The sequence below is a fragment of the Manis pentadactyla genome, chromosome 2, assembly GCF_030020395.1.
Source record: "Manis pentadactyla isolate mManPen7 chromosome 2, mManPen7.hap1, whole genome shotgun sequence".
Classification (NCBI taxonomy): domain Eukaryota; kingdom Metazoa; phylum Chordata; class Mammalia; order Pholidota; family Manidae; genus Manis; species Manis pentadactyla.
The window spans coordinates 164,976,162-165,048,250 of record NC_080020.1 but is presented as its reverse complement, the minus strand read 5'-3'; positions in this window follow the sequence as shown (position 1 = coordinate 165,048,250).

The following is a 72,089-nucleotide window of genomic DNA, read 5'->3' as shown; positions in this document are numbered from 1 at the left end:
CAATCTAGATTCACTAGTAAGGGAGTGTGTATGTTTCTATTTTAAAAGACAAAAGATAGACTCATTCATTGTAAAAATAGCTATTGCTTGGGCCTCTTTAATTAAAGAAGCATTTCCTCTCTTTAAAGAGAAAGCAGGAAAAATTTTATGAAAGAGATACTTCCCTTCTAATGCAGAATTAATAATCATAATAAAAAGGATTCCAGTTTGGCATCCTGAAATATTTGAGGTGAGGAATCAAGTTATTAGCTTCTGCATTTATGAAGTGAAGGGACACATTGGCCCCCAGTAGTTTGACTGGGTAGCATTGTCATCCATTGAGGCAATTGGACATGAAGATAATTACCTGGTTGCATGACTTTTACCAGTGGGACCATGACTAAGGTGGTCTAATGACCCCTTTAGTTTAACTAGATTTTACACAGGTTTCTTCCTAAGAGGTTCCTCCCTTTTCTTAAAGTATTTAGTTAGTATAAATCTAATTACAAATTTGGTTCTCTTCCCCTGAGAGGTGTAAATCTTAAAAGCCTTTTGCCAGGTTTAAGACCCAAGAACACCTTTCGCAAAGATCTGGAGCAACCCAGGTTGCTTTCGGCTTTCTGCTTTCAAGCCCACGTCTGAGAAAGACACCTCCCTTCTGAGGCTCCGTTTGGAGTGTAATCATTAAAGAAATAGTGGTCCTGCTTCCCAAATCTCTGTGGGTGGATAGGTGTGTAACCCAGATAAGCAACCATCAGCAACCACAAATGGCCTGATCACAGTGACCCACCTCCCCTCTAAAGCCCTACAGCGCTTTTTCACTAGATCACCCAGCCTTTAAAAATCTCCTGGTTTTTGTTTCAGGGAAATTGAATTCTCTCCCTCTCCCCTACTGCAATAGTCTTAAAGTTTCCTTGCCTCTGAACTCTGCCTGTCCAGTGCAGTTTTTCTTTGACAATGGCTAAGTGACATGTGAACATGTTTTGTGAGTAAAAGAAGAGGGTTGATTCTGGCACCTATGATTTCAAAATGGAGTTTCTTCTGCTTGTCAATCTCCGAGCATCTAGGTATAAATATTTTTCATTCTTTGTACTCACATACAGACAAAATAAAGGCTGACAACTCAACTGCTGATAATTGGAAGTCAAATTCTGTAGTTGACTTGGCTCTCATAACAGGGATAATCTTAGCGATGTAGTCCAGCATAATGTAGCCTTGGTATTTACAGGAGCAGATTCGGTCCATACATATATCTTTCCTTTCAAAATTGAGGAAAAAAGCAATCATGACTGAACTACTGCTATAATTGACATAGTGACTCTTCTCCCAATTTTGACATTTAAAAATATTTCAGTTTGTATTTCAGATAAATTTTCCCTATCTCAGTGGCCCCAATGAAATAAAGTGGCAGAAAAAAAAGAGTTGTGTAAGTGACAGTCTGGGCCCAACATACACATAAACAATCCATTATCCGGAGTGATTGCTGAGAAGTGTAAAGGGCCACGAGCCCAACATGCAGTCTACACGGGCCTGACCTTTTCACTGCCGAGTTTACTAATAGAGGTGACAGCAGAAATCTGTGAACTCAGAAAACCTCCATGAAAATTGGAGCTGGTGGCTGAGGAAAGTTTTCCTAGACACTTTCCAGCAGTAGGAGAGCATAGGAAAGAGAGCTGAGTGGCATATTAGGGAGTGAAAAGAATAAGACTCTAATGTGCCGTGAGGGTAAATTAGCTGGCCTTATGCAGTGGAGTTTCAGAGGACATCTTTGCCTATTACTGCCTTTTTACAAACTACCATAATTTCAAATACAGCAAATGAAAATATAAATATAGAGATGGATAAATTATTGAAGTAATAGTACTTCAAAATTTCAGTCTGAATTCACTAGTAAGGGAGTGTGTATGTTTCTATTTTAAAAGACAAAGATAGACTCATTCATTGTAAAAATAGCTATTGCTTGGGCCTCTTAATTAAAGAATCATTTCCTCTCTTTAAAGAGAAAACAGAATAGGTCCTTCCCTTTGACCCAAAGGGGCCTCACACATAGAGTTCACCGTAAGTGAGCAAATCCAAAGCAAGCCTCACTGCCACCTCCTCACTCAAGAGGGAGGAAAGGAATGTCCCTAGCTGGAAAGAGTTGTGAATTCTACCATGTAAAGAGGGCAAGTCCACACCAGGGAGGGGTGTGAGCATCCTTCTATAGGTTCCCCAGACCCTGGGGAGTACGGGTCAGCTGAGACTGGTCAGGAGAGGATGGCAATCCCTCAAGTGGGTTCTGGCATGTGCTTGAAAACAGAAATGAACGTGCAACCCTTTACTTTCGATCACATTGGGAAGAGACCAGAGAACTTCATTTATGTGGCATCAGCTGAGTGTTTGAACTCTTATCTGCAGCAGCTAATTCACAGACCTCAAACCACACAACCATCCAGACCCCTCAAAGGTGGTCACTAAGAACCAGTCATGCTCCAAGTTTAACATTCCATTTGCATCTAAATTCAAAGAATAAAAACATCCTTGTGACATCCTGTGTATGTATTAGGACCAATAGGCTGCATCAAATTTAGGAAAAACGATGGCAATCAAAAGGCAAAAACTCACTACTAGCCTTTGCTTGGCAGGCCCAGACACCAGGTGAATCTCTGGAGAGCATGAGAGGGATGGAGAGCTTTCTGGCAGTCATCATCAGGGGTCACATCCAGACCCCGGGTCCTAGGGATTGTTGCAGATAAAGTCTATACCTCTTTTCTTTTGTCCTCAACATGTGACTTCCTAGCTGCCGAATCCAACCCTTGATTTTTGTCATCATGCCTAATTACTGTAAACCTTGAAATAAAAAAAGTCAGTACCCTGGGCTTTCTGATTTTCTCCTGGGAGTTAGCTTCAGAACTCGATATGATTTAATAAACTGCTCACCCTTGGTTGCCAAGAACCGTCAGTTTGCTGCCAAATCTAGACATGTGCTGTTGATGCTGACTGAAGTTTAGAACTTCGGTCTGAAGTCATGCTAAGGGCAACAGTATGTCCAGCCTTGTTTCCATACCTCAGTCCAGGTGGCCGGAGAAGACCTGCCAGCTCCAGTCTGGCCGCAGAACTGGACCTTTGGTCCTTGTAAGTAGCACTAGATCTAGTTACGCCTCAAAATGAGCTTCTATTTTCCTGTTGGATGGTCAGCAAACAGCTGTTAGACAGGTTTGTCTTAGGCAAAAGACAATAAATCATGTTTCTCTGTTTAAAAACCACTTAAATTCTTAAGTCCTTTGTTTGGGAGAAGAGGCTGAACCTTTAGGAAAACCTCCCGGCTTAAGCTAATATGTTTGTGAATCAAAGATCCATGAAAATAAAACATGTTGAAGTTTTCTTTTACAATTGCATTTACTTTTTAGTTGTTTTAAAATATAAGTGAATGGAAATGATGCCAGGGTTCTTTTTCATGGAGTTGAAGAATGAACTTAGCAAACACTCAAGGTAGGAGAGCCAGGGAGAGGCTTTTATTTAGAGATAAAGTGACAGGACTAAAGCTCCTGGCTCATGCCAGGAGGGGACAAGAGAGCCCGTAGTTATGCATTTTCTAGGGGTTTTATAGGCAGTTGAGGATTTTTGGGAATATGATAAAGGGCTCAGGAGTGTGTACTTGTTAAGTGGTCTTAGAATGTTCATCCTTGATGAGACATTAAGTCCCGTTTTTCATTAGTCCTCCAGGTAATTCTGCAAAATTAACATTTTAAAAGGCAATTTAAGATAGATTCTTTCTTGCTTTTACTATGTTGTTTATGGTTGGGCTTGCTTGCCATTATTAATTGCCCAGATTGCAAATCACCTGATCAGGTATGAAGGAGAAAAAATAGCATATAGACCTGGGCTTTTTAGCATGCTAAAGTGAATCTTACACATGATTATAAATGATTAGCATAATAAAAACATGGGCTATGCTGAGATACTTTCATTTATCTGGGGAATATTAACTGATCTCACTGAAGAATGACTCTAGAGCTTAATGGTTAGCACAGAGTTTTGGTAGGGGGTTTCTTTGCATGTAGTTACATTGCTCTGACTGTAATTTTCCTGCCTAGCTTTTTCCAGAGGCCTTCACCCCACTCTTTCTAAGCCCACAGTCCCTGTTTCAGAAATATGTACTGATCTCTTAGTTAAAATTTGGAATTTGGATTTTGGAATTTATGATTTAACACAGGAATTGCATAAGAGTGAGCAGTGCCTCCTTTCTATAGCTTCCAGTGCTTGATGTGGAATAAAGATATCTTTGGATGGAAACATATAATAACAATAATAACTCTTTATTATTACTACTCTGAAGCAATAGGCCATGTCCTTTAGGTCCAGTTTCAGGTAAAAAAAATCTCATAATTACTCTGAATAGATTGAGGCACATGAAATCATAATATTTGAATATTCTGATGTTGAAAAGCAGCAATTTCATACTGTTCAGCATAATCAATATCCCTGACTCCATTTGCTAAAGGGAAAACCAAAGATGAGAGAGGTTAAGTAATGCTCAAAAAAACACCAAAGTCTGCAACTGAAGCAACTTGTGTTTAACAGGATCTTTTGAGTTCAAACTCCAATAATTTGAAGATCTACCAACTTCTTTCTAACAGCTGTGTGGTGATATCTCACTGTGATTTTGATTTGCATTTCCCTAATGATTAGTGATGTTGAACATCTTTTTCATGTACCTGTTGGCCATCTGTGTGTTTTCTTTGGTTCAAAGCTGAGTGTCTATTTATATAACAGTTTCAAGACCCTCAAGCTGTCATTGTTTCTCCAGTCAATTCGGTATGGTAAATGGCCTGGATGGAGTAAGAGTCCTGAGTGAAGATTAGGTTCTTTTCTTTTCCTGTGATATTTTTTTAATTGAGGTACAATTGATATAGAATATTGTATAGTTTCAGATGAACAGCATAATAATTCAATTTTTTGTATATATCATGAAAAGATCACCACCAGAAGTCCACTCAACATCTGTCATTATACATAGTTCCAATCATTTTTTTCTTCTGATGAAACTATTCAAGCTCTACTTTCTTGATAGCTTTTAAACACACATACTATAGTATTATTAATCACAGTCAACATGTACATTAATCACACCTTTATGACTTACTTTGTTATCACTGGAAGTCTGTACCTTTTGGCCCTTTTCACCCACATCATTTTTTCCCCAAATCCTACCTCTGGCAACTGCCAGTCAGTTCTGTGTGTCTGTGAGCTTGTTTTGTTGGTTTGTTGGTTTTGTTGGTTTGTTTGTTTTGTTTTTGTTTTTCAGATTCTGCCCATAAGTGAGATCAAGTGGTATTTGTCTTTCTCTGGCTTATTTCACTGAGCATAATGACCTAAGGGTACACCCATGTTGTCACAAATGCCAAGATTTCATTATTTCTAAGGCTGAATAATATTCCATTGGATATACATGTTGAGCATCTTTCCATGTACCTTTTGGCCATCTTTATGTCTTTTTTTGGAAAAATGTCTATCCATATATTCTGCCTATTTTTAAATCAGATTCATTTCTTGATACTGAGTTGTATGAGTTGTTTACATATTTTGGATATCAACCCCTTATGTTTTCTTATTCTCTAAACTACATGGGCTCAGAACTTTTGATCCTGACTTAAGAAAAGAACAAGACCTTCAGGAGCAGAAAAGGGAAAAAATCTATGCCTCTAAGAGAAATCAAGCAGGTTTCTTATGCTATGTGTCATTTTGATCTGGGTTTTGAAAACCGCAGAAGAGTTTGGAAAGCTGGGGAAGGGAGTTTGTTCCCAGTACACCTGCCTATGCAGTGTGTACCTGACTTAAATTCCATTTATATTAGCTTCCTCAGTGCAGACCCTTGGCTTTTCATGTTTCCCCTCTTTCTCTCCTGTTCCAGATAGTCCCAATTTTGGGCCCCCTGTGCACACACTCTTCTCGCATATTCTGACACCTTCACAGTTAAGTGTGACCAAATCTGAAAACTATCAGCTAGATAAATCATACAACCACCTAACCATTGAGTATTTCAAAAGGAGGAGGTATGAATAATCTAATATGTAATAATAACTACATACATTTTTAGTTTTATCAACAGAATTTAAAAATAAGATCAGCTAAGTCTGAATCTTTTGATAAAAACTTCATACTCCCTTTAGATGACTTTGATATTTATAGCTGCAAAGTACCTAATTTTTTTGATTCCCAAAAAATTTGGAATATCATAAAAACAAAACATATATTTATTAAAACGCATTAGGTATGTGATTTAATATATAAACTGGAAATTGATCTGTTTCTTTAGCTATGATCTCTGAGCCAGTTCCTAATAAACTGAGAACAAATTTCCCAAATAGTGTTCACAGCATGATATTGTTCATCAAGAGATCAACAAATATTCCGAGTGGGGAAAATTAAAATCGTTCATATGTTTGGAAAATAAAACATAACTTATCCCTCTTATCCACACTATATGGCATGTTAAAGTCTTTGAAATTTCCCAGAGGGGAAATAACCTATATAGCAATTTTGACCGCTTGTATTACAATCTTATTGCCAAATCATCTCTGAATTTAGGATTATTTTTCCCTCTGTAGAATACTAAAATCTGCCATAGCACTAATGTTTACTGGACCTTATTTGGGGTTAACACTGGATCAGAAAAGAAAGATTTGAATCATGATCAATCAGAATACTTATTAAGTAATTATTATGTTCCAAGCATACAGAATACTTATTAAGTAATTATTATGTTCCAAGTCCACATGCTCTCTCAGAAGCTGAGATTGAAGCCTGGACCAGACCCTTCTCTAGCACCTCCAAAGAGATCATGCTTCTGTCAACACCTTGATCTCAGACTTCTAGCTTCCAGAACTGTGTGTCCCTGTAAAGGACATGGGAAGGGAATGCTTCATTTCTTCTTCATTCTGTGTGGGTATATTTAAGTGAACCTGAAACATCACACTTGATGTGCCCCCCTAAGGGAAGAAACTGCTGAAAGATGAAGGATAATAGATATGGAAAGTACTGGAGTTCCTGGAAGTGTCAATATACTGGGGCCCTAACTCTCAGCCCACCTTGCATCCAGACACCTTATATATAAGCTAATATAGCTCCTTAAATTTTAGTTAAATATTGTATTACTTACAAAGATGAAGATGCTCTGAATTATAGGAAAGGAAAGGAGAAACACTGAAGGGCAAGAGAATGTTGTGATCGTAAGTGTGGAGACAGAGGGGTCAAAAGATCTCCAGAGTCCACCTGCACACTCTTAAAAACCTTTCCTATTCAAGGATGTAACTTGAATGCCATGTCCTCCTTGAGGCCATCGCTGATTGGCACCCTTCCCTTTTTTGAGTTCATTCTATCCTCCCCAACCTGATTTGCCAAATCACTTAATCTCTGTCTTCTTGAAATTTCATTTTCCCTTATCTACATGTTGTAGTTGCTAATGTACAACTTCTAGGTCCAGCTGTCTGTCATATCACTTAGTACATGCCTGTGCCATGTAGGAACTCAGTGGATCTTGCTGTGTGGATGCAGGGATGAATAAGAGTGAATGATACCTCTTTGTGGCTTTAATTTTATAGATCTGGGCAAAGTTATATTCCAAATGATTTCATAGTTCTGTTGACTTCTGTGCCAGGCACACTTTTACATGTTGGGGATACAGCAGTGACCTGTGGTCCTATATGCAGGGAAAAGCCATTGAGTACCTCCAACATGACTAATTTGATCAGATTTTGTCAGAAGTGTTGAACATGGATTGCATGAGAACTGGTTGGCAGAAAAGAATGAACAAGTGATTTCATAACAGCACTGGCCAAAGATGATGGAGTCCTGTTGAGAACCCATAAAAGGGGTACCAATAATAGCATAAAAGAGATGAAAGAGGTGACATTGAGTTGGTGAATAACTGGAGAGAGAAAAGAGAGTTTGGGATTGTGTATATTTTTGGCTGAGGTTAGTAAATACTAACTAGGTGAGATAAGAGAGAGCAGAGTGTACATATATACATACATAAAACAGGCTTTGTTATCAGATATATGACAGATTTAGGGCTCTATTCTAGTAAAATTGAAAATAAGTTCTTCCCTAGTGGCATCAATAGAAGAAAATAAGCATGCATGGCTTTACAGTATTACATTTCTGGTATTTTAAGTAAAGGTCAGTTGTCATATTTGCCACCATCTCTGATATTTCAGGAGTTTATAGCTTATCAAATAATATCTGGCAGAAATTTCCACATAGTTTTAAAGCTTGATTTAAAATGCTTTTATTTTGTGGAATATATGTTATAGTAGGTTTGATAGAGAGAATCATTTCCACAAAAATTTGGAGGAATTTGGGGGATAATCTCTTTTTTTAAACACAAATCTAGAAGGGGCACTCTGTAGATAATTAATTCATTGTACCATTTGTCACTGAACAGTTGGAATTACATATTTACAAAAGATTCCTGGGAGATCATTTGCTAATGGCATTACTGTATAAAGTATTTGTGAAAATGTAAGACAATTTGTTGGAGTATCATCACTGACATTACCTCAAAAGAAACGGTGTTTTGGATAACAAAGACAGTCATTAAAGTGCTACTGGGGTGAAATTAATTGTGATACCGTTTTTCAAGATAGCATCTCATTATGCAGGTCCTTCATTTTTACAGGTGATACAGAGTATGAGGGAGGTAACATGCTAAACTCAAAAGGCCAGCATAGAAGACCTGGATTAGTCATCTGGTACAAACTAATGTATAAATTAGATGTAATATAACCTAGATAACAGGTTTGAAAACATGCATGAATTGTTAAGTGCTTGAAACTGAAATTTGGTATGTGGAGTCAAATACATGCAGCATATATTCTAGGTGGATGGAAGTGCCACTACAGCACATAAATATGACAGGTTACAGGGCAAATCTACAAGCAGGGAATCAGCAAAATGCTCATATTATCCTGAGCCTGCAGCCTGCCTCTATGCAGAATGACCTGAGTGCCCTATGTTCCCAGGCTATTTCACAAATAAAGCAAGAATTGCAAGTCAGCAAACTCACCTAAATATCATGTAGAAATTTAAATAAAGACCTGGGTTCACATGATCGAGCATATTGCCTCATTGGAAAGATGAACACACTGCTTGAAGACATCAGTTGTATTTGGGATTTTGCATTTCAGGGATGATATTTTTTTATTTCTGGGCTGGAGAGTGGCCAGTTCATTTCCAGGCTCTCCAAGAAGTGGGAGTCTATTGGCAAACAGTAACTTGGGCTCTCCTAACACATGAACTCTAGGAATAATTTCCTTTAAAAAAAATCTCATATCTCCCTCATCTTTATATCACTGTGCCTACCATTGTGTCTGAGAGAAAATAATTAATCATTAAATATTTATAGAAAAAATAAACATAACAAACTTTGATATGTACACATTTAGAGAATCAGTGATCTGATTATGGGGTTAGCTCCAGACTAGTTCATTTGGAGAGTAAAAGAAAGCGGTGTCTTCCTGATATGTTTCTGTCTCTTCAAAGACAATAAATACATTGATAACTAAATTATTATAGATTGATTACATGGTAAAGTAAGAGCTAGGTGTTCAACTGATAAAAATGGGAGAATAAATAAAGGAACTTCTAGGTAGTAAGGCTAGCATAAGGAGTCATGAGCATTCTGTGCAGGCAGAACAGGAGGCAGCCAATGCCAGCATCAATGGGAAGTTATATTGGAAAGGTTGAAAAGGGGCAACTGAGAGCTCTAAAAGCCTTAGGAAGAGTTATATTTTAATATGCATTTGAAAAAAGTCATAAATAAAAGCATATTGATGATGCTTCAAGCAGAAACATGATAAAACAAAAATGAACATGCGAACAACTGAAAAAGGTGGACACAATCTTAAAATATGATATAATACATACTTATAAATATGCCATATACATGTCAATGTAATACATACAATATACACTATACTATATAAGAGTATAATGTGCATAGTGTTCTCAGTATAGCTTATATATGATATATATAGCATCCAGTATATAAAACTTATAAACAATTGAAAGTGTACACTATAATTTATAGTCTGGTATAACACACTGAATATGTGTATACATACATGATATACTTTTATAGTATCCAAGAAAAACTATGTAGTATATAAATTGCAATTATCTATACCCAGGCTTCAGACACTAGAGTGGGCAAAATCATGACGAAAAGCCAAGTGCAAAAAATGAGACCAGCTTGTCTCCCTGGATTTCCCCTTATGATATTTATTAATTAAGAAATAGTGGCTGAGAGTCAAACTCAACAGTAATAAGAAACCGAGGGAACAAAATTGGAGTTAAAGATTCAACTGAAGACTAAAAGATCTGGTGAACACCTAGGCTTCAGTTGGTACTATCCAATAACTGCCGGTTGCAAAAAGATAAACCAGAAATATATAAACACTAACAATGAGATAACCCCAGACATAAGTCAGCTGCTTGCCAGGAGAAAAGTAAATTATTTCCACTTGTGTGTTTGGTGTCACAGTGAAGAAATTATGACGAAATTGCCCCCCAAATCTCAGTTGAACTGGGTTGGACTAGGCCACTTGACTGTTGCTGGGTCCATGGTGTCCACAGTCGGTGGGCCTATGTCCAGGGACTCAGACTAGTGTGGGGCCTGTTTTTCCCTGGGGGAGAAGGTGTTGACTGCTGGACCTTGTTCAGTAGGTTTGGCACTAGGACAGATGTCCACTTCTGGGTCCAAAGACAGCAGTCCTGTTACCAGGTGTGTCTTCTGTCAGATCACTGGTAGTTTTCCAACTGGGTAACTAGGCAGGTCCCTGGATAGGAAGGACTGACTCCAGACCATGGCTGTAAGGGACGGAAACCAAGTCCCAGGTCTGCTTCATGATCCACAGGCAGGACCAGGATCTGCAGGCACCATCCAGTGGCACAGATGGCAATGTGTCCGGCCTGCCTCCAGGAGCACTGACAGGTCTGACTGCTGGTATATCCCTGGGCAGAGAGGACTTATTGAAACTTGATCCTGGAGGACCTGGAGCTAAGTTAGAGAGCTGCTTTAGGATCTCTGGGGGTGCAGACAGCCATAGCTCTTACTGGGTCCCTGGGCTGGCAGGACTGTTTATAGACTGAGGGCTGGGAGGGGCTAGAGATGAGTTCCAAAGCCATTTCAGAATCTGCAACCAAACTTCTTCATGCCTGTCTCCAGGTCCTTGGACCATGAGTAAGAGGGTCTGGGGCCAGATCATAGGCCCTTCACAGTCCATAGCCAGGACTGAGGTCTGTGGGCACATTACCTAAGGTATAGGTAAGTGTTACTCCCCACAATTCCTTGGCTAATGATGCGATGGCAGGACCAAGGACAGATGGGACTGTATTCAACTACACAGGGGGCAAAATTAATTTCGGGGTATGTAGCTATCTGGGCATGGGCCTGCCTACTTAAAATGGCCCTTCTTAGACTTAGAGTTTGTTGAGTTTTACAGATTCATACTTGGGTTCCAAAGCATTTTTGACTGTGGATGGCTGCCAAATTCTTATCGGTAAGAGGGGATAAAAGCAGGAGACCTCCTATTCTGCCATGTTGCTGATGTCTCCCCTCTTTGGCAGTATTTTTACTTAAAATCTATTTTGTCTGATATTAGTATAGCCACTTCTGCTCTCTTTTGGTTACTATTTGCATGGAGTATCTTTTTCCATACTTTTACTTTCAACTTATGCATTTGAGTCTACATGAGACTCTTGTAGGCTGCATGGAGTTGGATTCTCATTTAAAAAAAAATCTGTCAATCTATGTCTTTTGATTGGGAATTTTGATCCATTTATATGTAAAGTGATTATAGATAGGGAAGTAGTTAATGCCTTTTTGATATTTGTTTCTGTATCTCTTATACCTTTTCTCTCCCTCATTTCTTACCTTACTGTAGCCTTCTAGTACTTAGCTGATTTCTTGTAGTGGTGAATTTTGCTTCTCTCCTCATTTTCTTTAGTATATTTTCTATAGATATTTTATTTTTGGCTTACCGTGGATATTATATAAAACACCCTAAATTTATCACAAGCTATGTTAATTTGATAACTTTACTTTAGTAGCATAGAAAATCCTCATTTTGAATGTTGTTTCCCACTTTATATTCTTGATGTCAAGAATTAAATCTTTTTATATTGTGTACCTATTAGCATAGATTTCTAATTATTTTTATGTTTTTATCTTTTAAATCCTATAAAAAGTAAAAGTAGAGGTACAAACCAAATTACAATAATTTCTCACTTCTGCTGCTTCTCAGGGCCTAGGATGGTCTTTGTAGTCCTCTGCCCACAATCTCTTGCCAACAGGCACCTATGGGTAGAGTGCCCCTGCAGCTCACACATCCATGACACTCATCACTGCTCTCAGTAGCCTCCAACCTCATATCCAAATCATACCACTGTCGTGCTCCCAGTCAGGCAAGGCAGAAACAGGTTACATGAGAGGCCCTCAGACAACCCAGAGCATCACGAACGGTGCCGTTCTTTATTTTCTGTCCTGAGTGAGGAGCCAACAATGAGTGACTCTGTCCTGAACACACCACACGTTGTGCTGAGAGAGTGTGGGGCAGGGGCAAGGAATAAAATCACGAAGTTTCCTACCATTTTGAGTGTGGCTTTTTCCTGGTTGGGAGTTTGCTTAGTTGCTACAAATCCTAAACTGATTTCTAGAGTTCCCATAAAGCCACTTTGGTCCCTATGTTGTATTTTACTTGGTATTTCCATTAGAGAGCAAGGGCCTGGATCTTCCTATTCCATCATCTTGATCCACTGAATGGTGAACTGTTCATTTTAAACATCTGTCTCATTTTTGTACTTCAAATTGGATAACTCTTTCCTCAAATGTACTGCATTTTACTTACTCCGTATCCAAACTGTTGTTCAGTCTACCTAATACATTTTTTAATTTTTAAAACTTTTTGAACTATTATTTTTTTAGTTTTTTTTCATTTTACTGCTGAGTCTTTTAATTGTTTTTAGTCTCTAAACATATATTTAAAAGCAGCTATAAAATCATAATGTAACTCCAATGAATGGGTCATCTCAGTGTTTGTTTTCATTGGTTGGGTCAAATATTCCTGTTTCTCTTCTTTTCTTTTTGCAATCTCTATCAAAATACCCATAGCATTTTTCAATGAACTAGGGAAAATAATCCTAAAATTTATATGGAGCCACAGAAGATCTGAATAGCCAAAGCAATCTTGAAAAAGAAGAACAAAACTGGAGGCATCATGCTCCCTGATTTCAAGCTATACTACAAAGCTACAGTGATTAAAACAGTATGGTACTGGCACAGGAACAGACACATAGAGCAATGAAACAGAATAGAGAGCCAAGAAATAAACCCACATATATATAGTCAATTATATATGCCAAAGGAGGCAAGAATTGTACATTGGGGAAAAAACAGTCTCTTCAATAAATGGTTTTGGGAATACTGGACAGCTACATGCAAGAGAATGAGACTGAATTGCATCCAACACCACAGGCAAAAATAAATTCTAAATGGATTAAAGACCCAAATATAAGACATGAGACCATAAATCTTTTAGAAGAAAGCATAAGCAGGATTCTCTTGAACATCAGCATGAGCAATTTTTTTCTAGATATGTCTCCCTGAGCAAGGTAAACAGAAGCAAAAATGAACAAGTTGGACTACATCAAACTAAAAAGCTTCTGTTCAGCAAAAGATACCATCAACAAAAGGAAATGGCAACCCACTGCAGGGACAATATATCTGTAAATAATACATCTGATACGGGCCTATGTTCCTGTTTTTAATGCTGAATTGTATTTTAGAGAATCTAGAGTCTCTTATCTCTCCATGAAGAATTTAGAATCTTACTCTATCAAGCAGGTTGCTTAACAGCTTGTCACTTTGAAACTGTAGATGCTTAATTTTATGCTTTATTAGGCTTGTCTCCTTTAGTTGTGTCCTTAATTCTCCTAGTTCAGAAAAACACCTTTGCTCAAAAAACATGTCTTCTCTCGGGTTTCTATGGATATTCCAAGATGCTAGTGGAGCCACTTTAACTTGATGGGACTCAAATTCTAAACTCTGATTCTCCTAAACCAAGCAAGAGTTTAAATCTGTGCTTAAAATTTCAGTCTTCTAGCTGTTGTTCCCCACTAGGCTCCTGGTAATCTCTCCTGGACATGGGAAATGCAGCAGTCATCAGTGCATTTGAGGGAGTTTAAACTAAGATTTTGCGAGTCCTTCCTCTGTAGCTTCCTTCTGCCCAAAATCTACCCCCTACCTAAATTTCAGATACTATGGAAGCCCTGAAAAACACTCTTTCATATCTCAAGCCATTACCACTGCAAATTTCCACTTGATTTCTAGCCATGAGATACAGCTCTGAGGAATGTTTTCATGGGAAAAGCTGAGTAAACATGGGTCTCACAGAGGTCAGTTCCCTCCTTAAAAGGAGTAAACCCAAACCCACTCCAGTTTCCTTATAGTCTTTTTCACTTCCCAGGTTCTTCAAAGAATTTTTAAAAAATATTTGTCCAAATCTTATAATTTCTATCTGTAAGAGAGTTGGTCTGATGCCTGCTTCTCCACCATTAGTAAAATGATGTCCTATTAAGTATCACTTTGCTGTTATATGGAACATCCCTATTAGGAATAACAAGAAGTATGGGAGGCAAGAAATATTCTGAAAAACATAAGCCTAATATTCCTAAAGTTTATAGTTGTCAATAAGCATAAGGCAATTCAGACTATGAGATAGTTTATCCCTTGCTGATGTTTTCTAAGTTATTTGATACTGGAAAACAAAATATTATGGATACTTATATAATTACAATAAAGGGAGAAGAAAGTTATGTTTGATTTTGAAATCATTACAATTTAACAGGAATTTATAATTACTATAAACTTATACGTCTCTTTGGAGAACCTGGCAGTAAATATATTTCTTGATATTGGAGTAACTGTATGACTAGAATTTATTTAGCAACCTGAAAGTGCCTTAATGTAATGGTGTCCATACCAACTTTATGGCATCAAAATAAACATTTTCCAAAAAATGCAATAATAGCAGTTACCCAGGTTTGCATTCATGGATTCTGGCAGAAACATATTTTCTATATAGCCTTATATTAAAATTCAGCTGTCAGAATGTGAGTGTGCTGAATTCAATATCCAATTTTGATTTGTAAGGACAGTCAGCAGTTGACATAAAAACTGAAATTCACCAACTATATCTTAAATACAGCTTTAAAGTGTCTAAGAATTACATCATCACACAGTTTTATGACCTGATTTGGATTTTGTTGATTATATTCATATGTGAGAAAAGTTTTTTTCTTTTTTATTATAAATGGGGTAATTATTGGTGTCACAGTATTACTCCTTTGTCATCATTTTTTCTGTGGAAATGTAGGGACAGGTCCATTTTTCCACTATTTTGTCTGTCACATAAAAGAGAAAAAACATTTTTTTCCCCCTTTTCTCTTATACTTTTTAAATGATAGTCAACTTTACCTAACCCATTGTTTGAGATATAGTTACCAACAGGTGCCATTCTTGACAACTGGCAAAGATTTGGCAATTCCTTTGTCGCTATACCCACATATGATACCATGAATTTTCCCCAACCTGAGATTGCAAGATGGGAAGATGCAAAAAATTCTTGAATACTTCCAGTCACTTGCAAAATATTAGCATTGGTAATAATATCATCCAGGAATGTAGATATTATGGATCAGAAAACCTCATTAAACCATTAATACCTAAAACACCAATAGTTTTAATTCTCCTGTGGAAAATAAAGAATTATACTTTTTAATAAGTATATTAAAGAAAAGTAGGTGAAATAAAGAATAATAAGGTTGTTCTTCCCATGGTCTAATTTATATAATAATATCAAGGAAGGCCTCTGTGGAGAAGTTGTAAGTTTCTGACATGTTTATATATTTATTTTGTTATGAAAGAAAACATGAGGTTTCTAGATCAGAGATGAAGTTGTTCCTTATAACAAGAAATGCATCATTACCCCATTTTCCATTTCAGGATAGTGATATGAGGGCAGATGTCACTCTTCCTGTGAAACAGAAGTTTCCTGTACTGTAGAAAATATGTCTTGAAGCATATATAGAATCTGGACACCTGTCCCTTTCTCTCTGCAGAGAATGGCAGAATTTTGCTGCCCAGTGTCTTAAAATCCTCTGGAGGATAAATGGGTTTCATCCCCCTTGCTATATAAGCACATATCTGTGGGGAGATAAACAGTCTCCCCAAAGCACTATCACTGTTACATGATTTTCAGTCATCCTTTTACTTCCAAAGCTTGGTCTTTATCCCAGATTGCCATTAGTTTTTGCTCAGGAAGTCCTGACTAATATGAAGAAACCTGAAAATATCCATATTACTTTCCATAAAGAGAGGAAAAGATGTAAGATTGAAATCATTATAAGGGCCTAATAATTATTTGTATTCAATAAATAAGTCTTACCAAGAAGCAGTCAGTTTAAAGTCTTGATGTAAAAATGAATAAGTAAGTAGAAACCTAGATGTGTATGAGGAATTTCAAGCAAACCAATGCAGTTGAAGAAAAGAAGGTCATCCCAGTGCAGCGGTCCTGCTGAGAGCTAGTTCACTGAGAGACCTGGAGGTGGTGGGTGTGCACAGGATGGGGTAAAGTGTCTCTCCAGGTACCTGCAGGGTATCTCCAAGAGTGTGAGCCAACGGGGATCTGAATTCAGTACCAACTCCTTTCGGGTTCCCAGACCCTACTCCAATGCAGGTTGTATGGGAGGGGGTCTTCCCACACACAACACCAAGCAATACTTGAACACCAGCAGGGTGTCCAAGAACTCAACTCAATTCTGATACTAGCTGCCAGAGACAGCACCAGATTCCCCAGGTTAAGGGCTCCGTCCCACAGGACTGTGCTGCAGCCCCCACTCCAGATGCCAGTCACAGGCCCCAGGTTGTTACTTGTGCCTCTGACCAACTGGCTCCAGATTGAAGGTTCTAACCACTTCCCCCTTAGGTTCAATTAATTTGCTGGAGAGGCTCGCAGAACTCAGGAAAGCACATTTACCAGCTTAATAAAAAGGATATTTTAAAGGATGAAGTATTAGCCAGATGAAGAGATACATAGGACAAGGTCCCAAATAAAGCTTGGTACCTGGCTCCACAGCACATGGAACATTCTGGTTCCCCAAGCTAGGAAGCTCTCTCCAACAGAGAAGCAGGATGCAAAAGAAGAAGATATGCTCTTCTCATTGGTTTTTGTGAGGGCTTCATTGCATAGTCATGATTGACTAAATCATTGGCCATAGGCTGATTCAGCCTCCAGCCCCTGCCCTTGGCTGGGGCCCAAGTCTCTGATTAACATGACAAGATACCCATCTCACCTTAAGGCTCTGAAGCATTTTCAGGAACTGTGGATGGAAACCAAATATACCTGAGAGATACATATTTAGTCATCTGAATAACCAAATATATATTTCTTATAACTCATTATATATCACAATTAAATATATCTAAAATAAATATATTCCTACCCCCAATTTCTAATTCACTGTGTAGCTGCATTCGAATAGTGCCTGTTCCTTCCCCACTACCACTGGGTAAAACTATGACAATGTGTAAATTATGCAGAATTTTCCTCTAAAATCTTTACAATCCACCCCCTTCTCCAAATATTTAAACATACTATCCTGTAAATTAATATTATTGTCAATTATCCATTTTATTACTATAATAGCCTCCCTCCTGTCTACCCCAGCCTTGCTGCTGTTGATACTCTTAATTAGTTTAATAGTGATCTTTCTAAAAATATCTCTCTGATAGGGTAACCACCTGCTTGAAATCCTTGAAGTCTACACAGTTTTCACATTGCTTTCCTTATCTGATTGCCTCCTATATCATTTACTTTATCTGCTTATTTTCCCCTCTCAAACATTCCCATGTACATTTGTACTTCAAGTGACATAGTTTACCATGTGCATTTATTCTTTCAATGGCAAGGATCTGCTAAAACTAATTAGGATTTAAACCTCTGGATCACAGGTTTTCCTCTGTGCAGAACATGTTCTACTCATCTAATTTAATCACCTTTGTATACCCTACAAGTTTCAGATCAATCACTGCACCTTCTAAGATGTTTTCTGGGAATGGTTTAAAAGGCTTACCTCAGTGATTTCTTGGCATCCTTCTTGCTTTATTTTCTGAATATATAACTAGACATGACCTCCCTAAAGATACTCTTTTATATTTTTTAACGTCTGGGCCATTCTCATTTCTAGACAGATAAGAAACACTCAAGGAATGTTTGTTGAGTGAGAAAGTAAATTAATGTCTAAATAAATTGTTCAGTTGGACAAATGATGCATTTATTGTACACCTATATGTGCCATCACTGTGTGAAGGGCATTGAAATTATTAATTATTAATGAATTGTTAATTCACTGAATTATTCTTTATCTGAAAAATTAACAGTATGAAGCACCTTTTACTGACAGCTTTTGTCAAAAATATATGTGATGAAATTCTGAACTATTCACTCTTCTGAATAAAAATATGATTAACTTGATTATTTCACCTTTATCTCTTTGCACATATATATGAAATGACAATATCCTTTATATGAATATGCTACAATTTATTCATTCAACTATTGATACACTTTTGGGTTACTTCTTTTGGGGCCTATTGCAGATAATGTTCTTTTATGAACAATGTTGAATATACAATTGCATGTGAACATGTGCATGACTTTCTGTTGGCTCTTACCCTTTGGAGTAGCAAAACTAGGTCATAGAATATCAACGTGGTTAACATTGGCATACAAAAGAGTGTTTCCCGTGACACTGTATGCTTTCTTTCCTATGGGCAATATAGGGACACTCATTTCTCTTAGTTCTTAATTTTCTAATACTAATGATTTTGAGCAGATTATTATATATTTCCTGTACAATTAAATATACTGATATCTAAACTACCTGTGCAGCCTCTTTTTTATTGTGTGTTTACTTTTTTTGTATTGATTTTTGGAAATATTTATATATTCTGAATATTTCCTTGCTAAAAAGTTTTCTTAACAATAAACCCTGCTACTTATTTCTTCTATATTTTTGCTTTTAAAATTATAATAGATTGATAGAACATTGAAAACACAGTACACAGAAGTCCAGTATACCTTCACTCAGTTTTCTTCAATGGTTACATCTTAATGTAATTATAGTACAATATCAAAACCAAGATTTGACATAAGTACAATATGTGTGTATGGAGCTATATCATTTTATCACAGGTGTAAATTTGTGTACCCACCACCACAATCAATATACAGAGCTTTTTTGTCCCCTAGCAGCCCCGTTACCATGAGCAGTGGTAAAAGTCCTGGCTTTCCACTGGAGCAACTCTGAAACCCCCATCAAGGAGTGGAGGGCTGCCTCATTTCTCTCAGTTGAATGGGAAGCCCAAGCTCCCCATCTGGTCTCCACTGACACTACAGGAAGGGAACATTTTTACTGCCAGTGTGAATGAAAGTCCCAGTTCCCTACTTGGCATCTCCAAAACTACCAAAAAAGTGGGTTACTTCATTATATCTTGGCAAGAGTGGAAGTCTACACTCTCCACTCAGCCTTTGCTGGCTTGACTTGGGGTGGTATCACAATTTTTCTGTAGGGTTTGGTTGGAATAGAGCACTTACTGTTTAAAAATTTTAGGTCTTGCTAGATGACTCCTTTCTTGTTATTTTGATTTATATTTTCTTGACTAGAAAGAATATTTATCCAAAAGATCATTCTTATACCATTACTCTGCAGTGCCAACATTTCCATAAATCAGCTATCCACATTTTGGAGATCCATCATATCATGTTCCATTGTTTTATTTATCTGTCTTATATACATCTTACTTTCTTAATTATATAATAAATTATAGAATAAGTCTTGACTTCACAAATTATGTCCACTTCTCTATAATTTCTTTTATTAATTTCAGTCTTCTTAATTTCTCTCAATAACATTTAAGTGGAAAAATCTTGTATACTTTTTCTAGAATGATTCTTAGTTCATTTAATGCCTTTTTTTTCTATTTATTTTCCATAACTGAAGTTATTGACATTTGATAAATCATATTTATGGAATGGAAACTCAATATTATAAAGATTACTCCTAGTCAATTTGTATATTCAATGGAGTCACAAACCAGACACTAATAGATTAACTATTCTATACCAAGACAGATGTTAGGAGGAAGGTTGACAATTTGATATTCACATTTCCCTCTCAATATTATAAAAGTATTAAATATCACTGAAAATATATCCTATCATATTTCAAATCACCTTTTTAAAACATCCCTGTATTGATTGGTCTTTTGAACAGAATTCAGTCTATTTTAAGATGTACATTGATGGGATTTGAGTGAGCTTCAGGGTTTTTTTCTCAGATAATCTGTTACCTGATCCCACAAGTTATTGATGCAAAAATATTAAAGCTTTATGAAGAAGAGATGGTAGATTTTGAAACTCAGGACTCCTTCCTCCTCCTCCCATGTGCACTGTTAGAATAGGGCTAATAACACCTTGCTGGGCTTTTGAGATTGGCCATTGTGCTGTGGGTCACTGTGATGGATGAGAGTTTTCAGACTCCAGCTGAGAGAAGCTGGAGAGAGCAGTGCTTAATAAGAGTCAACACTTATGTGGGGCACCAAAATAGTACCTCAAAAAAATAATGATCCTGCTTAAATCCAATTTGATGTTCATTTTGTAACAAGAGAAGGGATTTTCAGTAGAAACTGAAATAAAATACCACCTCATCTTTTTAGATTCTTTCTTAGTTAGAAATTTGTAAATTTTTCTAGAATGAATTCTTTCTTCCTTCATATTTATATTAATATAGTGGCTAATCCACTATTTAAACCTCAAGACATACATGAATACATTATTAGAACGGACATTTGAAACACTAAACAATAGTGGAATGTAAATCAGGATAACAGGGTTTTGATATCACCATTGTACAAACTGTATGTGCCAACATACAGTCCAAACAAACCGTGTGGTATGGATTTGGGCTAACCAGTTAATATCCGTGGAGCTCATTTTCCATCGTGGAACATGAGAACTTGGCTGGTATAAACAATAGAGTTCTTTCTGGTTGAGAGCACCCATCTATTCCTTCCTTCTGAGAATTTTAAGCATAGTTCCCCAAACCACTTGCTGCCAGTTTAAAACATACTGTTATAAGGTCTGAAATGTGCAATGGGTTCTTAGATTCCACTTACAAATCTTAAAATTAAAGCAGTGATATCAGTGGAGCATGGTAGTGGCATAAATAATGCTGAATCAAGATCATAGTAAAAGTAGACTAGAACAATGCCAAATGATTAATTGAAAAATCTTCACTATTCTCTCTCATTTTTAGTGCCATTTCTAACCTATTAATTCCTTATATTGCTGTACACATATTTTATAATCTAAATCTTTATTAATTTTTTCACTTGTCAGTCATCCATTTTTACCAATCACCTCAAAAACGTTTGTTTTGAAATCAGTAGATGTGTGAATCATGTTTATATTCATGGAGCTTCTTGCAGTGCCATGGAAGATAAAGGTCAAGTGTGTGTGTATGTGTGTGTGTGCATGTGTGTGAATCTGAAAGAGAGAGAATTACTGTGAGAGAAGCTATAGGTATTGAAAAAAGAAAAAAAAGGCATTACTTCTATGAAATTGATTTCATTTATCTTCCTTCCCATTCTATTCTAGCTCCCCCATCTTCCACCCACCAAAATGTAATACTAGTACAGTTTAGTGTTTCCCAGTAGGAAGAAACATAGTAGCACATTCAAATTCCGCAAACCAAAAAGCAATCAATACACTATGGCAGGTATGTTGTTCCAGAAGAAAATTGTTTCTGTGCTTCTTAAAGGAAGAGCAATGAGTATCTGTGAGAAGAAAAATCCAGCCTTGGAAGTAACCACATTTATCTTTCTTCAAGAAAGGAATTAAAGAAAAAAGTTAACTTTAAAACAATGATTAACTTAAATCTCTTTCATTGAAACTATATATGGCCCTTCTAAAAGAAAAATAGTGTCTGTACCCTACAAAGAAGATAAGAAAATGTCATGTTAATTTCAAGGAAAATGTGCATATTTGGCGCATTTAAATCATATACACAAATTGGTGTTCAGTTTATGTAGGGCTGCCTGCAGCCTTTCGCTGTGTGTCTCAAATATGTAATGGGAGTTTAAAATTAAACTTAAGGTTTTACAGTTTTCATCTTATTAACACTAAATTGACCCTCTAAAGCATTTAACTTAAGATGAGATGGGACCCAGCCCTTCAGGGAAAGAGCATCATTATGGTTATTTGTGGCCTCTCCAATATTTCCCTACATGCTAACATCTGAAAGGTGATTGTGTAACTTTGCATCTGGGTGCATGACTTTTGGGATAAATGATGTTTTAGAAACTGTGTGATGGTAAAGATACTCGCAGTTGAAGTTGAATTTGGGGTGAATTTCTCACCCTGAAGTAGAACTCGTCCTGTGGGGTTTATAAATCTGGAGGTTCAAAAATTGGAGAAATGACTCATTCTGCACAATATGTTCTGTTGGTTATAATCTATTATGATTCCTAGTCACTTGAAATGAACTTGTGTATGTTAAGAAAAGTATACACTGAAAAGAAATTTTTCAACAACAAATCAAATATGTTTGACTGTAATAAAAAAAAGGCAAGTTGAAAGAGTTCAACACTGAAAAACCATATTATTATTATTTTATTTCTGAGATGCCTAACCCAAACTGAGAGTCATAGGATCTGGGAGTGCTGAAACAATGTGGGGCAGTGGTGGCTGATGGAAGAACTGAGGCCATCTCAGAACTCTGCTAAAAAAGGGGACTTTGGCAGATTATTCTGCTCAAGAGAGTGAGAGAAAGTTGATTCTGTTCCTCTCTCAGACCTTAATCTAAGAGATCATATCACCAGTTACATAGGCCTTACCTGTTGTACAATCATTAGTAATATTATGTGCTAAGTAACCTAGTTTTATTTCATAGATCAACATAGAACATACAGGGCCAGGACGAAGGTGAGGCTACAGAGGCACGTTTTTTGAGTGTGAAATTTAAGGGGTGCCAAAACAATCAATAAGCAAGATAAATAATATTTTAACATGAAATTTAAAAAATTAAAAATTAATGCAAAAAGCCTATGGTGAACCAAAGACCCAGCGTTTTAATTAAAGACTGGACCAGTCTGTGCTCATTTACGCACCCTGAAGTGCCCCCGCTGTTGGTTCATGGGCATGCCGGCCAGTGACCAAGCCCTCATCCTAAACAGTTTTATCACTTCAGAACATAAAAGCACAATTTCAAATGTAGCATGATTTTGTAATTTCCTTTTATGTGTTCTTAGCATAGCGTGCTTCATCTTCCTCAGTTCTACAGAATCCATGGTCTGTGGCTGCAATTCTAAGGCATAATCAGGGAAAATCAAAGCCCTTGAGGAGCTTCCGTTTATATTCCTCTTGCTTAATTTTCCTCCTTACTTGTAATTCTCTCTCTGGTTTCAGTTGTTGCTATTAAGAAGTCTTCTTCATTGATTTTTCTCTATAATAGAAAACTAAGGAGGTGATATATTTTGATCTCATGACTGATGTTATGATACTATTTTTAGGTTTTGTGTATAGTTTTGGATTTGTTTTGTTCTTCCTGATTAGGACATATTGTTCTCACTGGATAAGGACTCATACTTTTCAAGTGTTCTGAGAAGTTCCCAATTATTATCTCATCAAAATACTATAATTTTTCCATTCTTTTTTCTCTTTGGATTTAAATTCACACACATACACATGCATGCATGTGTACTCACACACACACACACACGTGCCCTCACAGAGACTGATTTTTCCATCATATTATTCGTCTCTCTCTAATTTTCACTCATATTTTATTTTCCTTTGTTACATATCTATCGTTTACAGCTTATCTCTTAAGCTCTGTTTAATCTGTTCTTAACAAATCCACTAAGGTTTGATTTTTAACAGTTAAGAGTTTCATTTCTATAAATCTCTGAAAGTTTTGATAGTATCATTATTACCTAAATGGCAATACATATCATGGCTCCTTTCCTCTACTTACAGTCTCTGTAATCTTTGGCATATTCTCTACTGCCTCACTTTTCTCCTCTGAAAGTAGGATTGATAGTGACAATAAACTATCTCATAGGGAGGTTGATAGGATTAATAAAGTAATAAATCTAAATAGTGCCTAGCAAGAATAAGATGTGTATAAATATTAAATTTTATGTTGTTATCATAGATAATTTTTGTCTACCTGTTATAGGAATCTATTAAATAAGTTTCTGTGGTATAGCTTTAGTATTTTCTGGGTTTTTTTGCATTAATGCAATTTTTATTGTGCTGTAACTAGGTAATGAGTTCTATTCTATTCCTTTTAGCTATTCATTTTGATTTTCAAATTGGCCTTATGTATGATTTTTTTGTAAATTATTAGTTTTATGACAACTTAAAAAGAATGTGCACTGTGTTTATGTGTATGAACTTTCCTTTTAGATCAATTAAATCTTTTCTACTATTATAGTTCTGTGGTAAAGTTATGCCTACATAATCCTGTCTCCTTAGCTTCCAGACACATGACACATGGAGTTAGGAATGGAGTTTCTACAACTAGTTCTGGTCAGTAAGCTGTGAGTAGAGGTGATGTGAGTTATGTTAGGATTTAAGCATTTGACAGTCCCCCAAATTCTTTAGCTTCTCTTTTTTTCTATAATAAAAGTGGAGGAAGTCTTGTGTTAAAATATTGCATCAAGATATCAAACAGCTGAATCACTGAGCCAGTCCGCGGAGGACTGGTTTCCGAGAGTCACCAGGTCTGCAGGGAACTTTCAGTGAATGAAGACCTATCTTTCATTAAGCTACAAAGATTTGGGGGTTGTTTGTTAGTGAACAAATTAGAATGTCCTCATAAAATGAAATAAAGTAAAACGCAACTTAAGGGTAGAACATACTTGAATTACTGAGTGAGGAGGAGCCAGCACGTCAGGCCAACAGGCACAAGTAAAGGCACTGAGGGAAGGATGTAGAGGTAGGCCCGGCAGCCTCTGGGGGTGAGAGTCTGTACTGGTTCGAGATGGCAGGAGGGGTGCCCTGCACAGGAGGACCTGCTTCCAGGATCTTCACCTGGCCCATTCTGCAGGACCAAGGATGCAGTGAAACTCAGCTGCAAGAGACGAGCACCAGAAAGAAAGAAGACGGACAGGTTTCCAGGCTTTACGCTGATCTGGATCTGATTTAGGGTGTTTGATTCAAGTTTACTAAGGATTGCTGCTCATCAAAGAAAAGCAAAACTATGCAGATACTAATGACTATTGATTCGAGCATAGAAATTAGCAAGAGAAATTACAAGTCAACTATTCATCAAATCCAGAAGGAAATGTTATACATATATTAAAAAAAAAAAAGCACCAAAAACTGATGTCCTTGATGCATTCTAAAATTCAGCACCCACTGACTTTTCTAAGGCCTCATCGCCTCCCAATCAGCAACCTTACAAAAGGCTACTCAAACCCCAGGTGACCAGCATACTTAGGAGAGACTTTAGTGCCATTGTGGCTTTTTTACTTATCAAACTCAAGGAGTGAAATTGTAAAAAAAAAAAAAAAAAAGGCCTATCTAATAGGTCTTGGAGAAATGATCATCCTCCATGTATGTGGTCTGACTGTGCAGGAATGTTCAGTTTGTCAAATGCACAGTGAAACCTCTAGGAACTCTCAAGAAAAACATAATTACATGGGCAGGTGTCCAAAACATGGTACTTACACAGACAAAATGGATATCAGAGTTTATGAATAAGGAAAGGCTCTTCACTGCAGAGAGAGATGGGCAAACGGTGTGATTGAAAACTTTAAATGAGAACAGGAAACATAATCTTATGAAAGGAGTACTAAATTATAAGTTATATACTTATACTTTTTCTTCTTGCCTTTGAATACATCTTTCAATTCTTGTTGAAAATTAACACAAGTTAGAGGGAGAAGGAAGAACATTAACATTTTTTATTAGTTTCTTTCTAAGTGTCAGACTCTGAAAGTTGCACTGATGGATACAAGAGTGACTGATTGATAGAGTCTGTGAGGGACAATAACAGCCACACCTGCCGAGCATCTTCTCTGCGACACGGGCATTCGGTTACACCCTGAAGACCTGCAGAGATGTCCTCCCAGTGCTGCTTATAAAACCTTCAGAGAGATTCTGCTGTGAGTCTACTTTGGATTTTTTAAATGTATCAAGGTCCATTCCTTTTGTTCTAAGGTTGACCAGGTTCTACATTTTTTTTTTTCAGTCCTTCCTCAGATGTACACTATCCTCTTGTTTGGTTAAGGTCATTCCTTTGAATAAACATCTTGGTCTCTAGTTGATGGTTATCAGTTATGACTTTAGCTAAGCCAGCTCAGAAGGAATAGCTCATGGTAACTGGACCAGTATTCAGCCTAAGGAAGGAAAAGTAAATTTGTATAAGCTGATTTAAGTGGGTTTCATTTCTTTTTTTCTATGTTATATTTCTTATAAAATATCTTATTTCTAAGGTTTGTTATTCCTCTTCTGTTTTGATTACTCTTGTGTATTCTAAGCTATTTCTGTCTGCTTAGTTGTAATCAAGATTTTCTGTCGCCTTTGTTATAGAGTACAGAAACATGCCATTAAAATCAAGGAAAGATTTATAAACACAAGTTCCAAAAGTACCTAGAAGTGATTAGTTTATTAAGTGTTTTGTTTTTAAGATGAGTCCAGAAGTAAAATAGATATCTTAAGGGAAAGACATTCTATTAATCAAATATTAACGTTTTTGAGACAGATCCTGGTCTTTTGAATAAAGTATCCAGTAGCAAAGCTTACTTTTTATATGATCTGGAGTAAGTCATGTAATAGCTCTCACGTGGTCATCTCGTAGACTTGCCTTTGAGACTGCATGCTGTAGCCAAATAGATTTTATTGAAAATTATTTTATGGCAGTTTTGAAGGAAAAAATAAGAAAAGTATGTTTAAAGGTATTTTTATGTGCATATAAATACCCAACTCAGTTAACCTTCATATGGAACGCCAACAAATGATTGGCAACATTCTTTATAATTTGAACAATAAGGTACCCTTTATTGTTCCTGTGATTAGCAGTAGTCACATAGGGCAAATGTTTGATTTTTATAATTTGATGCCTTGTATACTGAGCTAAAATAAAGGCTTTTTGAATAAATATATGAAAATCTGTGAAAAGAGTGCAGGTGGAGGATTGGAGATCATTATTAACCCAAAAAAGCTGTAAGACAGAAATAGGAATACTTTGGTTTAATGCCTCACTTTTGAGATGTGTGTACAAATGCCCTGGCAACAAGAGACTTAGTGTGTAAGGTTCACATCACCAAGCAATGTGTTATATCAATGAGCTTCTGCTACTAAAATCTCCTAAGAAGTGGGAGGAATTGATATTACTCTATATAGTTATTAATTATACAGAGGTTTAAAAATAAATACTTGTGCTATTAGGGATGGCAGTATAATCTTGAAGTTGGATCAGTACATGAATGCTAGCAGTAATATATATATTTTTAATTTTATTTTGATATTGTTAATGTACAATTACTTGAAGAACATTCTGACTACTAGACTCCCCCTATTATCAAGTCCCCCACACATATCCCATTACAGTCACTGTCCATCAGCGTAGTAAGATGCTATACAATCATTACTTGTCTTCTCTGTATATACTGCCTTTCCCATGTCCCCCACCCCTACATTATGTGTGCTAATCGTAATGCACCGTTTTCCCCTTATCCCTTCCTTCCCACCCATCCTCCCCAGTCCCTTTCCCTTTGGTAACTGTTAGTCCATTTTTGAGTTCTGTGAGACTGCTGCTGTTTTGTTCCTTCAGTTTTTGCTTTGTTATACTCCACAAATGAATGAAATCATTTGATACTTATCTTACTCCACCTGGCTTATTTCACTGAGCGTAATACCCTCTAGCTTCATCCATGTTGTTGCAAATGGTAGAATTTGTTTCCTTCTTATGGCTGAATAATATTCCATTATGCATATGTACCACATCTTCTTTATCCATTCATCTACTGATGGACACTTAGGTTGCTTCAATTTCGTGGCTATTGTAAATAGTGCTGCGATAAACATAGGAGTGCAGAAGTCTTTTTAAAACTGGGCTGCTGCATTCTTAGGGTAAATTCCTAGGAGTGGAAATCCTGGGTCAAACGGTATTTCTATTTTTAGTTTTTTGAGGAACCTCCAACTGCTTTCCACAATGGTTGAAATAATTTACATTCCCACCAGCAGTGTAGGAGGGTTCCCCTTTCTCCACATCCTTGCCAGAATTTGTTGTTGTTTGTCTTTTGGATGTTGGCCATCCTAACTGGTGTAAGGTGATATCTCATTGTGGTTTTAATTTGCATTTCTCTGATGATTAGTGATGTGGAGCATCTTTTCATGAGCCTATTGGCCATCTGAATTTCTTCTTTGGAAAACTGTCTGTTCAGCTCCTCTACCCATTTTTTAATTGGGTTATTTGCTTTTTGTTGATTGAGGTGCATGAGCTCTTTATATATTTTGGATGTCAACCCCTTATCAGATATGTCATTTATGAATATATTCTCCCATACTGTAGGATGTCTTTTTGTTCTACTGATGGTATCCTTTGCTGTACAGAAGCTTTTTAGTTTGATATAGTATCAATTTTTCATTTTTGCTTTTGTTTCCCTTGCCCAGAGAGATATGTTCATGAAGAAGTTGCTCATGTTTATGTCCAAGAGATTTTTGCCTATATTTTTTTCTAAGAGTTTTATGGTTTCACGACTTACATTCAGATCTTTGGTCCATTTTGAGTTTACTTTTGTGTACAGGGCTAGATAATAATGCGGTTTCATTCTCTTACATGTAGCTGTCCAGTTTTGCCAACACCAGTTGTTGGAGAGGCTCTCATTTCCCCATTTTATCCATAGCTCCTTTATTGTATATTAATTGATCATATATGCTTGGGTTTATATCTGGACTCTCTATTCTGTTCCACTGGTCTGTAGGTATGTTCTTGTGCCAGTACCAAATTGTCTTGATTACTGTGGCTTTGTAATAGACCTTGAAGTCAGAGAGCATAATTCCCCCTGCTTTATTCCTTTTCCTGAGGATTGCTTTGGCTACTTGGGGTCTTTTGTGGTTCCACATGAATTTTTGAACTATTTGCTCTAGTTCATTGAAAAATGCTGTATGTATTTTGACAGGGAATGCATTGAATCCCCAAGATTGCTTTAGGCAGGATGGCCATTTTGACAATATTAATTCTTCCTAGCCAAGAGCATGGGATGAATTTCCATTTATTAGTGTCCTCTTTAATTTCTCTTAAGAGTGTCTCATAGTTTTCAAGGTATAGGTCTTTCACTTCCTCGGTTAGGTTTATTCCTCGGTATTTTATTCTTTTTGATGCGATTGTGAATGGAATTGTTTTCCTGATTTCTCTTTGTGCTAGTTTATCGTTAGTGTATAGGAATGCAACATATTTCTGTGTATCCTGCAACTTTGCTGAATTCAGATATTAGACCTCATAATTTTGGAGTGGATTCTTTAGGAATTTTTTATGTACAATATCATGTCATCTGCAAATAGGGACAGTTTGACTTCTTCCTTGCCAATCTGGATGCCTTTTATTTGTCTGATTTATGTTGTCTGATTGCCATGGCTAGGACCTCCAGTACTATGTTAAATAACAGTGGGGAGAGTGGGCATCCTTGTCTTGTTCGCAATCTTAAAGGGAAAGCTTTCAGCTTCTCACTGTTAAGTATGATGTTGGCTGTGGGTTTGTCATATATGGCCTTTATTATGTTGAGGTACTTGCCCTCTATACCCATTTTTTTTAGAGTTTTTATCATGAATTGTTGTTGAATTTTGTCAAATGCTTTTTCAGCATCTATGGAGATGATCTTGTGGTTTTTGTCCTTCTTTTTGTTGATGTAGTGGATGATGTTGATGAATTTTCGAATGTTGTACCATCCTTGCATCCCTTGGATGAATCCCACTTGATCATAATGGATGTTCTTTTTTATGTATTTTTGAATTCAGTTTGCTAATATTTTGTTGCATATTTTTCCATCTATATTCATCAGGGATTTTGGTCTATAATTTTCTTTTTTTGTGGTGTCTTTACCTGGTTTTGACATTAGAGTGATGTTGGTCTCATAGAATGAGTTTGGGAATATTCCCTCCTCTTCTATTTTTTGGAAAACTTTAAGGAGGATGGGTATTACATCTTCACTAAATGTTTGATAAAATTTAGCAGTGAAACCATCTGGTCCAGGGGTTTTGTTCTTAGGTAATTTTTTGATTACCAATTCAATTTGTTTGCTGGTAAAATTGGTCTATTCAGATTTTCTGTTTCTTCCTGGGTCAGCCTCAGAAGGTTATATTTTTCTAGAAAGTTGTCCATTTCTTCTAGGTTATCCAGTTTGTTACCATATAATTTTTCATAGTATTCTCTCTTAATTCTTTGTATTTCTGTGTTGTCTGAAGTGATTTTTCCTTTCTCATTTCTGGTTCTGTTTATGTGTGTAGACTCTCTTTTTTTCTTGATAAGTCTTTCTAGGGATTATCTATTTTGTTTATTTTCTTAAAGAACCAGTTCCTGTTTTCATTGATTCTTTCTATTTTTTTTTCTTCTCAATTTTATTTATTTCTGCTGTAATCTTTATTATGTCCCTCCTTATACTGACTTTGGGCCTCATTTGTTCTTCCTTTTCTAGTTTCATTAATTGTGAGTTTAGACTGTTCATTTGGGATTGTTCTTCTTTCCTGAGGTAGGCCTGTATTGCAATATATTTCCCTCTTAGCATGGCCTTTGCTGCATCCCACAGATTTTTGTGCTATTGAATTATCATTGTCATTTGTCTCCATACATTCCTTGACCTCTGTTTTTATTTGGTCATTGATCCATTGATTATTTAGGAGCATGGTTTAAGCCTCCATGTGTTTGTGGGCTTTTTTGTTCTCTTTGTGTAATTTATTTCTAGTTTCATACCTTTGTGAGCTGAGAAGCTGGTTGGTACAATTTCAATCTTGTTGAATTTACTGAGGTTCTTTTTGTGGCTTAGTATATGATCTATTCTTGAAAATATTCCATGTGCTTTTGGATGGAGTGTTCTGTAGATGTCCGTTAAGTCCATATGTTCTAATATGTTGTTCAGTGCCTGTCTCCTTACTTATTTTCTGTCTGGTTGATCTGTCCTTTGGAGTGAGTGATGTGTTGAAGTCTCCTAAAATGAATGCATTGCATTGTATTTCCCCCTTTAATTCTGTTAGTATTTGTTTCACATTTGTAGGTGATCCTGTAGGGTGCATAGATATTTAAAATAGTTATATCCTCTTGTTGGACTGACCCCTTTATCATTAAGTAATGTCCTTCTTTATCTCTTGTTACTTTCTTTGTTTTGAATTCTATTTTGTCTGATGCAAGTAACCCAACTCCTGCTTTTTTCTCCCTGTTAGCTGCATGAAATATCTTTTTCCATCCCTTTACTTTCAGTCTGTGTATGTCTTTGGGTTTGAATTGAGTCTCTTATAGGCAGCATATACATGGGTCTTGTTTTTTAATCCATTCAGTGACTCTATGTCTTTTGATTGGTGAATTCAGACCATTTACATTTAGGGTGATTATCGATAGGTATGTACTTATTGACATTGCAGGCTTTAGATTCATGGTTACCAAAGGTTCAAAGGTAATTCCCTTACTATCTAACAGTCTAATTTAACTCACTTCATGTGCTATTACAAACACAACCTAAAGGTTCTTTTTTTTCTTTTTTTCCTCCTTTTTCTTCCTCCTCCATTCTTGTATGTTATGAATCATATTCTGTACTCTTTGTCTATCCCTTGGGTGACATCTATTTAGCCTTAGGAATACTTCCATCTATAGGACTCCCTCCAAAATGCACTGTAGAGGTGGTTTGTGGGTGATAAATTCTTTCAACTTTTTCTTATCTGAAAATTGTTTAATCTCTCCTTCAAATTTAAATGATAACCTTGCTGGGTATAGTAATCTTGGTTCAAGGCCCTTCTGCTTCATTGCATTAAATATATTATGCCTCTCCTTTCTGGCCTGTAAGATTTCTGCTGAGAAGTCTGATGATAGCCTGATGGGTTTTCCTTTGTATGTGATCTTTTTTCTCTCTCTGGCTGCTTTTAAAAGTCTGTCTTTATCCTTGATCTTTGCCATTTTAATTATTATATGTCTTTATTGTCTTCCTTGGGTCCCTTGTGTTGCGAGATCTGTGCACCTCCATGGCTTGAGATAATTTCTCCTTCTAGTTTTCAGAAATTACCTCCTCAATGACACTTTCTATCCCCTTTTCTCTCTCTTCTTCTTGTACCCCTTTAATACGAATATTGTTCTTTTAGTATTGGTCACACAGTTCTCTCAATATTCTTTTATTTTTAGAGATTCTTTTTTCTCTCTGTGCCTCAGCTTCTTTGTATTCTTCTTCTCTAATTTCTGTTCCACTTACCATCTCTTCTCCTACATCTAATCTGCTTTTAAATCCCTCCATTGTATGTTTCATTTCAGATATGGAATTTCTTAATGATTGAATCTGACTTAAATTCATTCCTGAGTGCTTGAATATTTTTCTGTACCTCCATAAGCATGTTTATGATTTTTATTTTGAACTCTCTTTCAGGCAGATTGGTGAGTTCAGTTTCATTTGACCCCTTTTCTGGGATTTGTGAGATTTTGTTCTGAAGCATGTTCTTTTGACATTTCATATTTCTGTGTGGTACCCACTAGTGCCCAGAAGCACCAGTCTCTGGAGCTGCTGAGCCCCTAGAGTGAGGTTGGGGGCCATAGGGGAGTGGAGCTGGTGCCTGGGGGGGAGGAAAGATCTGTTTCCTGATTCCCTTCTGTGGTGCGTGTCTCCAGTGTCAGAGCCAGTGGGCCAAGCACACAGGTGTAAGCTTCTGTGCTTTGTGTCTCTAGCTGTTGTAGGTGGGTCTCCCTCTGGCTCGCCTGATACCAGCACAGTGATTATAGGTTTGTGAACTGGTGTTGGCAGGCTAGGAGGAAGGTGCAGCAGGCTGGGTGTCACAGTGGGGGGCCTCAGAGCTGAGTTGGCAGCCAGGGGGATGGGGCGCCTGCAGTTCTCAACCAGCTGGGCAGATCATGCCCAGACGACATGTCCAGCTCTCCCCTCCCCTGTGTAGCAAGCTCCATGCAAACCCCACTCCTTCAGCAGCCCTCTCGCTGCTAGGAAGCCTCTCAGACCACCTGCCTTTCCCTTGTCCCAGAGCGGCCGGCTGTGGATCCCCTCCTTCACAAATGGCTGGAATCTGTCTCACAAGCACTCCACCTGTCTGAGCTGCCCAGCATCCAGAGCACCACACAACGTAGGTTTCTGCTCCCAAAGCAGAGCCCTGGGGCCGGGTGTTCAGCAGTCCTAGGCTTCCACCTGCTCCCAGCTCCGTTTCTCTTCCTCCCACCAGTGAGCTGGTGTGGGGGAGGGGCTCGGGTCCTGCCTGATAAAGGCTTTCGTATGTTACCCTGTATGGTGAGGTCTGCTCTGTTCATGACTTCTGTATGCAGTCTGGTTCAGCCTTCTTTCCTGTTGCTGTATCAGGGTTAGTTGTATCAATTAACTACATTTTCAAACTATTTGTGGTTTTGGGAGGAATTCTCCATCTCACCTCTCATGCCACCATCTTGAATCCACTATTACCACTGGCAGTAATATTTTATTCCTGGCTTACTACTTTGTTTATTTCTACCCAACTCTTTCCCCTGCCACTGTAAATGATTTGCATTGAAGCCTCAAATCTAGTCCATCATGGCAAATATCCTACAAGCTGGTTTTCTACGTACTTGCCAATGGAAAATAGCTGCCGTGTATTAAAAACAAGACATTCCATAAATAGAACTATTCAATTAACTCCCCATCACCAATGGGGTTAGAACCCATACTATTTCCTAGGTCAATATGAGGATAGTTTCCCCAAGTTCTTCCACTCCATCTCTATCCTACATTTAAAGATCCTTTTTCTCTTTGGCACAATTTCTGTTTATTACAATGGTTCTGTATCCTCTTCCTCACTAGTCTTACCTGCAGGAACCTGCACTCGATCAGCTCCCTCACCACATGCATTGGCTCAGTAATGTTCCAAATTCTGGAAACTTGATGAATTAATCTTATGGGGTATTTAAGCTGGTATTCTTTCCAAGTCAATAAATAAGAATTTTAGTTCTGATGTGAATTTTCCAAATTATATATATTTTGTTATAAAATGTCTATAAGACTAATAAAGAGATTCCTGGATTGAGGAGGCATTCAGGGTGTATGAAAATGATCTTAGTTGTATATGTGTTTTTGTGAGAATCTGTATATAATTTTCACAGTGGAACCCTTAAAGAGAAAAGGACTGCATTATGCTTGCTAAGGTTTGTTATTCCTCTCCTGTTTTGAGTAAGAACACTGTTGATGATAATACTGTCTCTAATATGACTGTTCTTTTAATTAAAGTGGTGTGGAAATTATCTTACATCATTTTGATTGTCTCATATAAGCAAGTTAAATCAGTCCTTAATTGTTAGATGTCAATACTAATGTTAAATAAATTACATTTCCCCCCAGCAAAATGAGAAAAAATTGAAATACTGGATCTTGTATAATTTTTAAATGGTTAGAACAAAAAAAGAGAATACTCCTAAAATATGCTCTATCAACAGTTTTCATAGAAGTTATTTCATAAGAAAAAAAATTAAATACTCTATCAGAATAGTATGACATTTGAAATCTGGCATGCTCAGTGGAATAGTGTGCATTAACCTAATAATCACATCATAATCTTGAACAGACACCTACAATGGAATACGACTAAAGTATGACTACACTTGTTGAAGAACAAATATATGCATATTTGAAAAATAGATCAAAGAAAATCAGGGCTTAAAAATTTGACTGACCTTCTCAATCACCATGGCCTATTAGACTTGTTAACAGTGACCACCTGCATTAACCTACCTCCTACTACTATGACTTAAGATGACCTGTGTCAACACAGCTTAGTTATTTGTCATGTTCCAGGGGAACTTTTCCTGGGAAGGACTACACTGAAAACCAATAAATGACTTTACTGTTTGCATCAGGAATTAATGCATATCAGTTATCTGATAGAGAAATATTCTGGGAAAACAGGTCACTTAAGAAGTACCAGTTTAATTTTCAAGTTTAACTTCAACAACCTGACCTTACTATGTTTACCAATCCTCAAGTTTTACATCTCAAATCCTATAAATATCCATTTTGACTCCACACTTCTTAGACACCACTGAGTGTCTTCCATTCTGTCAAGGTGGTATTTTTCTGTTAATGCAGTGAGTTCTAGCAAATTGAGTTCTGCATTGGTAATATGATTTATGTTTGAGGGAGCTCATTTACAATTACTTTTTGTTTGATATTTAAATTTTTTATTATTATTTTGTTTCAGCTTTGAGTTATAATTGATAAAATTTAAACATATTTAAGGTGTACAATGTGATAATCTATAAGCATTATGAAATGATTGACACTATCAAGCTAAGCTCATTAATACATTCATCACTTCAGATAGTCACCCCTTATTTTTCTGAATATACTTTCTCTTAGCAAATTTCAAATACACAATACAATATTATTAACTATGGTCACTATGTTGTACAGTAGATACCCAGAACTTACTTGTCTTCTAACAGAAACTTTGTGCCCTTTGACCATTATCTCCCCAATTTCCCTACTCCTCCAGCCCCTGATAACCCATGTTCTACTTCTGTTTCTGAGTTAACTGTTTTTAGATTCCAGATATAAGTGAGATCATGCAGTAATTGCTTTTCTGTGTCTGGCTTTTTTCACTTAGTGTAACATCTTCCAAATTCATCCATGTTGTCATAAATAGTAGAATTTACTTATTTTTTAATGACTGAATAATGTTCCACAATTTGTTTTCTTTTCTGTTTATTTATTTCGTATTTTCTTAATCCACTCATACATCAGTGGACACTTAGGTTGTTTTTCCATATTTTAGTTATTGTGAATAAAGCTACAATGACATAGGAGTACATATATCTCTTTAAGATGCAAATTTCATTTCCTTTGAATATATATACTCAGAAGTATGATTGTTGGAAGTCCTATTTTTAATTTTTTGAGTGACTGGGATGTTGTTTTCCATAATGACTGCACCAGTGTACATTCCCACCTACACTATATAAGCATCCCCTTTTCTCCATGTCCTTGCCAACACTTGTCATCTCTTGCCTTTTTGATAACAACATCCTAATAGGTGTGATGCCATAGCTCATTGTGGGGTTTTTTTTGTCATATCTCTGATGACAAGTGATTTTGAGTTCCTTTTCATATACCTGTTGTCAGTTTGTGTGTCCTTTTTAGAGAAATGTCTGTTCAGGTACTTTACCCATTTTTAATGAGATTATTTTTTTTGCTGTTTGTTTATTGCTACTGAGTTGTTTGCTATATATTTTGATTCAAGGTAAAAGGTTTGCAAAGTTTTTCTCTCATTCCATGGGTTGTCTTCTCATTTCATTGATGGATTCCTTTGATATGCAGGAGCTTTTTTTTTTTTTCCATTTATTTTTGCTTTTGTTGCTTGTGTTTTTGGTGTCTTATCCAAAAAATCATTGCTAGGACCAACATCAAGCAGCTTTTCTCTATATTTTGTTTTAGTTTTATTTCAGGCCTTATGTTTAAGTCTTCAGTCCATTTGAAATTAATTTTTGTGTTGGTTATAGCAAAGTTACATCCTTCATTTGCATGTGGTTGTCCAGTTTTCCAACACCATTTATTGAAGAGAATGTCCTTTCCCCATTGTGTGTCCTTCACTCCCTTGTCATAGATTAGGTGATTGTACATGTGTAGGTTTATTTCTGGGCTCTCTGTTCTATTTCACTGATTATGTGTCTGTTTTTATGCCAGTATCATACTGTTTTGATCACTATAGCTTTGTAATATAATTTGAAGTCAGAAAGTGAGATGGCTCCAACATTGTTCAAGATTGGTTTGGTTATTTGTGGTTCCATATGAATCTTAGGATTGTTTTCTCTATTTCTTTGAAAAATGCCTTTGGAATATTGATAGGGATTCTGTTGAATCTACAGATGGCTTTGGGTACTTTGTACTTCTTAATAGTATTGTTCCAATTCCAGTAAATGTGGATATATTTCCATTTATTTGTCTTCTTTAACTTCTTTGATCAGTTCCTTATATTTTTCTGTGAATGAATCTTTCATTGCCTTTGTTAAATTTATTCTTAGGTATTTTATTACCTCAATGCTCTCATAAACAGAATTGTTCTCTTAATTTCCTTTTTAGAGAGTTCTTTGTTAGTATATAGAAACACAACTAATTTCAGTATACTGATTTTGTTTCCTACAAGTTTACTAAATTAATTTATTAGTTCCAATAGTTTTTGTTGAAGTCTTTCATAATATATATATAAAGTTGTATAGTATAATTATATACACAATATAATCATATATAAATTATATATATATAATATATCATCTGAAAATAGAAGTTTTACTTCTTCCTTTCTGACTTTCTGATTTGGGTGACTTCTATTTCTTTTTCTTTCCTAGTTGTTGTTAGGACTTCTAATGCTATGTGGAATAGAAGTGGCAAGAGTAAGCATCCTTATCTTGTTCTAAGAGAAAAAGCTTTCAGTCTTTCACTTTTGAGTTTGATGTTTTCTGTGGGCTTTTCATATATGGCCTTATTATGTTGAGGCACATTCTCTCTATACCTAATTTATTAGGAATTTTTATAGTGAAAAGATATTGAATTTTGTCGAGTGCTTTTTCTGCATCTATTAAGACAATCATGTGATTTTTATTATTCATTCTGCTAGTATGGTATATTACATATATTGATTTGCATGTGTTGAACCAACTTTGCATCTCAGTGATAAGACCTACTTGATCATGCTGTGTGATCCTTTGATCATGCTGTTGAATTATAATTTTGTTAGAATTTTGTTACAAATTTTTAATCTTCATATATCAGATATTTTGGCCTATAATTTTATTTTCTTATAGTGACCTTATCTGGTTTTGGTAAAAAAGCAGTACATGCTTCTTAAAATGAGTGTGGAAGTTTTCCCCCTCCAACTTTTTATAAGATTTTCACCAAGTTTGGCATTAATATTTTAAATGGTTGGTAGAATTCACCTTTGAAGCCATTGGTTCTAGGATTTTTGTTGTTGGGAAGTTTGTGATTACTTGTAATTGTTCCATTCAGATTTTCTGTGTCTTCATGATTCAACCTTGTTAAGTTGTGTATTTCTTGTAATTTTTCTACTATTTCTAGGTTATCCAATCTGTTTATGTATTTTGTTCATTGGAGTCTTATGTAATTCTTTGTATTTCTGTTGTACCACTTGTAATGTCTCCTCTTTCACTCATAATTATTTGTTTTGATCCTCTCATTTTTTCTTTGTTTAGAAAAAAGTTTCTCAGTTATATCTTTTCAAAAATGCAATTCTTAATTTTGTTGATCTTTGCTACTGTCCTTCTAGTCTTTATTTCATTTATTGCTGCTCTAACCTTTAGTAATTTCCCTCCTTCTGCTAATTTTAGGCTTAGTTTGTTCTTTTTGTAGTTTCCAGAGCTTTAAATTTGGTGGTGTATTTGAGATCCTTCCTTTTTCTTATGTATGCATTTATAGGTATAAAGTTCCCTGTTAGGACTGATTTCAGTGTATCTTATAAGTTCTGATATGTTGTGTTTTCCATTTTTATTTGTTTCAAGGTACTGTTTGAATTTCCTTTTGATTTCTTCTTTGATCCATTGGTTGTTCAGGAATGTGTTGCTCAATTTCCACGTTTGTGAATTTTCTGGTTTTCCTCCTTTAGTAATTTCTAATTTTATACCATAATTGTCAAAAATGATAAATCATATGATTTCAACCTTTTTAAATTTTTTCACACTTATTTTTCTGGCCTAATAAGCATGCTCTATCCTGGAAAATGTCCTACATGCTCTTGAGAAGAATGTGTAGTCTGCTGCTGTTGGATGGGATGTTCCATATAGGTCTGTTACATCTGTTTGGTCTGTAGTATTATTTAAATCCACTGTTATCTTATTGGTTTTCTGGTTTTGTAGCTATGACCACAGTTGGTGAGCCTTCCACCTGGGTATGGGGTCTACCTTCTCAAAAGGGCCCTCCTCCAGTTGGGTTCCAGCAGGGTTTCACCACCTCCTATTCTCCAAAACTCCCACAAAGGCACTTGTGTCCATGGCTGGCTGTCAAATTATAATTATTGTGGGGGAAGAAAAGAAGCAGACCTCCTTCTTCTCCATATTTCTGACCTCAAGAGAATGTTAGAAGTTGATCTGCATCCACTGTCTGAACTTTAAAGAAATTGATCAAGATATCAACTCCATTCCCTCACATCTTGCAAATTTTCCTCGCAAACTTTGCTGAGAATTTTGTGTCTTTGGTCCCAAATCTTTACTCTATATCCAAAGTTAATCTCTAATTTAGGTCCCAAATATATTTGATGTTCAGTTTGATTATTTACTTACTATACTTTGTTTTTCTTCCACATACATCTTTTTCAAGGCTCATTCCTCTGATCTTTGCAACTTCCATTATCTTGGATGAAGCCTAACTTCATAATTATATCTGTAGATCCAAATTCCATTGTAACATTAGTTTTTCTCTTGGCTAGTCCATGCCAGACATTTTGTTTAGAAGAAATATTGCAAAGAGTTTTCAGTAGAATGAGTTTGAAAAATTAGAAATGTCTTATAGATAATTAAGACTGTATTTTCTTAAAATTAACTTATCCATTGATTAAGGAACTCATCCATCTTTGTGGGTTTTAGCCATACCAGTATGATTATCACTGTAAACAACACATTTTTCTGCATTGTTTAGAAAATGAATTTGATTCAATGGTTTGGTGATCTTTTTTGCACATGATTAGCCCATAATGCCCATAATGTTCTGCTTTCACTACCATTGAAAATATTGGGCCATTCTCCTTCCCTATCACTCATCTTTAATTTCCTCATACTGTTTGAATCTTACTTTTTTTGTATAATTTTACTAGAGGAAAGAAAATAACTGGAGTAATTAATGCATATTTTCATCTAAAACTGTTTTTTAATGACTTGACACTCAAAAATTTCTTGTGAACAGGATGATGTCTTATATTTCATTGGCTCTTCCAAAATAAACTGCTTAGTAAATCCTATGCCTACATGTACATGAAGCTGATCAGGCAGCATATCTTACATGTACTTATAGCACAATGGGAAAATACTAAGAACATTCAGAAAGTAGCTGTTTCACTAATGCTTTTAATTTTCTTCTTCACTTCAAAATTCACCCTTTCATTGTTCCCTGAATTAAGGAGAATGAAACATACTTATCTCTTCAATATAGCTGCCTGCCTTCCACCTTGCGCTTGTACTATAAACTTTCATCCAACTATTTCTATATATTTTTATAGAGATTGATTATTTCTCAGTTTTGGTAGGACTGGTGCATATCACATGGATATGAGTAAAACACCAAGATGGAGACATTTATTCATAGTGCTTGGCCTAATTTTAAAAAGCAAGAAATTATACTCCACACTCCTGAATACTCCCTTTTTTTAACTGAAAGCAATATAGTTTATTTTTCCTGAAAGGCATTCAATTATTTCTACACTTGTGGAGTAATACAGTGTCATCTAGAAACAAGGAAGTTTAAGAAAAATTATTTACAGTTGGCATTAAATCAAACACAAACCAGCTAGAGCTAATTTTTTATCCGTTTATTTCCTTAATAGAATTTATAAGCTAAACGGTGTTTGTGTGTAAGATATGAGCTATATGTTTTCAAATTCCATTTAAAACTAAACTAAGTGTAGATGGCTATGCAGGGCAGAAAATAGGTCTTTTCTAAATGAACCTTCGAAATAAAACTTGGTAAAATAATCAGTCTTTATTTTAGTAGCCAGTGAAATAAGTTTTTTAAAGGGCATTCTTCGGCATTTATTTTGTCTTTGTGATAATTCAAATTTAGGACAGTGTATCTCCATCTGACTGTGGAGCAAATGGAAGTGAAAAGAAAAATGCAGGAGTCATCTCTAGATATTTTGCACAAAGACTGTTTAGTGAAGTCCCACCAGTAGGTTTATAATTTCAAATTGAAACTGCTTCCATGAACAGCATTTGTTGTGGGTTCAGGGATTGTAAAATTTTAATACAAATCTTCACCAAACAGAAGGATGGGAAAATGAATGTCCTTCATCATCAAATTACCTAATAGTTATCAAAGAGAGATAAAGTTACTTTGGTAAACAAAAACAACTTGTGTTATGATTTATGCTATGCTTTTGTATGCATTATAATCCCCATAAAACCTAGTGAGGTGGATATCAGTTTTATCACAGCTACTGTCTCTCAAATTAACTTAAATGATGGGAGAATAGTGCTTTATATACATATAAAATATAACTTATATCTAAGTAATTCTATTTGTCTATATGATAGACCTCTTTTCTCCAGTGCCACTTGGACCTGTAACACAGTATCTGTAATCTAGGCTATATTTAAACATGAGTTACAAAAGTATAAGAATGTATGACTCTCAGCCCTTGCACCTGACTTAGCTTCATTCTAGATATTTAAGTGTTGACACTCATATGCAGCACTCTCCATCCTGAGCAGTTAGACTCTAATCCCTGTATCTCCAGGAATTCCTGTAATACCTTTAGGCATAAATAATGGAGATTTCAGATATTTCATGATTAGAATTTTGTTAAATCCTTCACTGTATTTCAGCTCCCTACCAAAGCTGGAATCTATTCTCCTCCATAACCTATTATTAGATTTCAGTGTCTCCCCTCACTCAGCTCAAGGCTGGTTACTGCTTCAAACCAGATAGACATTCCTCTCTCCTAGCACCATTGTATTACCACCCACATGAACACACAAATGGTCATGGTGTAGAAACTTTCTCTACCTTCACCATAGGTCACATTAATCTCTTTGGCTATTAGTACCAGCTTGGAGTATACCTTCATTTGCTACCCACACTTTCTGACTTTTACCCTTGTTACATGCTGCAGCAAGACTGCTTTTCTGAGGGTGGTCTTTCCATTTCCTTATCTTTTTCTCTATCCTGTTCTACCTAGTAATTCAGTCAATTGACTCATTTATTCCTTACTATATATCTTTTTCCTAAAATAAAATATAAAACACTATATTGTCTTTACTGAACAACATCCTTTTATCCCTTTACATTTTCTTTTCACCCAGTTGTTCTTGTTATCTTCTTCCTTTAACTTCAATTTCTAGCTTCATAATCAAATGCTTTATATACCTGGATGCATTTTATTTCTCAACATCTTAATATTCCCTCATTTCTTTATTGAGCTTTGTCTTCCTAATTATTATTGAACCTATTTATTCCTTCAGTTTTATTGTTGTCAAAGGTTACTAGAGGGGAATTCCCCACTCCAGAATTCTCTCTGTGAAATCCCACTGGGTAGGCTTGCCTCCGTCATTCCCAACAGAGAAGTCTAGGACGCATTGCCTGGATCCCAGGTCTTCTGGTTCATCCAGTAGTGGAGGCAGAAGAAAATTCATTCTGCACTAATCATATGATACTTTTGACAAACAACATGAAGTTTTCTGACCTTTGGGATCCAAGAACCTAGGAAAAACAATAATAATAACTAGGTAAAGCATATTCTATTTAAATGGAAGTGAAGGGAGGGGTGGTAAATCTACTTATATTTCATGTCTGTCTTGCTTTGCTCACCTATAAATGATATTCTGTGTTCTTTTATCTGACATTTATCTTAGTTAACATACTCTGCTTTTAAGATTTGAGTGATAAACCTTTGAGTGACAAGATCTTCATATGGTGATGATATTCTAATGATATTAAAACTTTGAGTTCTTGTCAAGGGTCAGCAATTATGAGCCATGAAGCCTGTTTTCTCCTGGGTGAAAATCATGAATGTGCGTTCACCTGAATACCCAACTCTTCCTTCAGCACTGTCTTAAAATCCCTCAGCACTATCTTAATTTTAATATTCAAGCCCTGACTCCTCAGTCCTTTTCTCTGATGCTCTAAAGTTCTGAAACATAAGCTTGTATGAGAGCAGAAGTTTCAGAAAGACACATAAAAAATTTTTCCCCTCCAGAGCTGTTTTTCTTGCCAATTTGCAAGAAAAACTTTATGAAATTAAAGCAGAGGTGTTCATGGTTATAGTGCTCACATTAGTGCCGATTGTTTGTCAGATCTTAGTATCTCCCACTTTTCTTTTTGGAGACAAGAAGAACTGGATGATATCACCAGGCCTCAACTGCCCTGGGTTCTGTGTGATGACAATTTTGAGTTTCAAACCATTACTGACGATTTCAGCATATTACACTACCTCAAGCAATATGAGACATTTGAAAAGCTTACATACTTGTTTGATTAAGAATTTAAATAGATAGGAGGCCTCAGAAACTGTGCAATGTCTGCTCCACTTTTCTTCCCAGGAGCATTGACATGCAACTTGAATGAGCTCTAAACTTAAGCTTCATCTTACTCTTCTGTAACATCTCCCTGTATGTTCTTCATTTCTTGCTTCCTATGAGCTCTCAGTATGGGAAGCTGACTGTTCAGTGATGGAATTCTAGGGCCATATTCTCTTTGTGAAGACACCCTATTATGTTTAATTACATATCACATGTCTTAGATTGGGATACTCATCACTCCAGAAGAAACAAGGCTATCCAATGTTCAGTTCCTCTAGAAGAGAGGGGCATATATATCTATGATTAGGGTGCTGCAGTAGTCCAAACCGTATTCGCATCTACCTTGAATGTTGACTGCCCAATCATTTCTGAGGCAACACTATTATAGTAGTAAGCACTGAGGCTTATACCTACAAAAAAGGATGAGATAGCTAGTCCTGATCTTTGTCGAAGTCAGTAAACCCATGAGAGCATTGGAATGACTAGAAACAGGCTTCCTTGGAGACAAGAAAGGGACAACTCAAAGAAGATTGCTTTTCTGGGCAATTTGCTCTGATCACTCCAGCCTGGAGCATTTGGGGCAAACACAGAAATTCAGTTTCTGAATGATGTGTAGCTGAATAAAATGGAAGATTTATTGTCTTATCAGCAGCATGCTAGTATGTCTTGAGAACATCGTTTTGCCTGCCAACATTGTTTACAGTTATAACACACTGTTTCCCCTTTCTTTCTTTAAATTTTTACTTAAAGGTTGGGTAGAAATATACTCAGGAATTGTGTATTTGATGAAGGTACCATCTCAAATTAGAGGAAAATAGGTGGATTATTCAAGAAACAGTGTTGGGGCAATTGGCTAGTCATATGAAAAAGAAAAGTTGGATCTCCACTTCATCGTTCCACAAGCATCAAAGATTTGAACATTTAAAAAAACCTGTAAAACTTCAGAAAAAGATGAAACAATGTTTAACCTAAACAAACAAAAAAAAGGAACTACTTGGGTAATTCCTAGGATATAACATGTTTTTGATGACTCTAGATAACAGCTAAGTGGTTGAAAGGTCCAGTACTACAGAAAAAGACTGGAAAGGTGAAAAACCCAAGGGGACTGGGCTTGGGATTTGAATAAAGAACAAGGTACATGTCTGTCACCCTGATCACAAAGAGAGGGATGTAACACAGAGCAGAGAGTGTTACATTGTGAGGATATAGAGGGGTCCTTGTATTTTACTCCACATATGCTCTGGCAGATTGAATATGTAAGTCTCATTCAAGACCCAAGTTGCTGGTAGTAGGGAACTTTAAGGAAACCCAACTTGGCTTTTCATAAGTTCAGGGCCTCGAGCTTGTTTTGTGAATATGAGTTCAAAACAAACTTCAGAGTCAAACACACCTGTTTTTGATGCTCATTTTTGCCACTTTTTCTGCCTTGGTCACGTTACTTAAATCCTCTAAATTTGTTCATTTCTTTTTCTTAATTTTTAAATCCAAACTCATTGGATTGTTTAAGAATTAAATAACACAATTTATGTAAAATGTTTAGCAGACTCCCAAATCAAACCCTTAATAAATAATGAAAAGTCATTATAATAGGAATAATGATAGTAGTATTAATAGGAAGAGTTTTTATTATCATTATTATTTTATTTTGCAGTATTGCTTTAATTTATTATGTAAATTATTTCCATTCTTAGCTGTTTCCACCACTAATGAGCCTATAGCTTCTTCCTTCTCTAAAGGCATGGTTAATGTGGTATTCAGTCGTAAACATGTCAAACATAAACATTTTCATCATACAAAATTTCCCAAGTAAATTATACATGATGGAATTGAATTTGTAAAAAATGCTACCTTTATAGAAAGACTGTGTATCCTTTTTTTGATTCTATTACCAAATTACATCCACATTAGGTCACTGAATTATCAATGTTTCTGTGTAGTGAGATATTGTTAAGCTTGTGCTTCATCACCAGAGGGCGAAGCAGTCATCACTGACTTACTTAAAGGTTAAGTTTCCTTCAAGGTTGAGAATTTGGTGAGTTTATGGTAACAAATCTGTATGACCCACAATTTAACAATTTTACGATCTTTAATGTGTGCTCAGATGCTTTGAGAAATATAAAACAATAAATAAATATCACTGTATGGCTGTTCTTTGTGTCAGTCTGACTTTGCTATTATTCTGTTTGGAAATGGAAGTTTTCTTAAATCATTGCAGAATATGAGTAGGCTGTAACAGGAAAAACAAACCAAAACGAGTACATTTCATAAACTCAACAACTAGCCCTGTTTACAAATGGCCGGTTTTGTGCAAGACCCCTAAACAAGCCACACTGCGATGTCTCCCTCTGAAGAGCAAGCATAAGAATCCTGTCTTAAGTCACAGGATTGTGATGACTATCAAATATGCTAATAAATGTGACTGATTCATAAAACAGGTGTGTTAAAAATATAAATGAAACTTAAGCTTTCTTACTAAAACAGATTATAGGCCACAATTCTGTCACCCTCTATTTCTACTTTGTGTGTGTGTGTGTGTGTGTGTGTGTGTGTGTGTGTATACACCCAGACCCATAGACATAAAATGAAAAGATCTGTGCCAAAATCGAAACATTATTTATTACTTATGCATGATCTTATATGTAGTGTATGAAAATAAATGTGTAATGTGCATACTGGTTTGGGTTTTTCCAAGTTTTCTTCTGTTACTATGTATTATCTTAATAATTAAAGCAATTAGAAGGGGATAAGACATATTCCACTTACTTTCATGTGAAAAGTAAAGGCCCTTTGGAAATGGGGCTTCAGACTACTTCCCATCTTTCCCCTGGCCCCTCGCATTCAACATATTCTCTATGCAAACCAAATAAGGCTACTCACTGTCTTTTGGCTGTGTCATACATTATTTTTTCCTCTCCTACATTATTTCTATTTTTTATTCTTCCTTATCTTATTCTTTTAATTCTGTCTAAATCCACTTTTAAAGGTAGAAAAGCTTGATGATATAATTGTGATTTATTTACAATATGTCTGTGCTCAACTAAATCTTTCCATATAGACCAGACAATACTTGTGATAAGAACTTTGCATTTCATACGTTTACACTTCTCTTATTGTTTATAATAGTTTATGGCCTTAGTTTGCACTCAATAAAATATTCCCTGATTTGCTTTAGTCTAACTCATTATTTCCAACTATCCTGACTGGATTTAAAGAAGTATCATTTCAGCTGCTATTTAACAACCTTTTATGATCCCTGATAAAAATGCAAAGACAAAGCAGCCAGAAATATCCCACCATTTGCCATTTTCTTTGCATTTCTATAATCACAGCAATCAAAGGTGTTTATTTCTTAAGATTATGATCTTAAATTATTATATTGCATTTACTGCCATAGAATATTGAGATAATGATTTGTAAAAAAAGAAAAAAAAAGGTACAAATTTGGTAAGGCTATTAACAAAATATAGAAAGTCAAAAAGTAGTAGACAGAGGGAAAAAATCCAACATCAACACTAGTGATTTTCAAAGTGTTACTTTTTAATAACATTTTTTTTAAATAGTTACAAATGTTAGTACTTTAAACAAAATCTCACTTAATAATCCAGAATATTTGACACAATCATTGAAGCCCTCCTGATCCAAGTGAAACACAGTGGGAACCAAAAGTTCTGAACAATTGATGTTTATCCTTCAGTCCCTGCACTGGTGGCCTTCACAGCATCCTAGATTCAGGAAGTTCACACTATTCACATTAATGCAATAATAGGTATTAGTATGGAGCACTGGTTAAATTTAACACTGAGATTCCTGGTTGAAAAAGTATTATAGTGTCAGAATGTATTGAAAGAAACCATAAAAAATCTTCAAAAGAGCAGCAAAGTCCCTCATAAAAAATGAATTTACTATGGGTATCATTATAAAATTGTCATCAAGAAACATATTTAACAATGTCTTCAAAATGGGTCTTTTAGACAATAAAACATTGTGCTTCATATAGCTGTTTTCTTGTACCCATGCTCAATAAAAATCTGGGAGAACCCTGTTGAAGTGAAGGAATATTTGCACCTAGTGAAACTGCTTAAGTCCACAAAATGAAGTTTTAGGTAATTTGATATATGCATGACCTGAAGAGCAGATATGTGGATCTAGAGTCTACATGTCTTCCTTAAATATAATATATTTCTGCAGTATTTTTTAATAGAAAATGAATGGTGCTTCATTTTAGGTTAAAATTTTAGGTGAAAGTCCACATGATGACTTTTGCAATATAAATGAAGAACTATATGTTCTAAATACTTAATAAGCAAATTGTGATTTAGTTTGCCCTTTCTTTTCAGCCTTTCCCCTTTGCACAGCATTGTAAAAAATATTACATGTGAGGAATTCCTATGAACAAATTATGTGCCAATAGATAATTTTCAATTACCCATATTTCATGAATGCTCAACATTTCAGTTTAACAGTAAATCTTGAATTTTATTTTATTTACTACCAGCAGCCTTATCCCAGCTCCATATCGACCAGTCTTCTGTGTTATCCAGAAGTAAATAGTGAAAATATTCCTTTCTGGATAACTGTGCAATACAGTTGTAGTACTAGTCTTTCTGCGAGTTAAACATCTTAATGATATTTGGTCTTTCTGATGTCTTTACTAAGAATCTCTTAAAATGACTGACTTTTAAGTTATCTCTTCACAGTTAGTTTTTAGAAGTTATTTTTTCTCACTTTTTACACATCCTGTTTTCTGTAAACTATCCATGTGTTTTTTCTCCTCTCTCCCTTCCTTCTTCTTACACCCCTGTTTTCCTTCTTTCTTCCATTCTTCCTTATGCAGTTATTTATTTCATATATTTAACAAAAAAGTTAATTATTTACTGTGTGTCACTATCAGGTTGACTTATTAAAAAAATGAAAAAATGCCTCACTGGCAGATACACAGTTGGATGAAAAATAATATGCTGGGCAGAGGGTAGTTCTGTGCAATAGAAGCTTGTATATTCATAGATCTCTGTAGCCAAGATTTTATAAATATCTTTATTCTCACATTTGGCAAGAACAAAGTTAATACTGCTGTAGAACTGGTGCAAAGGGAGTCCCCTTCCCAGAGCAAATAATCCAGTAAAACCGAAGTAAAGCAAGGGGAATTGCAGGATGGAAGAAACCCTTTGTAAGTTCAGGGAGAGGAAATCACGGGCAAAATACCTCTAAAACCAAAATTAGTTAAAGGGAGAAATAAAGTTTAAAATCCATTTATTGCTCACAAGCTGCATTCCAGGGCCTTCCCTCTTTCCTGCTCTAGCAAAAGCAATACCAGCCCTCCCCCTCACCTCTCAGGTACAGAGAAGCCCTTGTTGCCCAGGTAATTACCTATTGATATGGAGATAAACCTGTCTCCACCCCTGAGGAATACCTACTGATATGCAAATACACTAAAGCCATACTTCTCTCCACCCCTGAATACCTGTTGATATACTAAAGTCAGGTGAGATATTCTAGAAATATTACAATTTTTCCCACACCATTTTTATTGCTCACAATGAGGACTGGGTCCATCTACCTCTCCTTACTCCCTGGTGCCCACTAGCAGAGCCCACTTGGCATGCAGTGTCTCTGCAGCCACAAAGGGTTCATTTCCCCACCAACCCCTTCTGGGAGGAACTCCGTGGGTGGGTCCTTGGTGACTGGCAGATACCAGAACAGTTACATACCAGGAACAGAGAGGAGGAGAGAATTGCCTTTTCTCCACTCCTTCCCCAGGAGGCTGCCATGGTAAAAACCTGTTGATATGTAAAAGGACTAAGGCCAGGTGGGAGATTCTGGAAATTCTGCCATTTACCGAACTGCGATATTGGAGAAAAGAATGGACTTACATATAATAATAAGAAACTTTAGCTTTATTCTGTATTAGTTACAAAGTCACAGGCAGATAAAAAGGGGGTAAGTATAAGACGTGTGTTTATGATTCCCCTGGCGAGAGTATGGAGGGCTGAATGAGCAGATGGATGTGGAGCTCAGAAGGCCATTTGGAACCTCTAATGAAAATCCAGGGAAGAGAAGTTGGAGACCTGCTTCAAGTCTCAGGCAGTAGAAAAATTCAGATATAAAATATGCAAAAATTAAATCCTAATGTTTAAGTATAGGAAGTGGCTTAGGAGAGAAATATACAATGTTTCAAGATGTCTGATACAGGTGATTAAATAGATGGCACTTCCCCTCAAGCATAAGTAAGGAAAAGTCAGAAAACTAAGGAGAAGGTAGATTTGGGTTCCAGATGACATGCTCAGGTTTGTTAACCATTGAGAGAGATACTTCCAATTTGCTTTATCTTATACAACTTACTTCACTAATTCTTTATAAAATAGATAAAGATAATTACATAAAAACAAATATATCTTATCTATTTTATATATATATGATATATTTATATAAAATATAAACAAATATAATTGTATTTATGTTTGTCCTAAAATGAGGGTAGAATAAGCATGAGGGTTCAGATTCTGAAGCAAGCCTGCCTGGTTTTAAATCTTGGCTCAAAATTTATAGCTGCTTTTAATATGGGCAAATCATGGATCCATTCTGTTCTTTGGTTTATAAATCTATAAAAATGGATCACAAATGAAATTAGTATTGCCTATTTTTGGAGTTGCTATGACAACCAATATATATAAAGGGCTTATATAATTGTAAACTAATTCTTCTTATTATTATATATCTACTTTTTGTCAAAGTATTCTGAAATATTTTCATTTACGTACCTCACATTATATCAAACAATCATGTATGCCAGTCCCCTCCCCACAAAAAGTGGCTAGCTGTGTTGTATATCCAGCATTATAGCTGGTACACACATCCCATAAAAATAAAATTTGTCACATGCATGTAGTAGCCCATATGATAGGATCTATGGAGGTCAAAGAAGCACTATGTTAAACATTAAGAATAGTCTGAATTCATCACACTTGGAGAGTGGGAATCTCGAATTATCTGTGTTGGAGTGAGGTTTGAGTACCTCAAGCACAAATACAATTTTCCATCTACAGAAGAGGGAAAAGACAAAGTACATCTGTGAACTAAGGTCTAAATGTAGAGCTTTATAAGGATGAGGACACAAATGAGAAATGCAATGAGTTATAGACATTAACCTATGATGTCAGAATAGAGATGTTAGAAAAGCAAAGAGAAACCAAATCAGATTTCCATTGCTGTAGAAAGACAGACAGTATTCTGGGGGGATCACTTCTGCCAAAGACATAGATGTGCTAGATGATGTATTTTTTTAAATCATCATAAATAGATAGGTAAGCAAAAAGCCAAAAGATAAAATGTTAACCTCCAGATTTAAAAAAAAAGAGTGAAATGCAAAACTGAGAGGTAAGCCTGAGGACATTTGCCAATACAAGCAATAGACACTTGGAGTTTAACTACAGCTCCAAGAGTGTGAATAATTCCTTGGGCTCTTCAAAAGTGGAAAGCTAAAACTGTAAACTCCACCTAAAGACTGATCTCAGAAAGCTCCTCCTTGTATGAAAGAGTAAGATAGGAAAAAAGTACCCAGTGGCAAAGTAAAGCCATCAAGGAACTTTCTTCTTATCATATAATTCAAGTGGAAAATGTACTGTAATCAGTTCCTGGAATTCAAAATACAGCTAGTTCCTCATATGGATTTGGTGTTTCAATTTGCAATCCTTAAGTGATAGAAATATTCCAAGTCAATACATTAAAGTGTGTTGAGCTTGGTAGCCCTTGGGCCGTCAGCTTAAGACCATGTCAATCATGTATGGAGAAAATAGGAAATGACCTTAAAACAGATTCCTTAAGATGCCCATTTATTAACTTCATCCAAGCTCACATGTGTGTGTGTGCGTGTGTGTGTGTGTGTGTGTGCATATAAAATATTTTTATATTGACACTTTGTATATACACAATACAAACTTGCCATCATAATTGAGACTTAGGAGATATAAATAAATAAATAAATAGGCTTCAGACTTAAGTCCTCAACTTTTGAAATATAAAAGAATTATATTGGACACATTTGAAGAGAAAAAATATATGGGATTGAATATATGTTAAAGAAACCAGAAACCATAAAAAATGGCCAAACATATTACAAATAAAATCATTAATTGATTTTCTAGAAAGAAAAACTCAGTAAATGAAAAAAAAAAATCTTGAACAAATCAAATCATACTGAACAAAGGAAAATGAACAAGTTCAAAAACAGATTTGGTGAGTAATAAAAATTACAAGATAAATATGCAAGAAAATGGAAAACTTAAGAAACATGGTAGAATGAAATGCTCTGAAACAATTAGCATTTAAATTGGAAAAAAAAGTTGAAAAAAAAACAACCCATGGGGAGAGTCAAGCTTTAAGACCTAATTGTTGTGGATGTGCCAGAAATAATGAAAGGTATCAAATCTCAAATGGAAGAAGTCTAGTGAAATATCAACAAAGAAAAATAAATAAGAACTCTTGTATCAGAGTATCAACATTCAAAATCTAGAAAAGGCTAGGGAGGAGGACAAAAACAAGTGACAGACAAAAGACATTAAACGGGTATCTTAACAGCACAAATAGATGACAGAACACAATGGAAAACTAACTTCAAGATTTTGAGATAAAATTACTGTCACTTATGCTTTATATTCATAATCACTTGATAACAAGAATTGAGAATTTACCATCAGAATCATAAGTAAAGCAAATTCTAAAATTTCATTCAGGAAGAAAATAAATTATCCCAAAAGAAAACTATGAAATACATAAGGGAAGAGTCAATATGGAAACTGCAAAGTTTTACACATCCATATTTGTTTATTCATAAAAGAATAAAACAAAACAAAAAAGACTAAATTTAAAAAGACAACAAAAATGACAGTCCTTGAGATAAACAGTGAGATGTTAAGCATTCTGAGGTCCTTGAATTGCTTGAAAGTTGAATGAAAATAATGGGTAAATTTAGATTTTTGTTAAATGGCATCTTAATTTAAGGGGCAGACATTTAAAGAATAAAATAAACAATAGTCAGTGGTCAATATAAGAAAGGAACAAAAGTGAAATTTTAAAAATGAAGCTAAACCAAAGAAAAATGTAAGAAAAATGAGTAGAAAAAGAAATACAAATGTAAAATCTGCAAAATAAGTTGATAGATGTCAATCTAAATATATGATAGAAAATTGGTGTACAAAAAGATATTATTGTAATAATATGCATTTAAAAAGAAACAGAAAAAAATAAAGAACCAGAGCACAATAGATAGTAGAAGTATTCCTTTAAAATAAAATATTACATATATGTATATGTATGTCTGCTATTGATTCATTTTATTGTACAAGTGATCTTAAGCAGCAGAAAAAAAAATACTTGTTTTGTTTATGTTAACTCAGGGAGAAAATATGTTCCCAACCTAGGGCAAATAACCTTTGAAGCCAAAATCAGTCAAAGGGAGAAATAAAGTGGGAGGAATCTGTTTATTGCTTACAAGCAGTCATCTATTCTTGCTCCTGTCTCTCCTGACCCGGCTGCAAAAATAAACTAAAAAGTACCTCTCCAGTCCAGGTGCCTGCTTGCTCCACCCCACCTTGTAATCACTTACTGATATGGAGGTGGACTACTCCTCTCCACCCCTTGGAAACACCTATTGACATGGAGATGCACTAAGGCCAGGAAAGAGATTCTGGAAATATTGCGGTTTTACCCACAGTTTAATTATTCCTATGGAGATTTAATTATTTGTAAAGGAAAACTGATTATCTAAAGACAGCTAATTAGAAGTAATACAAAAGTAAACCAATAATATTTGTATACATAAATATTAAAATTAGTTGTGATTCTTACACATCTATAGATAAGAATAAGAAAATATTTTTAAAGTTGATACCAATAACTAGAAAAAATAATCTAGAATTAAATCTTACAAAAGATGTTTGCAATTTTTTATTAAACAAAAAAACTAAAATACATTCATTACACATATTAATACATAATATGAGAAGATAGCATTGTAATAATGTAAATTTCCCATCTTAATAAATAATTGTAAATGTTTAAAAATTTTATTAGTATTATTATTAGACCCTAATGAGCCTTATTCTAACTTTTACATGGAGTAGCACACACCTCAAGATCGTCAAGAATGCTTTGAAAGGAAATAGAGCCTGAGTACTTGCCTTACCTGATATCAAGAAGAGTAATCAATAAAGTGAGGTATTGGTCCAGTGATGATAAAGAATGCAGAATAAAGATACACAGCAAAAACCATGCAGGTTTGGATTAATGCATGCCAGTTATGCAGTACAATACTCGGAAGAAAAGCATTAAATGTAGAAAAATGGTGCTATGGACATCTCTTTATCTGTGACAAAGACTATCTCAAACTTAAGCCACTTGGAAACATCAACTCATTTAGATTTAAGGCCTAAATAAAAATGCTAAACTCTTCAAGATAAGACAATAATATAGGCATTTAACATATGACAAGAAAATAGAGCAGAATGCCTTAATTAGAATACAGTCAAATTTGTGTATAAAGTAAATATTAATATGTTTGATTTTTAACCAACACTTCAAAGCATGAAAAAGGTGAAAAAAGAATAAAAAAGTGAAAAAAATGCTCTCAAATTTGGGGAATATATTTGTGATGCATGTAAGTAATAAAGGATAAAATTATAGAAGTATTATATATATGTAATATATAATCACTCCTTATAATAATCAATGGATAAAAGGCAAACAATTCATGAGAGAATTGGCAAATATACAAAAAACATACAAATTGAAAGTTACAAGAAACCAGGATGGCCAATTACATATAAAAATATTTCTTTATATTTTTAGCAATCAAAGAAATGCAAAATAAATGATGAGATACTCTTTTTCACCTTTACCCAATATACTGAGGAAAACAATTCTGACATTAACAAATACTGGTGACAATGTAGACCAGTAGAAAATTTTATACATTGCTATGGGATATGTAGTTAGAGATGACTACAATGGTGCGCACCTTGGCAAAATCTGTTATTATTATTTATGTTTGTGTATGTTTTAAATATACATTAAATGGATTGAATTCAGGAAAGTAGAATTCTGGGTATGTGGTTGCTTAGTACAGACAGATGCTGAGATATTTCTTTCTATGGAAGGAGAAGGGAGGTGTTAGATAGGTTTAGGGATTCAAAGAGCTTGGAGTAAGCCAGCAGAGATGTGCTTCACATAATGACTATATTTAAAATGAATATAATTGAATATAAAAACTTATTACTGAAAATAACTCTGCTTAGCATAAATCACTTTCTGAAATGAAGACTCAATCTTTCACAAGCTCTGGCTGCTTCCCATTCTCTTTCCCTTGTGATCATTTTCAACCATTGACATGTCTGATGTTCTTAAGGACTTATTTATATTGTTAATCTTCTGGGTTCTGGGACCCTTGCTGTGTGATGTGTCCCCTTAAGAATTACTTAAACCAGTTCTGGAAACATAATAAATACTTTGAATAAGGACAAAGTTCAGCTGTATGCTGTGTTGTAAGCTTTTATTCAAATGTAGAAATCCCTCCTTTGTTCTCCATACTCATTAATTTCACTATGTACTCAATTCTGAGGCTTTTATTATAATAAAAATTACTGTGCATCAAAAGCAAGACAAGATCATGTCAACCCCTATTATTTTTCCAATTTTAAATCTGTGCACAACAGTTTTGCTCAGAAAACAGAAAATTAAAGAACCGTAAAACATTAGGACCAGCTTTTTCAAATCCAAATATGATAATCTAATTGTAATTACATCAAGCCTCACAAATGACAAGACTGAGACTCACAGCCAGTTACAGCCAGAGGTAAGGCTAGACAGCAGGCCCTGCTACTTCTGCTGGAACCTTCCATTGCACATCTGCCCTCTCGAAATTACATTTGTTTTCAACTCAGCATCTTTTTTGGACTCAGTATTGTTTTCTGGACAAAACTGGGAAATTCTGTCAAGAGAATATTAACCACTGCCCACCCCCAAATGTAGTATTTTTAAATCTGGTCAGCTTTTTAAAACTTTGGTGAAATACTGTTGTGGGAGGTGCGGATAGAAGGAATCACAGAATGCAGGGTTATTTGCACTCTGCATGGGGCTTGGTAATACACACAGCCATGACTTAGCACTGGAGCTCCCTCGACTGTACAGTCGGTGCCTGTTCAGGGTTCAGCAGGTACATGAGTGTGTGAGGATCCTACCCCTCTTCTTCGTCTTAGCAGTGATTGTACTCACTGATGAAGCCCTCTTGGTCTGTTGGGTCTCATCAGCTTCCCAGTCTCAGAACTTCTCAGGGAATGAAACTGGTGAACTGATGGACTTCTTTACCTTGGGGTATGTATGCCTCATAAGAGGTTGCCACTTTCAATTTTCACACTGTCACTTTCAGGGGAGTCCTGCATTTAGGTGTGAATAAAATTTTCAATCGAGATTAAATATCTAATTTGAAGGTTTGAGCTCCACAGGAACAATTGAGAGAGGAAAAATATCAGTATAATAATAACAATAATCCATAGAGAAACTTCATGTCCCAGACATATCCAGTGTAACATAATAGTATACATAATCATCCTGTCCATAATTAAATTACTTAGCCAGATTAATAATAGATTTTTAAAAAGCTAACTAAACCTTAAGCTTTCATAGATTATCTTGTTTGAAAAGGGCATAGAGGGAGAACAGATAGGAGTTTTGAGGGAACAGAAGAGTTCCTGGGCGATACTATGACTTATGTTTGAAACTCCTAAGACTGGAAAGCCCCTCCATAGAAGGATGACGACTGAGAAGATTCAGGCAGAAAGTAGGAGCAGCTGGAAAACAGGTGGAAAAACACAAAATAAACATACCCGTTGGACCGGGAGAACTTAGAGTGGGGTCCAACAATTACCATATGTGATCTTGGGTGATTCTTCAACCCTTTTGAGTAAAGTTAATTAAGAAGCAGAAACCCCTGTACCTGTGGTGACTTGATAGAGTCAGAGAGACATGCGTTGAAGGGCAATTTGAGCTCTTACTAGCTTAATTTCTTGGAAAATTACTCTTAAAGTTTGTGTATTCATTCATGAAGTGGAAACAGTAATATTTATTTAAATATTGCGATCTGAGGAGGAACCTAGTTTATACGCTGAGCACATGGTGGTTATTTGTAAGGCTGTTGGGTGAGTGATTATCACTCTGCTTGTGGATGTGGAATCTCATCACTGCAAATTAGCAGCCCTTACCTGCACTTCTCGTCCAGAGAGGTTGTCCCACTGAGATCCTCAGAATTGAGAGATAGTCCTCTTACCCTCTACTGCCTCAAAATAGTACAATTCATATATAGTAATTTTTAGAGAACAATAAGCCTTTCTTTGATAACACATTAAGTCCCTCATGTAGTAATATGAATGAGATGATAGTTTATTTTTTCATTTCTCAGTTTGGATTAAGCAGAGAAAAGAGGGAGAGTGTGAGAGAGATCTCAAATATTTTAGAGATCCTTAAATACTTACTTTATTCACATTTTAACATGCTTGAAATTAGCCTGTGTCTTAGAATCTATGGCTTTTTACAATTGCTGACATCCAGGGATCAGTCTTAATATAATAGTTATGAACTTGGTTTATACACCTGGTGTCAAGACAGGACAACTGCATGCCATCAGTATTTCAGTCAACAGGCTAAGGTCTATTTGAGATTGGAATATGAGTGGTAATTTTTGTTTGTAACCATCTGATGCCAACATCAAAACTCAGAGAGAGATTAGCATCTTGGAATCAATACAATGCAAGGACCAGTGTATACTGAAATTCCTCTGGAAAATTAGCTCACTCTGGTGACTTAGAAAATTAGTTATCTGGGTCTTGGAGCTCCCTCTATTCCCAATAGGATGATCTCCAGCCATGATAAGCTTCCCATAGTTTTTGTGTCTTCTTTCTCCCAGAGTAACATTCTGAGAAATGTAAAACTCCTAGATAGATGATGGACAGCTGGCATTCCTGGACAAAATTTGGGGTGACACCCAAATCCAAACTGCCTAGTCCTGAAGCAGACTGTTCATGCTCCCACTAACAAAGTCGTTTGTCCCTCCAGCCCTAAGAGAAGTGGGAATAACAGGACAGAGCAGATTTCCCCCTTGAGATCACTGACCCCCCTCCCCCCACTGCACATCTCCTAAAGCAAAGTGTCCCTGGTACTCCTCTCAGCGGGACAACAGGACAATTAGGAGGCGCGATTCTTCTCATCTCTACATGACTCTGGCTTTCAGGTTTCCACAGTGAAGGCATAAGAGCTAATGTGTGGTACTGGCAGTTACCCAGAGCCCTGGGGGACCACAGATGAACCAATTTTATAGGAGAGAATAGTATCTCAAAGGAAACAGTGAGCATTAACTAAGGCCACATCAATAATGGTACTGATGGGACAGAGGATGATAGGAGCAAGATAAGAACAATATGAATACCAGCAATAAACATGATGTCAGAAGATTTGGATTTTGAATGTGACAAGGTTTCAGAAATACCTAAGTAAATTATTTTGCTGGTAATTTGTTTTTGTGCATACACAAATATTGTATATGATTATACTTATGTCTAAATAACTGTAAAAATACCCATGCAATAAATGTAAAATAGAAATGCTGAGATTTTTAAATGACATTGGATCATAATTAACTTGAAACCTTTATTATTTCTTAGTGATTCATAAAATTTGAAACCTTCTATGATTTGCGGCATCATAAATTTGAAGAAATACACCAAAACCTCTGAAAAAGGAAAACAACGACTTCAACAATATGACCATCCCAACTTGTAAGTAATTGAATTCAATTTTAATAACTTCAGTGTTGTGGTGCTCATTTGCATCTAAGCATATGTCTTGGCCACTGACAAAGCAGAGGCACTAAAAGTTAAAGGGGAAAAAAATCGTGGGAGAAATATTTTGATGTTAAGATACCTCAAGTAATTATTATTTTAAAAAATTAGAATTGGCAGATAACTTAATAATTTGGGGACTTAATACTGACTTAGTTAACTATATATGTGGAGTTTGAGGAAATGAGACACAGTAATAGTTTGTGTGCATGTATATATATATATAGCACAATAGCTATGTAATATGTGGTTTATGCTCTTTCTAGGAATAATTTGATTTTTTTCTGCTTCTCTAAACTAATAAGATAAATGAGAGAAAAGAAGTAATATGAAAAGCTGACTTGCTAATATTACAGAAGCATAAATATAGCCCCATGGTTAACATTTTGTTCCAAACCACCATGCCTTTAACTCACACACTGAAATTGCACTTTATTACTCAAATATTTTGTTTCCACAGAATGTTCTATATCAGTGTACATGGTTGCATATTGGGAAGAGAAAATTAGAGGCATTGCAAAAGTGACAATTCCTAGCGATGGTTATATCCTTCATCCCATCAAAAGTAAATAACAAAGTCTAAGTTTTCAGCTATTGTTCTACTCTTGGCCCCTGATCCCATAGCCTCCTGAGGTTTTCTTATTTAGGCTATAGTTGCTTTTGGATAATTCTTAAATTTATTTTTCTATTGAAGTTCTTTTGGCTCACTGATTTTCACTGATCTTTCTTATTTTTTACCCTTCAGACAATTCAGGGTTCTCCCTGCCTAATCAACTTCTAGTCCCCACAAAGGATATTTCTCAGGAGCATAGCTATGAATATATTTGGTACTGTTTCTCTTGAAGTATGTATTTTCATAGAATGAGCAGAAAAGGGGATTGATTTTGTAGAACCCAAATTTGTGTGAGTGTGTTTGTCTAATACTTAAGAATTCAAATCACAATAGCATTACTACTATCCACTTGGTTTTGGACAGCTTTAAAATTACTTCCCAGTTTCATTTACCTAATCTGTAGAATGGGAAATCAGGTAATATCTATCTCGTGATGCTGTAGTAAATGATAGGAGATTTTAAAGGTGCCCAGCAACTTTTCTTCTTCTTTCCAATGTAATCTGTGTATGTTTCCAAATCTTCTGCCTATCATAGTAATACGATGTCAGTACCCCATCTCATAATAATATTTCATTAGAATTATATAAATTCATCTAACCTTATTTGTATGAGATAGCCCAGAGGCTGCCCCACACCTCAAGGGCAGCATTTATGGGTGTCAGCAGGAGATCTCAAAGGGATGGAGGAACAGACATTATCCACTGCTTGGAGTGGCCCCTCATGTGTTCCCACATGGTGTTGGTTTTGGCGATCACAGGTCCTTCTCTCAGTGAGTACTTATGTTATCAGAACACACAGAGAGGAACAAGGTTGAACAGTTTGGTGACTACTTTCCTTATGTCGGGGCTTGAACCACAGAGATCTAAGATGGGCATTAGCCTACGGTAGTGCTGACCTGTTCTCAGAAAGACCTTGATCCCAAGAAGCCTTAATCACAACCTTATGGGAAGATAATTTGAGATCCTTGGTTTTTGGAATATTCATTATCCCTTACACTGAGTAGTTCCACCAAAATATGCTACAACCTTCAGGAAATAGGCAACTTTCTGGAAGACAGAAATCTGACAGCAGTAGATTAGTGTCTTCCAATGTTCTCTGCCATAGGGAAGTACAATATAAAAGGCTAAAGGATCTCTCTCATGTTTGATTAGTATTATCTGATGCCAGATTAGGCAGATTTAGCACATATTTGTGTATGTGCTGTGTTTGACCCAGCAGTGATTGTGGAGATTCCTAGACCAAGTCCCTGTTATTTTCAAAATACAATGACAAGTTGCACAGGCTGAGTTTCAAACCTTGCCTCAGTATGGTTGAGAACATCTGTTCCAAATTAGCAGCACTACAAAGAGGTGTCAAGCTGTTTCCAGCCTGGCAGGTAGAATCTAAAAGCTTTCTGCACTGTATATTTGAAATTGCCCAATAGCTGAACATGCTTTATGGCACTACTAAATTTCAAGGATGATGGCTCTAGCAATGACATGAGGCACTGTTTATAAGACCAATTCGCTTTTTATAAGAAAATGTACATAATCTGGACTAATGAGAACTAATTCTTAAAAGCATGATTTTCCAAAGGGGCCCTTCATAAAATATGCTTATAATTAAACAGGAAGATATTGAACTATGTGAGTATCAATACCAGGAAATATAACGATCCTATAATATGCAACTTGTTCATTAGATGCTTTCTAATAGTCTATGACTAAAGATAACATGTGAAAATAGCTTTGATATCCTTGGTTATAGTATAAAATGGGAAATCAGGTAATATCTATTCATTTATAGAACCAGTACTGTTATTAAAATTGTTTGTGCCAATATTTTTAAACACCCACAGGTTTGTATAAAATAACACACATGAAATTACAGAACAGATTCTCCAAGAGTCCAAGGGATGCTCTGTTTGAGACTTATAATCTCTACAAAGCCAACTAACAAATTTAGTTATAATTTTAATGCCCTAAATTTAAAAAGTTATCCTTAAAATGCTAGTCAAATGTAACGTTTGAGGATCCATTTTTACTATTCAAAGAAATCTTACTTGGCTTAGCACACTTATTTCTTTAAAAATGATTGCTGACAGTGAGTAGAGCTGGTGTTATCTGGAGTTTATATTGCATGCCTGATGGCCAGAGAGTTACCTGGGCAAGGGATGGGACTCACCCCTAACCTGCCTCCCAGGCATCTGCACTTCCCTTCCCATTGGAATCTTCCTTGTCTTACAACTCCACTAAAATCATCACAGACCAAAAGAAGAGGTTTGAAGTTTGTTTGACTAATACCAGGTGATGCTCACAGGAGAACGCTCTTCTGCAAGTCTCTGGCCCTCCCTCCATATCTTTCTCACACTCAGAAAAATCTAACAATGTGAGTGGGGAAGATGTTATTACAGATGTGTTGGGGGGTGTCTCTCATATCCTGACTGAAAGTTATTTATCTTTGCTCCCTTGAACACCATACACCCTTCGTTTAGACTCTAAAATAATGGAATTTCCATTTGCCAGCACCACAAGGTGGGGAAGTTGTGAGTCAATATATGAAATTCTTGTTCTTTAAAGGAAAGTTTAAAAGCTTCAGATATGAGATTGGGAAGATTTTTAGTGTAGGAACAATCCAGATGATGGACTTTTTTTCTGCCAACACCATACTCTCTTGTCCCAGTCTGCAGTAAACCCTAGAGTTTGGTAGAGGGAAGAAAGAATAATTGAGCAGACAAGAGAATTAAATGGAATTCTGCCCTCCAGCTCATACCACTGGGCTACAGCCTGGCAGGAGAAGGGACAAGGCACGTAAGGAAACTTTTGGGAAAATAACAACTCTCACCTCAGTCTGAGACAGGGTGCCTGTTTGGGGCCATCGTTTGTGCTGGTGGTTCTCAGTCTCTGATATCAGGAGCCTTTAAAAAATATTAAGAACCCTAGAGTGTTTTATTATATGGCTATATATAAGTGTATTTATATTAGAAATTAAAGCTAAGAAATTGTCTTAATACACAAGAATATATAAACACCCATTCCATAGCGACCAGAGTGATCTATAGCCCATGACCTATAGCCTCTGGAAAATTCCAGTAAAAAAGACACATAACATCTTAATATTATTATGAAAGCAGTCTGACCTGCAGCCCTCCAAAAAAAGTCTCAGGAACTCTCAGTGTTTCCCAGACAACACTTCGAGAACATTACTTTAAAGCAACACAGATACCACAAAAACACAAAAATAAGGAAAAGAAAAATCTGAAGCACAATATCTTATTTTGCTTTTTGATTTTGTGGAAAAGACTTTTGAATATTTGGTGACCACATGAGTATTACAGGGAAGTGAGGCACAATTAGGACTGGCCTATAGTCTAGAAGACATAGGGTTAAGTGTCCAGCAGTGTGAGATGTATGCAAGAGGCCAGGGCATTGGGAAAAGGCACTGCCTCTGCGCTGAGAGGACAGAGAAGGAGGCACTGCTGTGGGTTAAAGTCAGCTGCCTCCAGCCATCAAAGTGGTGTCCAGGCACACTGAGTTCATCGGACAGCAGACCACGGTGCTCCTTCCTTCCCCTCTCCGCCTTGGCGGCACTTGGGACCACCTGGAACCCTATATCACAGCACGGAGGGTGTAAGGCAGAAAGTCCCCTGCTTGCTCAGTTTCTGGGAAACATAGATCAGGTGGTTTTCTGTCCTAACTTCAGCAGATAGGGAATCTTTGGCTGAGGCCCAGCTCCCATTCTCTCTTGTATCAGGTAAAGACTAATGCTCAGGGCTTCTCTGAGAGAGCAAGGCTCCCTCAGCTTCTGGGAAGTGGAAGATCTCACAAACATCACGTCTTGAGGCCTGGGTGGGAAAGAGACTATGGGCATTAAAAAAAAAGTGTAACTTCAAAGTATTTGAACATAGGATAGGTGGGTGCCTTTGTATTCTTTCTGCAAGCCCACTGATGTTTTGATCAGAAAGCAAGATTCTTGAGAAGCTACTTCCTCCCTGACGAAGAACGCTGCTGTGTTCTTCAACTCATCCAGGCATGGGGAGGTCTAGGGAACTGACAGGGAGGCAGATATGGGTGTAGAAAGGACTTGGGATCACCTCCAAATCTTCCTCAAGGTTTCAGAGAAATTGGTGGGAGAGCAAACAGGGGGCATAAATATGATCTGGGAGCTAGTGTAGCATGGAAAACAAAACACGACCAGGCACAAAGAATTGCACAGTGCACACTTCACATTTCACATTTCAAAAATCAAAGCAAATCTGGAGTGAGTCTCCAAGCAGAGACTTAGAGGACAGTGTTGAAGCCTCAAAGGATCACCAATGACAGGAAGCTTAGATAGGGGAGCTGAGTTAGAAAGAGGAGCCTAGTGAGCAGGGGGCCTGTATCTCTCCCAGAACGATTTTCCTTGAACACAGACACCACCTTTGGTAGAAGAAAGGGAGAAGAAAAGACCTGGAACTGAATAAAGTTTAGATCTGGATTGAGCTGGAAAGATACCTAATGCCTGAGAAAACTAATTAAGTTAAGCATCTTACATTAGAACTTCAGAGGGGTAATTATTAAATTGATTAAATAAGTATTTTATAAATTACAATTGTAAATACCTGAGGGGACCACAATGGAAATTTATACTCAAAATATTAGTAACAAAAAATCATCTCTAATTTATTTAAAATCTAAGAGGGGCCACAGTAAAGCAAAATTTCATGAGTTAATTCTGTATCAAAAACAAAGGAAGTTGCTAGGAATGCAAAGTATTGGAGGTAAGGTTTACATTCAGTGAAATAAGAGCAGTTTTCCTGTTTGTTTAACATTAATGCTAATGGTATTTTTTGGAGCAGAGTCTTTGTGTTGAAGATGCCTTTTCTTCTCTGTTAAGGGCAAATGCAACTTACACACTCCTTTCCTGTTGTAATCAAAACCTCGTCACACCCAAAAAATAGAAGCAAAGGGTTTAGAACAGCACTTAGTACATAAATATTCAATAAATGTGAACCACTTCATTATTCATGCCTTGTATAAATGCTTTTATCTATCTGAGATGTACTTCCCCCAGCATATTTACACCTGGCAAAATTCTACTCCATCTTTCCACTTCCAGTATTACATTTTTCTTGAATCACTGCCTCCCAGGAGAGGATAGTTACATTCTCCCCCTGGACTCAGGGGGAGTATGTAAATCTACTCGGACATTTATCAGGATGTGTTAAAAATGTGTCTGTAAAGCAGTTGAGAGTGGTTTGATGTCTTGGTCTATTCCTCATAGTGGATGCTAAATGAAGTTTTCTGATAAATGAGTGAGTAAATTATTTCTAATAAAGTGTCCAGGCCATGAGTACTTCTTGTTTTCGACTTTAGACTGTTTCCTTCCCTTAGCAGACTAGAGTCTCAACATAGAAATGTGTACTAGCAGGTTTGCGGTGTTTCCCCTACCCAGCCTCTCATGATGGTAACAATAGTAGTATAATCATATCACATGGTTGTCCTGAGTTATTTGTTATGAGTTGGCTACTGTAGTACTGTAGTAAGTTCTGCTTTTGAGGAATCCTCTTATTTGTCACAAGAACACTGTAACTTATATTTTGTTATTACTATTACTATTATTATCTTTAAATATGAGAAAACTAGACTCATCAAGAATAATTTTCTTGATTTTTTGTAGCTAATAATTGGCAGAGTCAGGTTCCTATCCGGGTGGACTTTCTCCTGGGCTCAGGTTGCCACGATGACTGATCATCATCACACATTGTCATGTGAGCTTGAGAAGAATGTGTGCGTGTTTTTCAAGTCTTCTGTAATTCTTAGAACTTGTTTTTCTATAGTCAGGGTGTTTTATTTTGTTTTCACCTGAAGATTTTTGCAAGACTTGCCCTCTTGTCTTTGATTTTCCATAACTGAATCTGACATATGTAGCCATGGGTTTTGTTTGGTATTTATCCTGCTTGCTGCTCTCTGGGCTTCCTGAATCTGTTGCTTAATGGCCATCATTAGCTTGGAAAGTTCTCAGCTTTTATTATTTCAAGTATTTCTTCTGTTCCATTCTCTGTTTCCTCTTCTTCTCAATTTACACATTTTGAATTTGTTTTACAGTACGTGGGTGTTATATTTGCTTTGGGGGAGGTTTTTTAAATCAGTTTTTTCTCTCTGCATTTTATTTTGGTAAATTTATATTGACATATATTCAAGACCTCTAATAGTTTTTCTTCAGCCACTTTCAGTCTACTGATGAGCCCGTTGAAGGCATTCTTCATTCCTGTTACATTGTTTTTAACTTCTAGAATTTTCTTTTGATTCTTTCTCAGAGTTTTGATTTCTCTGTCAATCTCACTCATCTAGTCTTGCATGTTGCCTAGAATTTCTATTAGAACTCTTAGCATTTTAATCATACATACCACAAATTCCCTGACTGATAATTCAACATCCATGTCATATGTAAATCTGGTCCTATGATTGCTTTGCCCTTACAGACTGTTTTATCTTCCTTTTGACATAACTTGTAATTATATTTTGAAAGAGGAACATGTGTCAGGTACTAGGAACTGAGGTAAATAGGTCTTTGGTGAAGATTTCTGTAAATTTGTCTAGGAATATTTATGGGGCTATATCTGTAGGCTCCAAAGGCTTCAAACCCCTGTAACATTCCTCCAGTGTCTCTTCTTGAGCTTCCTTAAGTACTCCTCCTCAGAGATAGTCTGCATATGGCAGCTTTTTCATCTGTCCTCTGCTGTTACTTCTCTGCAAGCTTTTTGGTGAATGATGAGGTGCAGAAGGTAGGGAAATATCTGAGTCTTAGGATGAAACCTCCGTATTTTATAGAGCTGTGTCTCTGAGATGGTACCTTCATAGGGGTTTCTCCAGTATGTACCTCTTTTTTTCCACCTTGCCTCATGCTCAGCTCTGTGGCTGTTGTGTTCCTAATATTTTCATGAAAACTTGACTTTTGTTTACTGACCCCCGGCCACTACCATCTTAGGTAAGACAGGAAAGCCAGAGGAGACTGGAGAAGGAATAATGCCCTTCCCTCAGCTGAGACAGGGCTCACAGAGTACTTTCCCCAGGAGTGTAGATCTGTGTCCTACAGAAAGCTCTGAGTGTATTTTGCAGTACTTAACTCTTACCCTCACCTTGCCAGATCATTAGCTCATTCTTCTGGGATCTTCATTGTCAGACTGGGTGTGGTTCTTGCAGCTAAATTCTATGAAAGTATTGGGATCTCTCTCAGACTGCAGTTCCTGCTCTCAGGCATGTCCATACTAAGCCTCCAGCAGTTCATCAGATTACCATCTAAGTGTCTACCAGTTATGTCTCCAGGAGTTCCTGGTCCATCTGGGAATATCTTACCTGTGACTCTCCATGTGCACGTTTCTCCAGATTTTGGGGCAGCAGACATACCTGCAACCTCAGTGCTCTGCTGGATCCAGAGACACTCACTGATTTTCAGTTTGTTCATCCTCTTACTATTTTAAGACAAGAACATCAATTTCTAAGGTCTTTATATTTTGACATTATAGTGTCTCTTCATCATTGTTCACTATTTTGCACTCTTTTCCTAAGTCCTAATTCCATCGTGTTTTCATCTCTCAGTTTCATGTATTTCTGCAATTATACTACAGTTTGTTACTAGCATACTAGTTAATAATTCTTAATTTCTTAAATGGTGAAAGTAGCCAGTATCTCACATTCAGTGGCCAAGAAAGATACAGTTACCCTGGTTATGCCTGTCAACCGTCATGTGTACATCTGAGAGGAGCAGTTGTTTAAAGAAAATTCCAAAGAAGTTACCAATTCAGTCAGGATACAGTGTTCAAAATTAAGTAGTTAAATCTAAACATGTTTTGCATTGCTAGATAGCTAAAGGGAACTTTGTGTAAGGTTGGAAGATCTTGTAATAAATGTGATCCTTAAAGGCTTTATGTATAAAATGCTAAAGTTGATTTCACAGACCGATCAGAGATGACAAAAAATGGACAATATATAAATGTAGTAAGAGACGTTAAAGATTAAAAAGACCTGAAAACCCACATGAACAGAGCTTAATCATGGACTATCACAAAGAGATACTGTTTTCTTGTGTATATCTGGACCTAAACAAAGAATATAATTCCTTAAATCGTATGTAGTCAACTTTCTACTTTTTGTACTCATAAGTAGAAAATTTCTATGTATATAAGAACCTTTTGAATTTATTTTATATAAATTCTGTATGATTATTGTTCTTTATGAAAACAGTATATGTTTATATATATACAGAGAAGCCAAGCACTGTTTTCATGCATAAGAGAAAAAAGAAGATAATTAGCTTTAGTAGTCTGCATGTGTGTGTGTGTGTGTGTGTATGTGTCTTTAATTTTAGATTTAAAATTTAAGTGGTGTACAAATAAAACCAAGTTTTAAAATTCTGTCTTCACATTTATTACAGCTTAGGGGGATTCAGTAGACTTCTCACTGGCTCATTAGTGGTGCTTATGAAACAAGAGCAATTGAAAGAGGAAGGAACAGCTGTTAGGAAATGCATGGAGAGAAATTAGAGCAGAAGTGCAGGTAAAATATGGGCACTTTGAAAATAATTGTAGTGACATCAAAGAGGTACAATTTAAACATTATTTAAAAATACCTTGCAAACTGCTTTAAAACTCAAGGATCCTGAGTCAATGATGAGTTTATGCATCAGCTACTCCATAAGTAATTGAAACATGGAGAATGCTGTATAAGTTATTCATTAAAAACTCTATTCCGTTACTGAGTAGGAAAGTTACTCCTCTTTAAGAGTCAGCACTTTAAAAATACTGGGGAAGAGTCATTGCAGCCATCAATAGTTTGATTCATGACTTAAAGAATGTCTTGCATGAAGAGACACCTGTCTAATTGAGCTGCTACCTTTAATTGTAGAAGAAAGGCAGTAAGGATGGTAAAGAAAGAGAAACCTAAAAAATTCAGAATAATAATGTTTATTTGCATCTTCATGCAAGAGAAAGTGATTTAAATATTGTAATTATTGTAATTGCACTCAAATTTGATAGAAAAATAGTTTTTCAACTTTAATGTGTGCAGTATTTGAATCTCCTTTTTAATCAAAGTCTAACCCAAACTCCACATTTCCAGAACCCAAATTCTGCAGTATCTGACTAAGTTCTTCAAAGCTGTTCCTTCTCTGAACTTAGAGCAGTCTCACTCTCCTTGTAGCCAGGTGCAACAGCTTGAATTACATGATATGTAACCAAAATAGTAATCAAGCTGACTTTTTTGTGATGTTTGGACTAAAATAGTGCCATTATTACAAGAGAAAATACATTGCAATATGATTTAACCTTAAATGAAGCAATTAGACTCTATAGTTTAGACAAATGTACATTAGTAAATGCGGAATATAGAAAACTCTCTTCAAACATAATTTATTTTCCACAGAATTCTGTTTGGGGATGCATTTCTGTATATTCTTTCCAGCAAGCCAAGCATTTTAGATTATTCACAGATGGAGAATCACTTGTTTCTTCATTAATTGAGTTTCAAAATCTGAAAGGTGCTGAATAATCTACTGAGAAGCAAAAAACAGAGAAAAAAGTTCTTCCTATATGTGTAGCAAGAAGTCCATGTTTAGTTTAAGCAATGCCAATCCAAAAGACATCTCTTCCCCTTTCTAAAGACAGAAGATCTATACTTCTTAAGGAAAGGATCATTCTACACTGGTAGAAAATAAATTTGATTTATAGAAAAATTAAGAATATCAGAGTGATATCTGGAAGAAATATCACTGAACTCTGCCTTTCTAAGCCTACAACATCCGATCCACCTCCTGAGGTTTAGGTTTTACAATGAGTTGACCTCAAGCCCCATCTAGTAATAATTGTCCCTCTGTGGCCACTATTATCATCTGTTTCTCTCAGTAACTTGAATACAGATATGTGATGAAGAATAATATTTACAAATTTTGGAGTTTCCATACCAAATATAATCTCAAAGTCATTTCTTCTAAAGGAAGATTTGGTGGATGCAGGGCTTAACCCAGCAAAAGATGATATTTAAACAGGGCACCTGAAATTAGTGAAGTGGGGAGAACAGAATGATGTAAATCTAGGGGTACAAGCAAGACACAGAATCTGAGCGGTCAGACTCAGAAAAGTTGCATCATCAGAAATGGATTCCAGTTCTAGAAGAGATGGAATAAACACCCTATATTCTTTCTGTCCAAGTGAATAGATCCCAATGCATTGAGAAGCAGTTTAGGGCTCTGAAATGTTAGTAGTAGCAGGAGATTGGAGAAGAATATCAGAAGTACTTTTGAGATGACAGTTAGTTTACCTTTTTTTTTTCTTCCATATCCCTTAGCCAGATTGCAGCCTAAAACCTGGAAGTGGGTGCCAAGCTACAGACAGAGAGGAAGCCAGGAGAATTTCTCTAGTTCTATTTCAAGGAATGTGGCAAGGGATTCCTAACTCTCAGTGACTGTGGAAATTCCTTCCCTCCCACCTTTGTTTTTCCTTACCATCACACTCCAGCTTTCAAGCATCAGCTAATGGTGCTATGTCAGGTAGTGGTGGCAGAACTACAGTGGGAACCCACGTGAACCAAACTCTGTGAACAAGAAGCTTCCTCTGTAAGGTGTGACCCCACTACAAGCTGTGGATTTTAGGTTTGTTTTGTTTTGTTTTCTCTGTCCTCCTGTAGCTGGAAAAGGGGACTCCTAGGAGATCACACAGAGGGAGGGAGGAGCCCAAGAAAGCAAACCCATTAAGTTGTGTATGAAATACTGGATTCATTTCAACTTCTGTATGCCTGGATGTAATCATAATCATTGTAACCAAGACTTTTATAACTGATCACCACCAAGGATCCAGGCTGAACAAATGAAGGGTACACACTAAAAACAGATCTGAAAAGCAATGGAAAGAACTTAGAAAATGAACTAACATTGAAACCAGAACCACAGAAGGATGGTTACAACTTGTGGCTTGAAATTAATCAAGTTGGTTGCCTTAAGAGTCTCCTTAGAATTTATATAATACCCATACCCAGAGTCCCATAATATAGCAAAAGTGTCCAGGATATAATCCAAAATTACTCAGCAAAGGAAGAACCAGAAAAATTTCAACTAAGATGGTAATAGACAATCAGGTGACACCAACAATGAAACAGCACAGATACTGAAATTTTCTGATGAAATATTTAATTTAACTATTATGCAAATGCTCTGATTAGCAGTCATGAACACTTTAAAAATGGACACAGAGTATCAACCAAAAAGGAGGTATTAAAAAATTAGAATTTTATAAGTGAAAATGTAATAATAGATATGAAACCTTCACTGATTGAACTATATAGTAAAATTAAGATGACAGAAGAAAGAATGAGCTTGAAGGTATGTTAATAGAAATCACTCATTCTGAACAGTAAAAAGAATTTTAAAAATATAGGTAAGCAGAATTTCAGGGACCTGTGAGACAAACAGAGAAGTTCTAATAATTGTGTCATCATGATGAGTCCCAGAAAGAAAGGAGAAAAAGTGATGAAAAGGTATTTGAAGAAATAATGGTTGAAAATTTCATAAGTTTAGCAAAAGACCAAAACTAAATTATAAGTGAATAACTGAATAATAATGCAAATAGTGCTAGACATTTAGAAATTAAAAATTTTTTAAATAAAAATATACTTATATAGAATCCATAGGTTAGAAAGGAAGTCTCAAAAATATTAGAAAACATTTTGAATTTAGTGAGATTGAAGACAAACAACCCCCCCAAAATTTGTAAGATACAGGTAAAGCAAGGATTAGAGGGGAATTTATACCACTAAACATTTACATTGGAAAAATAAAGATTGTCTATCATAATGTAAGATCAAACTTAAGAAACTAGGGAAAAAAAGAGAAAAATAAACCTTTAGTATTCAGAAGAATATAAATAATAAAGATGAATAACCACAAGAATTAATGAAATAGAAAATTAAAAATAAAAATATCAATGACATCAAAATCTGGTTCTTTGAAAAATAAATAAAATTGGTAAATCTCTAATAAGACTAATGAAGAATAAATGAGAGGACATGTGGTAGGAAGAATTCTAAGATGGCCACCATTTTTTTCTCCCCCTGCAATAAGCTCATTATATAATTCCCTCCCCTTGATCGTGGGAATAACCCATGAATACCACAGGATTTCATTCCTCTGATTGTGTTATTATATACCAGAAATGATTTTGCAGGTGTAAATTGCCTTTGAATTAATTGAAAAGGAGCTTATTCGTATGAACTGCTTAGATCTGAGACCAAAGGTCAATGAGAAAAAAACTCAGAATTTCAAAGTGTGAGAGGCCATATCAGTATGGGGCAGCTCCATGGCAAGGAACTGTGAACAACTTATGCAGGTCGCAGGCTGACAGCTTGCAGGAGACGGGGGCTTACTTTATATCAAGATAAAGAAGTGAATTCTGCCAACAATGCCTGAGCTTTACGGAAGACACCAAAAAGAAATATAGCTTGACTAACGCCTTAATATCTGTCTTTGGAGATCCTGATCAGAGAACCCAGTTTAATCATGTCTTGAATTCTGACCTACAAGAAACTGTGAAATAATAATTTTCCGTTGTTTTAAACCATCAAGTTCGCGATATTACATTTTACAGCAATAGAAAGGTATTAAAGGAATACCAAGATGCATCACAATATTATATATGGACCTTAAGGGGTAAAAGAAAAATGGAGAATTTTGCAAATGTAAATTCTACACCTGAATAAACAAACTAATTCTTCAAAAAACACTATCTAAACTCATCTCTGATGAATATGTAAAAGAGAGAAGTAAAAGACAAAATATCTATTGACCAAGTGGGGTTAATTCTTAGAATGCGAGCCTGGCTCGTTATTAGAAAATTGATCAGTATAATCTGCCATGTTAACATTCTTTAGACTGTTAAAAAAAATCATAGTATTAAATCATTCAGAAAAATTTCACATTAATTCATGATAAAACCTCTTGGAAAATCAGGACAGAAAAGAACTGAGAAAGGGCATCTACAAAAAAACTTATCTCTAGCACCATACTCAATAGTAAACAACTAGATGCTCTCCTCTATGCATGGGCACAAG